Source organism: Grammomys surdaster, unplaced genomic scaffold (genome assembly GCF_004785775.1).
Source record: "Grammomys surdaster isolate TR1022 unplaced genomic scaffold, NIH_TR_1.0 126612, whole genome shotgun sequence".
Classification (NCBI taxonomy): domain Eukaryota; kingdom Metazoa; phylum Chordata; class Mammalia; order Rodentia; family Muridae; genus Grammomys; species Grammomys surdaster.
This window is the reverse complement of record NW_021621401.1, coordinates 2,599,052-2,654,286: the sequence shown is the minus strand read 5'-3', so window position 1 is coordinate 2,654,286 and position 55,235 is coordinate 2,599,052. Positions and strand designations below refer to the sequence as shown.

The window sequence follows — 55,235 nt, the reverse complement described above, 5'->3', positions numbered from 1 at the left end:
ACTATACTATACTACTATACTACATTGTACTGTACTATACTATACTACTATACTACATTGTACTGTACTATACTATACTATACTATACTATACTATACTATACTATACTAATTTTATCACCTTAAAGTCTTCCCAAGAAACTGACTTCTACCACCTAAGCTTAAATGAGCACAATCTTAGCTCCAGAAAATCACTCGCAGTCACTTTTCACCAGTAGCACAGCCTATGCTCATACTGTAAGAAAAAAAAAGTCAACTATAGTTCTCTCAGAAAATATCCCCTGAAATGAGAGTCTTAAGAAGCAACAAGGCAGAAAGGACTAAGGAAGCAGTCCAGGAGGTACATGGTTCCCAGGGTCTAATATACTTCTGAGCCCATCCCGAGCGATCTGAATCATGGGCAGCAGAGGAAGGCGGCCAACACATGGAGACAGCACAGCTCACCTGGGACTCGGGCAACATGAGCTCAGGTGCCACAGTCCGGGCTTTGCTGCTTGTCTGCTCAGAAAAGTCTAGACTCTGTTGGTCAGGCATGGCTGTGGGTAGGGAAGACCCACAGGATAGTTCTCATTTCTATCAACATCCTTAGTTCATTTATAAAACACAAGTAGGTCGTCAGTTCTCTTGAGTAGAGATTTGACAGTCTTCTGAGTATCAGGTTAGTACTAGCCTGCTTCTAATCTACCAGCTCCTGGAACCAGTCCCCTGTGTGCTTTCTTCGTAGCTGGTGTTGTAGTGCCAGGGGAATGTTAGTGATCCCCCAACACACATAGGCACCAATCTGACGCAACTCACAGCAGGGTCTTTATTCTATTCAAGCTAGCTCTGCCCTCTCCCCAGTGCACCACTGCCACGAAGGACGGTTTTGGTGGTGGAGCCCCGAATGTGTACTGGGGCGAGGCTTTATAGTCAGCAGCAAGCAGAGAGTATGTGTGCACAAATCTAACTGGAAAGCTACTGTGGCCTTTAGCATAATTGGCTGGTGCTGGGAGTCATATCGTAAACCTAACTTCTGCTCTACCCTGCATTGGTGGTCCTTAGGCAAGGGGTGGGCTTGTAACCTGGGGTGCAGGTTTGTTGGGGGAATAACCTGGAGACATTGGTCTTGTTGAGGGTGTAACCTGGAAATGCTGGTCTTATTGGGGATTAGTCTAGAGACTGGAACTAGGCTCAGGTTTTGTTGGGGGGCAACTTGGAAACTAATGCCTGTTAGTTTACCTGAATTCAAACTTAGGTCAGGTTCTCTAAAATGGACTCTGAACTTAAAAGACTTGGCATCTCAGTGTGTGTTGGGGGACTATTTATTTTTAATTTTAAAAAATAAAAGAGATATCAAATTCAAGTACTTGAGGGCTCTAGTATACAATAGAAAATGAACACTTTTTTTTCTGGTAGGAAAATTTCCACCCACCCCCTGCCCCTACTAAATAATGGTCCTCACTAATACCCTATAGTTTCCTGCATTAAACCCCTAGAGTATTTCACGCCTCTAGTGGCCAATTCAGATCCCAATTCCTTGGGTATTTTGTGAGAAGGTGGTGGCCACAAATCTTGCTTCATTTCTTCTCTTCCTCTCAACTGTTCTAAGAAAGAGAACTCACGATGTTATTTCCAGGGTTTTATGATGCAGATGTATCTCTACCCTAGGCCAAATCACCCACAGCTGGTACAGTATCTGAGAAAACATAGCTGTTACCAAAGCTGCTTTTACAGCTCCAAAGAACTGGATATCAAAACAAGCCAATGATATTCTGGTTCAACAAATTACCTGCGAAGGATCCAGATTCAATTCCCACCGCCTACATGGAGGCTTATCACCTCTTCAAGCACCAGCATTCGTGTGGTGCACAGACACACGTGGAGGCAAAACACTAGTACACATAAGATAATAAATAAGATATCTAAAGAAGAAATCTGTTCCTTAGCACAGCTTCGTCTCTCTGTATACTGCCTACTTCAGGCCACTGGCAAGGTCGGAAGTCACATCTTACTCTGCTTTGTCTCTCAGACTCTCTTTACATTCCTTTGTCAGTGGCTTCATTGTGACACTTTAAGAGATGTACACAATGTGCTCTGATCACACTCAATGCCTTCCTCTCATTACTCTCTGGTCCCTCTTCTAGTTTTGTGTCTTTTTTAAATGGCCAGTGAGTTTCCTCGGGGTTTCTGGTGCATGGGCATCTTACCAGTGGCTATACTACTGAAGAAAAACCATTAACTGTAGAAGTCTAGTGTGGTGACACACACCTTTAACCCCAGCACTCTGGAGATGGGGTCAGGTAGATCTTTGGGTCAGGTGCCATCTTCATCTACTTATTACAGACTAAGTTCTAGGCCAGCCACAGATACATAATGAGAATGTGACCCCAAAAAGAAAGTTAACTGTGATGAATCCCAAGGGAAGGCTACTACGAGGCCCCTCTCCCCAAAAACTAAGGAACTGAATACAATTTCTCCTGTTGGCCAGTTTTCTCTAATGTAAGGGGAGGTATTCAGAGAACAATGATAAAATAGAGTAAAAGTGTTGTTAATCCACCTGCCAGTTACTTTGACATGCCCTTTATTCTTTACAGTAGTCTTGAGGCTAGCAAGTGTCTGTTGCCTGCCTATAAATATACCTTAGCTCTGTACTGGTCAGCAAAGTAGGGACTAGACACTAGGAAGAAGAACGGTGCTTGTCCGAACTACAAAGGAACCACGATTGGTACTTCTCCTCACAGCTACTACAGGGACCTCTCTTCCTTCCGTATGCATTAGCCTCTTCCCTCTGACTTTCGCTATGCAGTGTTCACCTCGCTGTACGGTTTCTGCTTTTCTTTCCTGTTCGTGCCCTGCTTTCATCTTTAAGTCTCTGTGCTGGGTAGTTCTACATCAACTTGACACACACTAACATCAGTTTGGATAAGAGAATCTCATTTGGCAAAATGTGCTCACCAGACTGTGGGCAAGCCTGTGGTACATTTGCTTGATTGACAACTGACGTAGGAGGGCCCATCTTGTTGTGGGTGGTATCATCCTTGGGCTTGTAGTCGTGGGTGCTATAAGAAGGCAGACTGAGCAAACCATGGAGAGCAAGCCAGTACGTAGCACCCCTCCATGACCTCCAGGTCCTGCCCAGACTTCCCTTAGTGATGGACTATGATGTGGGAGTGTAAGCAAAATAAACCCTTCCCTCTCCAATTTTCATACAGACATGATGTTTCTTCACAGCAATAGAAACCCTAACAAAGACAGTCTTCTAGGGGCTGGAGAGATGGCTCAGTGGTTAAGAGCACTGACTGCACTTCCAGAGGTCCTGAGTTCAAATCCCAGCAACCACATGGTGGCTCACAACCATCTGTAATGAGATCTGATGCCCTCTTCTGGTGTATCTGAAGACAGCTACAGTGTATTCAAATATAGTAAATAAATAAATCTTTAAAAAAAAAAAAGACAGTCTTCTAATTTGCACACCCCTCCCTCCCTTCACTGCCCTGCATTTCTTAGAACTTAGGTTCTGCTAGGTATGGTGGCTCAGTCCTATAATTCCAGCTACTTGAAGGGCTCAGAAGGAGGGTTATGCATTCAAGGAATGTGTAGGCTTATATTAAGATTCTGTATCAAAACTGAAGGTTCCAAGCTGGGTGTGGTGGCACATGCCTTTAGCACTTGGGAGGGAGAGGCAGGTGGTCTCTGAGAGTTTGAGGCCAGCTTGGTCTACAGAGTGAGTCCCTGGACAACCAAGTCTACACAGAGAAACTTTGTCTTGGGGAAAAAACCAAACAAATCCTGAAGGCTCTAATATATAGTTCCAATTGCATGTTCATACACAGGCCTGATTAAACCCAGTGGGTTTTAAAACAAAAAGACAGGAATGAGGGAAAGGGAGTTTTAGGGAGAGAGGGAAAGCTGACAAAAGTAAGAGACTGGGGGGATGGGAATAATCAGAATGTATTATTTCATATATGAAATTGTCCAAGAAACAATTTAATTGATAAAAATAAATACAAACTTAAAAAATAGGGTGGGTGGTTCATCTGATAAAGTGGGTTCTTTGGAAAGTCGGTTGGATGATGTTTTGCTGGGGCAAACATGTGAAGGAACGTTTCATTAAAGTGAACACAGGTGTGAAAGGCTCAGGCAGACTTGTGAAGGAATGTTTGGCTGAAGCAGACACAGATAAGGATGTTCGGCTTAAGCAAGCACAGGAAAGGACAGGTGATGAAGGATTCTTCACTAACAGCACACGTGTTGGCCTGCCTTACATTGCACAGTTGAGCTGCATTTGTCAGGACTCTATAGAGAGAAATGCACCAAGAAACTTCTGGTGGTGTGCTACAGTTTGCCACTTCTGTAGACTCTGGCTGATTGGCAGAATGAAGTCAGCTGAGACAGAACTACGTGCTAAGGCAAGACCCATGGAAGATACGTGATGTTCGAAGGGTTTAAATAGGACTGTATGGACAGTGACAGAGGCTGAGCTAGGAGCTAGGCTTGCTTATAGAGCTAGCTGTGCAATGGTTGTGGGTCTTGCTTCTTCACTGATCTTTTCTTCCCTGAGAGAGGCACAGCAGAGAACTTCTCCTGGCCTTCCTCTTGGTCCTCCTGCTGATTTGAGCTGAGGCTGAAGCCTGGCTGTCTCTGCTAGGTAGTACTACAGCTGCTGATTCCTGTTTGCTATCCTGACTTTACTGAACTAGACTGCTGCTATCCATCATGTATTTGCGAGTGGCTTGAGCTGCTGCTACTAACCTGTGAACTGAAATGCCTATTTCCAGACAGCACAGACGGGAGTTATTCCAAAGAACTTTTCTAAACAGGTCTACTTCCCCTGTATCCTTTCTTTTCCATTACCTCTGGTAGGTGATGGGCTACAAGGGAGGTTAAGGATAAAATAAGGTTTGAAAAATAAGGTTTGAAAAAGGTAAAGTGACAATAGATGATTGTGAGCCACTTTGTGGATGGTGGGACTCAAACCCAGGCTAGCCAGAGCCTCAAAGTGAGTCCTTGTCGGATGGGGAAGTGGAGTGGGAAACTGGAGACAAAGCAAGAGAGTAAACAGAAAGCAGAACTTGTGATTAACGTGTCATTTTACATTTCTTTGAGAGCTACTGAGACCTGTAAGTGAGGCTTCATGGGCCTCCTTTCCTTGTGGCAAACGGAATTCCTTTCCCACCATGCTATGAGCATTCAAATAAATGGTCAATTTGTTGTTGTCTACCAGGGCTCAAGAGGCATGAGGCTCTTCCTGCCTTTGTATCCACATAAGATACATCCACTTCCGAGATGATACTGGCCAGTCTTCTCAAGCAAGCAATGGCCAGGTATAAAAGCGTCAGAGAAGGTAGGGAAGTTTCTCTAGGGCGCATGGTGGCTACTGCGCTGCTCTTTCCACAGCAGGCACGGTGCGGTTGAGGGTACCGGTATGGGTGCGCATGCAGGTCCAAGAGCGTGGCCCTGAGTTGCGCCTGTGTGATGCCAGAAACCGGGCTTCCAGGCACTGCGGCTCTGCTTCGGCCAAGAACCGCTCAGAAACTCTGCAGTCTAGGGACCGCTGCCTCTTCACACCGGCCAACATGCTTAGCAGGGGCGGTCAAAAAGACTGTCTCGCAGCTGCGCAGCACTCCCTGAACGCCAGCCAGAGGCTGCGGGAGAGCCGAGCCTAGAGGGCAGCCACGTTGCACAGCCTCGCCCCGCCTCCTAGGCTTCCGGGAGACAGGCATCACCCTTTCCTTCGAGAAGGTTTGAGTGCACGCTCCACAGGAAGGGGAAATGTTTCCGAGACTTCACGTTGCCTCTTCTTACCCTTTCACAGAGGAGCCAGCGAAGCTTGCGTTTACAGATCTGTGCTGGTGCGAGCCCCCGGGGAGCTAACGTCATGGAGTTTTCAAATCTGCTGCAGTTTAGGGTGGCCCTGTGTAGTGACGGACAGGAGGGCGTCGCTGCTTTGCTTCCAGACCATCCCCATGGAGCTTTGGGGCCGCTGGCCAGCTAGTATCTGGGGTCATTGCTTGGTATGGCGGCCTTTCTGCCAGCTGTGCTCATTGTCTGTGCCCTGCCCTCATGCTCCAGCTGTGTTCACTGCCTGGACCCCGCCCTCCTCATGTGTGGCCAGGGAGCCCTTCACAGTTTCCTTTGGGGACCATGAAGGCTCTGAATGCCTACTAAGCCATGTGATGCTTTCCTCACAACTGTTAGTTTCTGTTTTGTATTTTTCTTGTAAGATAGGTTTTAACCTGTGAAATAGGAGTTTTCCTTGACAATGAAGTTGAGATTTAATAAGTCCCACACCTTCATTAGTGGCAGGTGCTAATCCACAATGTGGGCTTCCTGTTGTCATGAAGTCTGCTTTTTCCCGTCATTGTACTTCCCCAAAGGTGAGAACATTGTTTTCATGTTCTCTAGCAGTGCCTAAGCATAGCCACCTGCGGAAGATAGGTTAGCCATAAATGTGTACATGAATTTTGGATTTGGGGTGATCTCTACATTTTTGCAATTATACCAGTAAAGGGATTATTTCTTAAGTGTATTCTACATAGCCAGCATTAGTTTCCAATAAGCTTATATATCAACAGTCTATACAGATTTGACCAGTTGCATGCCTGTGGAGAACACAAGGCAATAACAAGGCTAAACAACCTTGTGAGAGTCGGAAGGAAAAGGATGATCTGAGTGCCGACATTATCTAAGGCCTCACGGGGTTTTACTACAGCACATTCAGGACATATGCCAAACAAAAGGAAAAGCTAAGAGGTTGAACACTGGAGAGAATGGGTTGTAAGACTGGAAATATGCTTTTCTTTGTCCCTTTTAAGCATTATAGATTAATCGGACACTAATGAGCATTGCCTGTCACATTGCCTGTCAACACTCCTTAGCAATCTGACAGGCCTTGCTTTTTTTTTTTTTTAATTTTTTGTGCCTGTTTTGTTCCTATATGCTTTGTGTCTGTTGCCTGTTGAGAAGAGGCAGCAGATCCCCTGGAACTGGACTGGAGATAGTTGTGAGCCCCTGCACATGGATGCTGGGACTTGAACTTGAGTCCTCTGGAGAGCAGCCAGTGCTCTCTTAACTGCTAAGCCATTTCTCTACCCCTAGACATGCTTTCCTAAATCCCAGTTATTGCTCCAGTCTCGGAACCAAAGTACATCAAAGCCCTTACTTTGTGCAGAGGTGCTGGTTACTTTGCCCAGTGCTGAGCACACAATTAAAGCTATCAACTGAATGAAATGCTCCATGTAGTGTCCTAGATCTCATTAGTAAGCCTTAGTCATAAGGAGAAACTTGGTTAAAGGCAGAAGGTTAAAGAGACCCTGTGGGGAAGAAGCAAAGCAGGGCACAAGTGGCCAATAGGACCAATGATAGTTGCCTATCCTCCCTGTGGGGCTACCAAAGCTGCACCTTTTGATTTCCTCTTCCTCTGGGCTGTGCTTTAGAAGTAACTTATGTGCAGCCAGGGAAGAGTAAAAGCAAGTGCATTGAGTTCATACTGAAAGACCCACAGAACTCATATTGGATTGAATGTCAACTATCTGGTTACTGGCTAACAAGTGCTTTTTCTTTTGCTCCTCATAATAGATGCTACTTGTTTTAACAATAACTACTTTTCCAAGACCTGGAGTCTGTATGTAGAACTACGACTCTGCCCCCAAGTTCCTGATTGCTAAATAAAGATGCTGATGGCCAGTAGCTGGGTAGAAGACACATAGGTGGGGTTAGGTTTCCCAGGCTTGGGGTACGAGGAGAACCACGAGGGGAAGAAAGTGGAGGAGGAAGCTGCCACCAATGAAAGTAAGGAGTCAAGAGAACATGGCCCTGTAGGCTGGCCATGTGGAGTTAAGAGCAGCCCAGATGAGACATGCTACACAGTAAGTAATAACTCAGGGTTATCAATAGGCAAATGGATTCTAGTCCCATGGAGGGTATTTGCCCAGATATTGTGCTGTTTAAGGCTTATTGTAAATATAAAGGTTGTGCATGTCTTTCATCTAAGACTTAAATGGCAAAGGTAAGGTAGAAAACTCAGGCCAGGGTTTAAATACTTTCTACAATTCAGAGGATTTTATGCAGTTGGGACATAAAGGGACAGTCAGGCTCTGACCTTTAAAAGAGAAGTAGCTGAGGTACTAGTCATTTTTCTCCTTTTTCTGACATTTGTTTTAATAGCACCTGGAGTGAATTACAGTGGTAGCTAGTTCTTCCCATGTAGTTGTGTGACCGGAATGGAAACCCCGATATCTAGGGCAGGGCATTTCAGAAGACTTGGGATGGCTCTTAGCATCATCAGGAGAACCTGAAAGGGAATACTAAGGGGATAGAGCTACAGAATGTCCCATATGGGGAGCTTTCGGGAAACAGTTGATCAGACACCAGCATCTGAATTCTTCAGGCAGCTGAATATTGGTTCAAAGTAAGTTTTAAAAAAATTTACATTGAGGAAAAATTCAACTCTGAAATACAAAACATATATCATTTAATACCCTGATGTAAGTTTAGGAAAACAAATGAAAGGAAAGATTTTTTTGTTATTTATTTTTATTTATTTATTTTGGTGGAGCTTCAGGCTGCTGAGGAGATTTGCACACTGCTCGGGATGAAGAGACTAGAACTAGGAACCAAGAAGCATACGGAGAACATGTTGAGAACACATTGAGCCATTTTGACAAAAACTGTGATAATTAAAGAGGAAAAATTACATTTAGCCCAGCTATACAGTGAGGAGAAAACTGAGCTCTTTTGGAAGTCAATGCAGAGAACACTCAGGTAAGTAGAAACGATATCCACCTACCAGGGAGGAAAATAAAGAATGGTTGTCTGTTCTTATGCGTACAAATACAGGTGGAACTGATAGGCGAACATCATTAGCCACTGGGAAAGCAAAGGTGCCCAAAAGTGTGAAAGAGGACACATCATCTGTGGTACACAAACCTGGGGAAGACATTTTGTTCACAAGAGAACTGTTTTCAGAATGGTTCTTTCAAACTTCTGATCAGCATTTTCAGCTTAATGATCTAGGGTTGGGTGAGGAAGACATCAGGGCATTGGTATTTCTGGACAACTCTCCAGTTCATCCTTCTGCGGAACCATTAGCCAGTGAGGATGGTAGAATAAAATACATGTTCTCTCCCACTAATGCTTCTATTTTGATTCAACCAATGAATCAAGGTGGGACCTTCAGCTGCAAAGGGCTTTATAGATGGGAATAACTTGAAGAGTCTTAGAATCTTTGGGGAAAGGGAGAGTGAACAGGATAAAAGAGAAAAGGGGATTTCCAAGATTAAGATGTATAATGTGAAAAGTGCCATTTTTAACAGTAGCAGACACACGGGAAATCTCCTTTACAGAAAGGAAACTGTGCGACCTTCAAGGACTGAAGTTACAGAGGGATTCCTGAGAAAGGTGCAGATGTAAAAACCAAGCGGGGCACACAGGATAAGGTAAAATGGAGGTGGTGAAGAGAAAGGTTCCCCCACAGTCCCCCCTCACCCCCCAAAAAACCAAACCCAAAAAGTGAGGCAGTAAAGGAAGCTGTGAAAAGGACGGAGCCGAGAGTAGACTGTGGAGCCGAGAGCGGACTGCAGACCCTAAGTTCCTTACTGTTTGGACTCCTTCTTAACTTTGCTGATGCCATACCTGAATTTCAAATAGTTTCTTTCACACTAAGAGATGCAACAAAAATATAGCCAAAAAAGAATTTGGGAGTAAAATCCATTTAAAAATTGTTGGATTTTTGAAAACTAGATTTCCTAATATTAAGGATACTGCCAATATGCCTTCAATTTCTGGCTCTAGTAATCAGACTATGTAAAGATATTTGGAATATGTGGTACAAATGTGCTGTTGACACTTTTTAATCAAACATGTCATTTTCCTATCAGTGTCTACTTATATATTGGCTAGAATATAATTTGAAAATAAATGTGCATTTCTTTAAAGGTATATTGTTTTCTTTCTGTTTACAAAAACAAGGATCTGAGTAATGAATTATCATCCCAAATTATATAAATTGTAATGGCTATGCTAAAAACATAGGTTCAAATTCTACCATGTAATTGACTAGTAGAGCACATATGTAGTATACACCAAGATCTTGGTTTCATTCCCCAGAATTAAAAAATAATAATGTATGCCACATAGAGGAGGAAGGGGCTCCTCCCAAGCCCCTAAGAGGAACTAACAAGGAGTCTAAACTGGCCATGAGCAGATTAATTTATGGCTGCCTACATGGTCTTATTACCCACAGGGAAGTTTAACCAACGATAATTACAATATTACAAAACAGGAGCTGGGCAGTTGGCTCAGTAGTTAAGAACACTGACTGTTCTTCAGCTGATCCAGGTTCAATTCCTAGTCCCCACATGGCAGTCCACTCTAGCTCAGGGGATCGAAGCTCCTCCTGCACCACACCTGCCTGGATGCTGCCATGTTCCTGCCTTGATGGACTGAACCTCTGAACCTATAAGCCAGCCCCAATAAAATGTTGTCCTTGTAAGAGTTGCCTTGGTCATGGTGTCTGTTCACAGCAATAAAACCCCAACTAAGACAGAAGTTGGTACTGGGAGAGGGGTATTGCTGTGATAGGCCTGACCATGCTTTTGTTTGGAAAAATGTGGATTTTGGGACTTTGGATTTAGAAAGCCATGGAATGTTTTAAGTGGGGCTTAATGAGTCATACTAGTAGGAATATGGAAGACTTAGTTGCTGTGAGTGATTTGAACTATGCAGAACGGCCCAAGAAGTTTCAGTGGAGAACTTCAGTATGTGGTCTAGCGACTGTTTTTGTAGTATTTTGGTGACAAACACGGCTACTTTTTGCCCTTGTCTGAAGAGCTTGCCTGAGGCCAAGATGAAGAGACCCAGATTAACTGCACTGGCAAAGGAAGTCTCAGAAACGCCCGTCAGAGACCTTGTTCTCTGGTTAAGTCTCATGAAAAGAGTTTTGAATAAGCATAGAAAGGAAAAATATAAAATAGATAGTTTGAGTATTAAAGGGGCACTAGGAAGTGAAATGGAGCTGAATCCTGTGTTCAAAGATATTAAATTGAATTAACAGAGTTGTAACCTTGGGACAAGACCCTACCCAGCTAAATTTAGATCTAGGCATGGTGGTACACACTTTTAATCCCAGGAGATAAAGCCAAACAGATCTCTGAGTTCAAGGCCCATCTGAGACAGAGTGAGTTCTTGGTAAAGAAAAGCTTAAATCCAGGCATTGGTGGCACACCCTTTAATCCCAGCACTTGGGAGGCAGAGGCAGGTGGATTTCTGAGTTTGAGGCCAGCCTGGTCTACAGAGTGAGTTCCAGGACAGCCAGGGCTACACAGAGAAACCCTGTCTCCAAAAACCATTAAAAAAAAAAAAAAAAACACTGAAGGTAACACTGAAGTTGCCTTGGAGAGCCCAAGATGCTAAAGATGCTGGAGTTGTAGGATACCTGCTGAAGAAAGCTGCTAACCAGGAGTCAAACCAGCCCAGGAGAAAGAAGTTTGTTACAGATAACAAAGATAAAAAAGGAGTGGAGATCTGAAGACCACTTTGACATCAGACATGGAGATGCAGTGTTTGGAGTGTGCCCACCTGGTTTCCTGTCTTGCCTTGAGGATTATAGTTAAGTGATTGGCTGAGTCTCAGAAGGGACTTTGAATTTTGGAGTTTTAACATTGTTGAGACCATGGGAGTTTGGAAGCTGGACTAAATGTACTTTTTAATTACGCTATGGCTAGGTAAGGCCCCCACAGACGCATGTGTTTGAACAAGCCTCCATAGAGGCCAGGGAGTCGAATGCTTTGTATATGTTTGGCCCAGGGAGTGGGAATATTTGGAGGTGTGGCCTTGTTGGAGTAGGTGTGTCACTGTGGAAGTGGGCTTTAATACCCTTGTCCTAGCTGCCTGGAAGTCGGTATTCTGCTAGCAGCCTTCAGATAAAGATACAAACCTCTTAGCTCCTCCTGCACCACACCTTCCTGGATGCTGCCATGTTTCTGCCTTGATGATACTGGACTGAACTTCTGAACCTGTAAGCCAGCCCCTGTTAAATGTTGACCTTATAAGAATTGCCTTGGTCATGGTGTCTGTTCACAGCAATAAAACCTGAAGACAATGGATCCTGAGGAATGACACTACAGGTCCTCTGTCATCTACATATCCACACATTTAAGAAAAATCCAGGCTCAGGAAACTGTTCCTATCTGGCCCGCCTGAATGTAGCACCAACAAACTCACTACCTTACTAATCTTAACATGGGTGGAATCCTTTATTTAGTCTGCCACTGGTACCTTATCTGGGGTGACAGACACTTATTTACATCTGCCCAGGAAAAGGTACACAACACATAGTAACACCAGTTAGACCATGTAATATCTGCATGGGTGATTTTATACTGTGTGTGTATACCATCCAAGTAATAAGCTGCTTGGTGGCATAGCAAGTGTAGACTATGCCACCCACTTTGTGGCACCAGGATCTTACCAGTCCTGTCCTAGTCCATGGGACCAGACCCTGCTCCTACACTGCAGATACTATATAAATCTCTGGTTAATCTACATTAATCTTCTCACCTTCCTTCCCTGCCCTCAGTCCTCAGACCACCACTGCTCACCTGTGAAAAAACTCCCTTAAGATAAAGGGAAATAAGAAAATGTTTTATGAGTTGGCCCAGAAAAACCAAGCTTTTGGACACACTAACCTGAACAAGAGCTGGGGTAAGAATGAGGACTGCTTTGACAGACTGCTGCTAATCCACTGCTCTACTATCTTTCCCCACAGAATAGCTAGATTAGTTAGATTTCTCTGGAGATAGTAAGATGGCTTCCTGGCATCTGATTTCCTACTCCTAGAGTGCTGGGTCCTAACTCTCTCAAAATAAAAACACTCTGTAGGAGGTGGTGGTACACTCCTTTAATCCCAGCACCTGGGAGGCAGAGGCAAGCATCTCTCCAAGTTCCAGACTAGCAAGGTCTACAAATGAGTTCCAGAACAGCCAGGGATACACAGAGAAACCGATAAACACTCCTCTTATTCCTACCCTAAGCCCACTTTCTATGACATAATGCTTTCCTCCTCCTAATTTTGCCCTGCTTTTTCTTTCCACACCATTAATAATCAATGGCTTTGTGAAGACCATTATTAGATTCCTTCCTGGGAACAAATTTTGCAAGACAAAAATATCTTGTCCTTAAAAAGTCTGATCTGGCCAGGCGGTAGTGGTGCATGCCTGTAATCACTAAACTTAGGCAGAGGCAGGTGCATCTCTGTGACTTAGAGCCAGCCCAGTCTACAGAGTGAGTTTCAGGACAACCAGGGATACATAGAGAAACCCCATCTCCAAAAGAACCCCCACAAGATAAGAGAATTTCAACCATATCAACACAAAGTCCCTCAATAAAGATTCATACATATTCTTGTTTCCTTGGAGATATTTATTATAAACCCTCCAAACATTCTCAACAGGGAAAGACATAATTCCTATTTTCTCTAGGATCTGTTTTTTTGTATCTGATGAAATCATGGAACCTTCCACTCATAATCATGTCTATAGAGCTCTAGGTACCTTTTGACAGGTGGAAGAAAGTCTCAAATTTTTAGAAAGGTAGACTGTAATCACATACCCTTAATATGTAAAATTCTGGGTTCATCTGTGGATTCCACATTATGACTTATCTCTCCAGTTCCCTTTTTTTCTGAGGTCACCTTTTATGTCAACAAGCACTCCTGACAAACTACTCAAAGGGGTGTTGTAGTGGCAGAACTGGACCACCCAGGACTTCCCAACCAGGACCTTAAAACAAAACAAAACAAAACAAAACAAAACAAAACAAAACAAAACAAAACCAAGAAACAAGAACCCCCCCAAAACTTAAAATCGGTCTTGTTGACCTTAAATTGGTCTCCCAGGACCTAGCCCTTCTTTGGTCTCAAGGGCCTCAGGAGACCAAACTCTTCTGCTTAATGTCACAAATAAGTGGTTGAAGCCATAGGTATCCCCAGCATTGATGGGATAAATACTAGACTCAGTACAGAACCCAAACTTGGTCATACCTGGGTCAAACAATAAAGGCTGATGCATCTGAAAATAGGATGGACTTCATAGAAAACCGTCCCCAAGCAGGCTACCTCAAAGTCCTTAAATTCTTACTTCTGAAGACTGAACTTTTTTTAGTTTTAAGCTAGTTCTTCACCTCTGTACCTCCATTAAAATAAGTCTCATTTTTTCTTTATATTAATTACCGGCAAAATACATCAAAGTGGACAAAGAATACCAGCTCTGGATAAGACAGCTTTCTGACAAAACTGAGGCAAAAAGAAATTCCACCAAATCTAACCAGTGTGAGTTCTTTGATGACTTGTAAGGCGTGAGCTCCGAGAGAAGCTTTCTCCACATTCAGAACATTTATATGGTCTTTCTCCTGTATGGGTTCTCAGGTGACGAATCCGGTTGGAACTGTGAGAGAAACTGTCTCCACACTCATGACAGGTATAGGGTTTTTCTCCTGTGTGAATTCTCTGGTGCCTGATTAAGTTAGATCTATGAGAGAAGTTTTCCCCACAAAGGATACACTTATACGGTTTTTCTCCTGTGTGTGTTCTCTGATGTCTGGTAAGGTGCATGCCCTGCCGGAACCTTTTCCCACAAGTGGAACATTCAAAGAGTTTCTTCTCCACTCTGTGGTTTGTAAGAAAGGGTGCACTGTCATTCATGCCTTGTCCACACTCAGGGAAAGGGTCGAGTCTCTCTTTGTCATGGGTTCTTTCATGAATAACAAGATGTGAACTCCGAGAGAAACTTTTGCCACATTCACTACAGCGATAGGGCCTCTCTCCAGTGTGGATCCTCTGGTGCCGAAGCAGGTTGGAGCTGTGAGCAAAGATCTCCCCACACTCGGGGCATTTGTAGGGCTTCTCCCCAGTGTGTGTTCTCTGGTGTCTATTGAGGTTGGAGTTGCAAGAGAAGCTTTTGCCACAGACAGTGCACTGGAAGGGCTTCTCCCCGGTGTGGGTGCGCTGATGGCGGGTGAGGTGGGTATTCTGACTGAAGCACTTTCCACACTCAAGGCACTTATGAGCTTCCTCTCCTACGTGTGCTCTGTGCAGTGAAAGAAAATGTGGGTGTCCACCAAAGACCTCACCACACTCTACATCCATACACAGCTTTTCTGCTGCGTGTATTCTCTGGTGCCTAATTAGGTTTGAGTTATTAGAAAAGTTCTTGCCACACAAGGCACACAAATGGAGTTTCTTGGGCTGTTCTTTTGCTTGTACCAGTCCTCTACAACTTGGGGTTCCCACTAAGGACTCCTCTATTTTGTCCTCTGGGGGATATTCCCAATGTCCTTCTCTGTCATCAAGTCTTCCCTGCTCAGGACTCCAGGGCACCTCCCTTCTAGCCTGGCCAGGCAACAGTACTGGAGGATGGACACTTTCAGGAGAAATAGACTCAACATTTCTTTCTTGGTTCTCAAACTTTTCCACTCCTAGAAAGAGAAAAAAAGTAAACCTAGATTATTTTACAGTAGAAAAAAAAAATCTCTACATACCTTTCAGGCAAAAGGCCCAGAGAACAGAGTTCTCTCTCAATTTCCCAGTCTGTCTTTGTAAGTGAATCGTGCCAGAGAAGCATGTGGAGAAGATTCAAAGACTCAGAGCTCACACCAGTCTTAGAATTCCATTTCTGGTGGCCCCATCCCCACCTCATTTTCCAATTAGCTCTCCCCTTCCTAGCATGGATCAAGGCTGAGACTAGAATGTAGCAAGTCAGTCCACGACTAAGCATCTCCTCAAATTCACAGCCCACATTCCTCACTCACCTCGCTGGTGGAAGAGGGTGCAGGAGACAAAGAGACAGTCATCTCCCCATGTGCAATACTGGCCATGCATTCAAATCCCCAGATGTCACACGCGGCCCTGGGAGCCTTCCTGCACAACTGTTTATCTTCACTTCTTACCTAGAACTAGGTTTCTGGGGCTCACGCCTTCCTTGCACGTCTGGACACTTGGATCCCACAGCTTCCCCCCTTGCTCCACCTGGGAGACCTCCTGACTGGGAATGCAGGGCTCTGTTCACAAAGAAAGAAACACATCACCACATTCTTCTGCTAAGTAGAGAAAAAAAAACAGAGCCTTGTTTCCTGCCAGGAGCAGAGAAACAAACTCTTCCTTGAGTCTGATATATATCACTTGGGAGTCACACTAAAGCATTTCTAGTAGTTACTGTCTAGGAAAAAGGAACAGGGTTTTTAAATATTTTCAAAGAACTTGAATTTTTAAAACTAGAATATACAATACACACACATACACACACACACATATATATACATATATGTAATTCAAATAAGTATAAAATAAATAAAATAGGATGATAACTTCTTTGAGAATCAACTTACTATTATAAGAGTGTTGGCTACTTATAGATCGAACTAAATTTAACTGTAAAACTGGAAAACCATGAAATTAACTGGGAAAGAACCTGGGCTCTTAGAAGACAATGAGATTAAAATTTTGTAAATCCTCCTGTGCTGTTCTAAATAGAGACGCCAACACCTCACTCAAGCTCTAACAAAACAGACTCAAACAGAAGCTCAGTCCCATCAATCTAACCTCTCGTCATCGCTGGCACAGCAACGGAAAGTGATACAACCCAGGAGGTCACAATGGGGAGAAAAAGCCAGTAATAGCTCTGCACAATCAGTGCAAGTGAATTCACAGCTCTAAGTAGCCTCCTACAAACATGGAGGAAAATGTCAGCAGTGTGATTTCTTTCTGCTGTATGCTTCAACATAACCAATCGTACTGTCCACACCGCCTTACATTACCTCCAATTCTTTATTATGGAGAAGCTGAGGAACTACGTAAGTTATATATACTCCACCTACATTCAGCTTTCAGTTTGTCTTACTTTATTAGCATCATTTAAAACCTTTGCATAGCTGTTCAACACACAGATGTACTTTAATGAATGCACTGTTTAGCCTACTCTGTGTATATATACTGTTCCAAATTTTCACAAGTTCCCCTTCCCTTCCTGGATTTTTACAGTCTGGGAGAGCTAAAAAACTGGTATTCTGGTGCCAGTAGCCCTGGATTTTCTGTCTCTGGTAAAAAACAAAAACAAAAACTCTAGAAATACCAATGAAGCCCAGAAGGCATGAACACTAAGTGAACTCAGGAGTACTTGTACTGCAAGGAAGTAAGAACTTAGGGCACTGAACCTGTGTGATGTTGGCTCGTGGTCACTGGATATGATTTGTGCTGCCTTTGGAAGTTCTCTCCAGTTCAGACTCTTTGCCTTAAACTCTAACAATGGAAATACAGTCTAAGGATGCCATTCAGTCTATCAACTGTGCCATTTGGCAGATGTTTAACTGTGTATTAGGATAAGAAACGTTAGAGCAAGGGGTGGGGTTATTGACAAAACTCAGAGCTCATGTCCAGAAGGTGTGTGTCCAAGAAGCAGGACAGTCTGGTCATAAATGGCATCATCCCAGAGAGAGAAGTTCTTACCTAGTGTCCCCATGTTCTCATAACTATCTTGCACCATGTCCCTTGAGGAAGCTCTCTTACTAGGATCCTGATGGTCCCACTCCTGAGAGATATACATTGCCATGTCCTCGAGGCTCTCGGGCAACTGGAATAACACAGGATCTCCTTTAGCATCACACGCAATAATGCACTAACAACAATTAAAGCAGAATCATAGTTAACGGGGTAAATCCCAGGAGTGCCAAGCACACTCATGTCATGGGGGAAGCCTATAAGCGATGGGTTAAAAAGACAAAGGAAATAAGGGAGATATCTGATCAGAAAAATATCTTCCTAGTAGCAGAAGGGAACCTCCCACCCCAAAAGCAGAGGAGAAAAGGAGAATTCTGGGGAGAGGCAATGAGAACTTCCACATCACCTGGGTCCCAGTCATATCTTTATCTTCCACATTCCCTTCAGGAGGAAAGAGAGAAAGCCAGGGAGCAGATAATGCTGAAGATAACAGAAATCATAATGAGAACAGTAACACCAATCTCGGCAGTCCACAGATTATTACAAGACATTATGCATCCCTCAACTGCAGGCCTCAGCTGTTAGGACTGACAGTAAACAAAAGGTAGAAGAAGGTGTACTGAAGTGAGCTCCAGTAAGAGGGTGACAGCAATGGCTGACAGTACTGTAGCCACACATCCCCACATTGGCCATCTAACTGTAATCGCCAGTTCTGAACACAGAGGGCTTTACTAACAGAGTCCCCCTTTCCTCCCATCCAACTTTCACAGAATTCACACCACTGCTTTTAGGTTTTTCAGAGCACAACTAAGAACCTTAACTTCAGAAATTCTTTCTCCTTGGCATCTATACTACATTCTGCTAGGGTGAGGGGCAACCCCAAAGCCCCTCCTCCCTCCCACCTGCCCAGATAACTGTCCCTCACCCCTCTCCTTTACAGCCTGGGAGTCCCTTTTGGGGCTGGGGTCTAGCAGCTCCTGCAGCCTGGGGCCAGGGCTTCGCTCAGTCTCCATTGGCTCCAGCTTGAAGCTCGGTGACTCTCCTGCTGTTTCCAGTGGCAAAGGCTCCTCCAAAAGCACTTCTGCTCCCCGCCCTTGGTTTGTGACCTGGGAACCAACCCACATCACTCATCATCACAACGGGGCTGACAGAAATGGAAATTAGTACAGGATTCTTAGGACGCACCCTCAACAGAGGACCAGAGGCTATCCTTTTGGTCTCGGCCAAGAGGATGGTTTACGCTAAGGGCTTTTTAGATTGTAACAGAAAAAGGGGGAAGAATACGAGTAAGAAAACTGAAGGTCCACTGCCAGTGCACCCCTTCTCAACATACTTTGATACACCCCACTCTGCTGGCTCGCTCTCACCTTTTCTAGACGCTTCCATGTTTCACTACTAGATAAGGTGAACTTACCAGGCAGTGATCATAGACCCTCAGTGCTTAGCTGTTTTTCAAAGTTCAATTAGCAGAGATCCAGTTGTGTACTGGAAACTATGGACTAATATACACTGGGTGTTAACCACTAAGTATAGGCCTGGGGTGGTGGCACATGCCTATGGGAATCACAGTAGTGGAGAGGCTGAAGCAGGAGGATTGTCTGGAGTTTAAGCCTGGGCTATATAACTAGACTCTGTTTGTAATCCTAGAACTCAGTCTTTGGGGAAACTGAAGGTGGAGGATCTCCAAGCTGAACTACAGTGAGTCAGTCAGCTTGGGCTACATAAGACTGTCACAAAACACACAAACCCCTCAAAGCAGTGGCAGTAGGTGTCATCCAAACGACATACTTTTTTCTCCAAATCCTCAAAATTATCCCAGACAGTACTTTAGCCAACAGAGAAACAGGACCAAACAGATTAAGTACTCTGCTCTAAGTCACAAAGCTAGTAACCAGTGAGAAGCTTTCTGACTACAGAACTAAATACTTGTAGAGCAACGCCTTCACGTTGAAACAAAATCCTTCTCACTTTCTACTACCGGCATATGGGGAAAATCTGGAAGGAAAGGATAAGCTACAAAAAAAAAAATCCCTCTTCCTCATGTAAAGCCTACTCAGGACAATCAAGTATATTCGACTACAAAAAAGGCTAGCACAATAACCTAGTCTTCCGGGCCAAATCACGGGTAAAACAGCTGTCACCTGTTGCCTCAGTTTCCCAAGTTCTTTCTGCATACGCTCCACAAGGGTTACTGCTTCTTCGCCGCTCTCTGGGCGCAGCTCCTGCACCTTGCTCTGAATCTCTTGAGGAAGGATAGTCAAGAACTGCTCCAGCACCAATAGCTCCAGTATCTGCTCCTTGGTGCGTATCTCCGGAAGTAGCCACCCATGGCAAAGCTCCTGTAGCTGGCTAAGGGCCTCTCGGGGACAAGAGGCGTCTTGAAAGCGGAACCGTCGAAAACGCAGATGGGAAGCCTCTGGGCTGGGCTCTGGCTCAGGCGGGGGTACCTCCTGGCTCCAGGTACAGTCTTCCTCCAGTTTCACTATCAGGAGCCCTTCTGGCTCCTGGGAGTTCGGACCCGCAGCCATAGTCATGCCCCCAGAGTGCCTAGGTCCCGAAACCAGCTATGTCCGCCTTGAAAGACGCCCTAGGTTCTGTACAGCAGTAGGCCACGGCTGCTACAGCCAAGAGACCCGGGGCTCCAAAGGCCGCTGGAAGAACCCAGGTCGAAATCTTGGCAATAATAGGCCTGAGCGTCGCCACCTGACCGGCTTCTCAGGCCCGCACAGAACTTAGGTCTCAGGGCCCGTGGCGCAAGCCTCAGCGCGCGAGTTAGGCGTCATAAGCCAACGGCTGCTAGTCAGGACGGACTTCCCGTTTACGTTTCGCTTGCGCCGTCTCCCATTGGGTCGGGTCTAGCCACGTACTCACGGTCTACCTGAGACAAGGAAAATTTGCATAAAAGAGCAGGAGGGGAACAAGTCCGCGGGTGATAAAAGGCGGGGCTAAGCAGTGGGCGGTGCCTCTAGGTGGGAAGCGGTAGGGGTGGGAATCCCCGGGCGGATGTGGTCCGGGTACGACCTGGGTCAGATTTCCGCAGGAAAGTTTGCCAAAAGGTAAATTCCTCAGCTACTCTTGAACCAGAATCCAGGGCCGTTAGAGTGTCATGTCGGGGCACAGACGCTTAACAAAGAAAACCTCTGAAGGCCGGTCCCAACATCCCGGAGACCTATGGCCGGAAGCAGACCAGCGCACTCTGCTTCCAGGGCTCGAGTTGCGTGGGGGCTGCTGGGAAATGTAGTTTATGCGTGCCCTTGTTATTGCGCTTGCGCTAGGGATGGAGGCCGGCTAAGCGGTTGCCGGAGCTACAATAAAACCACAGCGATACCCGTGTTTTTGCCTCCCGGTGAGCGGTGGTCCCTAGTCCTTCAACTTTAGGCTGCTGGTCGACCCAGAAGAACGCTCTTGGTATGAGTTGCGCTCGCCATTCTACCAGTGTAGGTCTAAGGCCTTACTCTGCGAAAGCATAATCATCGGCTATGACTGTCACCCTGAGGGAAGAAGGGAAGGAAACACCAAGGCGAACTTCCTTATTTTTTTGAAGAAAGAATTGCCAGGTCTTAGACTGGAGCTGTCAGACAGGTCGTGGAGTCTGCAGATTCTAGCAAGTGTGTCACGAAAACCACTAATCACTTATTGGACACATGCTTACATTGTTGGCTATTCATTGCAACTCAAGAGGCAGGGAAAGCCTTCCTTGCGCTGGTCTCCACATCGTGAGCTTTGTATACTTTGTAAGACCTCAAGGTAGGAAAATGACAACACCACACCACCAGGAGCTCCAGCAGCCAGGTCCTGCCCCCAGACTTCCTTAATGGTCCCTAATCCTAACAGTTGTTTTCTAACAGCTGTAATTGTCATTCCCAGGCCTGAGGAGGAAGAGTGGCCAGGACTCACCCTACAAGACAAAAACTCAACCCCAACCCCAACCCCTAAACCAAATCAACAAAAGACTCACCAATCCTCGAGCTTGGTGTAGAGACCTACCAAACCCCGAGCAAAATCCACCAATCTCTGAGCTCCCTCAAACAACCTGAAAAGCTGGGGGTGGGAAGGGGAACTAAGAAATCCTATATAAGCCCTGCCTGCCGCTCAGTTCACTGCTTTCTTCTTTCCTGAGCAGAAACAGAAAAAAAATCTTGGATTTTTCCTTCCCAATAAGACTCTTGTATGAGGTTTGTTGTGCGGTGTGACTTTTGGCTCCCTATTGCCAGGATGCCTTTCCATTCAGGGCTTCAGCATACATACATAAAATAGAACTTTCACGATATGGTATGAAGTAGATTGTAAGTCCTGTGATTATGATATCGAGTGTCATGGGGGTCCTCTTAAATCCAACATAACTCAAATGCCAGGTCAATGCAGATGACAAAAATTGATTGTAATCAAGCTGTTACTGGCTGGTCAGGGCTGTAGAACAGACTCAGGAGCTGAACTGTGACCTTGGGAGGAGGATGTACAGCATATTTAAAGGATGAAACCATAAAGCAAGGGGGAGTGGGGTGGGCTGTAGCGTCGTCCAGTCATTTTGACAAAAGGGGTTGAGAACGGGAGTTTCCATCAATCAGGATAGGAGTTGGTGCCTGGGCCTGGGAACATGAACTTAGTTTGACCCGGTCAGCACGATGGAGACGTTGTCTCTGAGATGTCTACACTTAGACACTGTTTCTTATAATGAAGCTAACTATTGGGAAGTCTCCAGTTCCACAAAGGCCTGGGCTCTTGAATTTAGGTCCTATGATTAAATGGAGTCTAAAAGGAAATGGTAGTATTTAGAGTAAGTTTCTTTTGCTTGTACCCAACAGTGTCAGTTTAATAAGTCAATTGCCTGAGGTCATACAGCTAACCTGTCGCAGAAGCTTAGGCTATGGAAATAAAAACGGTCTGTTTTGGATGACTGTGTAGTTTCATCACAATACAAAGGCCTGCAGGCTGCCATGGCAAATGCCTATCCAGGTACTAGATAGCACATGGGCTGTTATAGGTTCATTCAAAAAACCTTGTGAGGTTGGGCTGGAGAGATGACTCAGCAGTTAAGAGCAAGACCACTCAGAAACACAAAAATAAATCCTGTTTAAAAAAAAAAATTGTGAGGCCAAGCATCCTTATGTTCTTCATGTACTTTAGACATTCCTGTCTCAAGGGTCTGTAGACTGACCCCCGAAGGCACTTTTCCTACTAGCATGCATGATGTGATCTCAGACAGTTTATCTAATCTCTCTAAGATTTCCCTCCTGGTCTGGAGTAATGTTTTACCACTTCTTAGCATGGGTGGTGGGTAGTCAGGTACCCATCAAAGTACTGACAGATGCAAAATTCATAGAACAATGCTCTGCACACATGATGAGCTAGAGTCAGGACCAAAAGATGGGAGATTGAGGGGCCATAAGAAGGGAGAAGTTCTCGAACCAGGATCTGGCTGGAAGTCAGAAAGCTCAACACAGCTAATAAAAAAAAATTACAGAAGTTGGCCATGGTCACATGGCTGTAACTTATCGTGACAGTTAGAAAACCGGAACAGGAGGATCAGAAGCTCAGCCTGATTACATTCTCCTTCTTCTGTCCCCCTGTGTAACTCAGAACACTGACAAGAACTACACCAGGATGCAGTAGTACTGCTTGGGTTGTCAGCACAGCAGACCTCCCAGAGGTGGCGGTAGTCATCAGACAATGGTGGACATTGCAGATCCAGAGACAAACTGTCAAAGGCAGCATTCAGGACGCTTCCTGCCAATTCTACCGTCCCAGAATTCCTTGCTTTTTCCTCTTTCAGCACCGAGCACTCCGTATCTCTGCTGCTCTAGCTCCCCTGGATGACCTGCTGTCTTCTCTTTTGCTTCAGCCTGCACAATCACTTCTTTCTCCACTTTGTTCTCATGGCACAGGAGTTTCAAAAAGAATCATTGTGCTAAGGCCAAGAGAACCTACTGGCCTATTTGTAGGGAGTGAAGAAAGCCCTCAGTGAGTGTATATTGTTTGACTTGATCAAGGCCTTGTCAAGGATCCCTTGCCTTAGACTCATGGGAGTGGCAAAGCCTTCCTCAGGTCCAAGTGTGAATGTTGACAGTGTATGCAGAAAATGTCTACCATGACTCCCTTTACCTCGCCCCCCTGAAGTCAGCTCTCCTACAGAACCTGTTCCTACCAAGATTACCCAAATCTGCCTCCTCGTTCAGCTGTTATCTTTATCTCTCTGTAACAATCCAGCTTCCTTGTTTAGCCCTTTGCAATGACTCCACCACCGCACTCTTCAGATGTATTTAATGAGTATTCTGAGCTTCTCTGTCAGAGAGCTCAGTCCACCTAAGCCTGGCTTTTCTGTGTGTCTGTGCATTTGTCTTTTCTTCATTCTATCACAGACTCAGTCATCTCAATCCCTGGGGCAATGCAGGACTCAGCATAGAGACTTTTTGTTATCTTTATTTCCTTCTCTCCTACTCCCCCACTCCAGCCCCATGTAAATGTGCCCCCCCCCCCCGTGTATGCAACCTTACATGTATGTAAATATGAAGTGGGTAGTATCCCTTATCTCTTGATAACCTTGCTTTAGTCGGACTCTTCCTGAACTTATCTATTCATCTATCTGTGTACAGGGTGTGTGATGGTTTAAATGAAAATAGGCCCCATAGTGGCAATGTTAGGAGGTGTGACCTTGTTGAAGTACTTGTGGCTTTGAGAGGACTTGCGTCACTGGGGTGGGCATTCAGGTTTCAAACACTTAAGCCAGGCCCAGCGTTACTCTCTCTTTTTGGTGCCTACCAATCCAGATGCAGTATTCTCAGCTACCTCTCCACAGCATGTCTGTCTGTGTGTTGCCATTCTTCCCACCATGGTGATAGTGGCTCTACTGTAAACCAGCTCCAATAAAATGTTCTCCTTTATAAGAATTGCTGTGGTTGTTGTGACTTGTCACAGCAATAAAACCTTAAGACATGGTGTGAGACAGAAGTGCCTGTTTCTAAATAGATTGCTAATAGTCCCAACAACATTTACAAAATGACCTTCCTTTTCTCCTTGTCTCTTAAATGTCATATTTTGTATAAAGTAAATATATATATACTGTTAAGGTTTGATTAAAAAATGTCCCCCTCTTTGGTTTTTATTTTCATTTTGTGGGGTTTTGTATATGTGTTTCCTGGGGGTTTTGTTGGTGATATTTGCTTTTGTTTTTTAAAGAGAGGGAGAAAAAATCAGGTTGCTAGGGAAATGGAGAGAATCTGAGAGGAATTGGACCACTTCGAAGTGAACAGCCTCTGCTGAGCTCTCTGCCTAATCTCAGAACCACAGCAATTCATTAAAGAAATATTCTACAGTCCTGGATGGAAGAGTCAATCACTCCTAAGTGAACAAATTTTATTAAATTCCTCCTCTTCTGTCTCTTCTTCATACAGAAGCCGTGTGTGACCTTTTCTTTTTTATATATTGTGTGTGTGTGCACCACATTTGTGCCCGGTGCCCAAGGAGATCAGAAAAGGGTGCTTATCCCCTAGAACTGGAGTTACCAATACTGTAACCACCATTTAAGTACTCAGAGCTGAATCTGGGTCTTTTTCAAGAGCAACAAGTGCTTGTATGCATTGAGCCATCTTTCTAGCCCCAGAAACTTAAGAGTTTTGTGGGGCAGGGGGTCCTGTGTGTTTTTGCCCATAGTTCTGGGAAAGTCTCTAAATGTACTAACCTTGTCTTTTGTCTTCCGTAGTTCTGTTTCTGGCTAACTATTCTTGTTAAATAAAGTATGTCAACACCTGATATGGTTTTTGTGTTTAAAAGCTCATGCTGAGAAAGGCTTGGGGCTTCACTGGGATCTCAAACATGCTGTGAGGTCACCGGCTGGCCAATAAAGACTTTCTATTGCCTTAAATCCATGTCTAAGCAGTCTTCTCTTATGGATACCTCACCACACTGGCATATACCTGTTATTCTAGCACTTGAGAAATGGAGGCTAAAGTGCCACTAAACTTGGGAGGGGTCACAGTCTATGTCCCCAAGAAGCCGAGTTCAGCTACCTAGTCTTAAACCTACTAAAACAGCCAAATCAATAGTAAAAAGCAGAAAAAGATTTATTCAGTGTGGTGGCAATGAGAAGAACAGAAAAAAATCCAGTGACACCTTTCAGTCCATTTTCTGGTGCTGACAGAGGTGATAGTTTAAATAAAGGGCTCGAGATGTGCTCCTCTAAGCAGCTCCTGTCATGTGTGGTCCCACCCACCGCTGACCATTATCTGGGCTTCAGTCTTATCCTGTATGGGTGATCTGACCACATACATGTTAGAGCTGTAGGAAATCTCTTTCCAGTACTCTGGCTGACAACTTTCCCTCCTCCCTGCATGAGATTCCGAGGGAAATTCCCATCTCTTTGGGGTCTATTGTTTCAATAGTCTGGTTGAGAGACTCAAGCATTTCTTTAGAATATTTTCATTTCTACCAGGCTAGTTACAAAAGGAGCATGCATTCAAAGCCAACTTGAGCTACATGGAAAGTTAGAGACCACCTCGGGCTGTATGAGCTTCTATGTTGTGACAAGGTAAGACAGTGCAGAGATTCCTCCAGCTTGGATTCTTGCTGAGGCCACTTCAGGTTTGATCTCCCTGATGGAGAATCCCATGGAAAATCACCCAACTCTATTCAAGGAACCCAATGCCAGGATGTCTTAGCTAACTTACGTTAGCTTCTCTTAAATTGCCTGCTTGCTCAAACCTCTCTCTCCAGCTAACCATTTACCTTAGCTTCTGCCAAAGTACTTGCTTACTAGGACACCCACCACCCACAAAACTGTCAAGTGAGATGCTAGAACATGGTTTCTGCTTTCAAAAAATCTGGACATCTGGGAGCTACATGGGTATAGTTCCATCTGTAATAAAGACTTTCAATTGGCTATAAACTGTGTCTGAATGGTCATCTATGGTGGGTTCCCCATAACAATATCAAAGACAAAAGCAGCAAAACAAAGTCAGCTCATGTCACTGACCAAACTCTCCAATAGCACCTCATCTCAGGGGATAATGAAATTCTTACATTGATCTGGAAGCTGTATTTGATCTGGTGCCAGATTTCTGTTTTGGTTTTGGAAATACGGTATCACAATGCTTCTGAAGTTGCCCTGGAACTTACTACCTAACCCAGGCTGTCCCTCCCTCCCAAGCTCTTTGCACTCACTGAAAGTAGGTAAAACTGTCTCACCCTCCTCTTCACTTTAATTACTATGGATCTCTGTTGAAGAACAGAGGCTTTCTATCGTACCTTTAAAATACAGGGGCTGGGGATATAGCTCAGTGTTTGGAGAACACTTGTCCAGAATACCAAGACAGCCCTCTGTCCCACAGCCACCTTCTATTCTGTTGTGATGAATTTCCTTATCATGGCTATGCAAGTATTTCTGTTTATTGTCTGTCCACACTTTCCCATAACAATGCAAACTCTGTGAGGAGCTCTACTTGATTTATCTTGGTACCTATAGTACCTAGAACGGTACTCGGGTCCTCTGGGTGCTCAGAAACTATGACTTAAATGTACGGACTCAAGAGGTCCCTTCTTGCTAAGATTTCAACATGTCAAATAACTCTTCTAAAGAAGACGATCAGCTGTTCTCAGATTTCCCAGAATGGAAGCACTTCTAATAATACCTTATTTGGGGGGCTGGAGAGATGGCTCAGTGGTTAAGAGCATTGATTGCTCTTCCAGAGGTCCTGAGTTCAATTCCCAGCAACCACATGGTGGCTCACAACCATCCGTAATGGGATCTGACGCCCTCTTCTGGTATGTCTGATCACAGCAACTGTGTACTCACATAAAGTACTTTCATAAAGTAAAGTAAATAAATCTTTGCCGGGCAGTGGTGGTGCACGCCTTTAATCCCAGCACTTGGGAGGCAGAGGCAGGAGGATTTCTGAGTTCGAGGCCAGCCTGGTCTACAGAGTGAGTTCCAGGACAGCCAGGGCTATACAGAGAAACCCTGTCTCACCCGCCCCCCCCAAAAAAACAAAACAAAACAAAACAAAACAACAAAAAAAGAACACCTTATTTGGGAATTTCCAGTGCTAGAATTGAACAAACTGTGGTCCCACAAACAGATCTGTCATTTTCTAAGCAAAGATTTCCTCATCTATGAAAATCAAGGTAAACAAGGGCCTATAATCATACCTATAATTACAACATGTGGGAGCTGAAAGCAGTAGGATTAGAAAGTTCAGGTCATTCTTAGCTACTTAAGTTTGAGGCAGTCTGGGATACATGAGCCTTTATTTCGAAAGAGAAAGCAAAACATGCGCACGTGCGTGCACATGCGCATACACATAAATGTTCGAGTGTACACACACGCACACACAGCCAATACATAAGTCCCAAAACAAAAGCCACCAAAACCTAAGGATGTAGTTCAGTGGTAGAGTGTTTAGTAGTACTGTATGGCTTCTTGTTTGATCCTTGCAACAATAAATAAATAAATAAATAAATAAATAAATAAATAAAGTAAATAAAGAAGAAAGAAAAAGACAGAAAGAAAGGAATGGGAAGAAAAGAAAAAGAAAAAGTGTCTTCCTAACAGAGTCAGGTGGTGATTAAGGAAATGCATATGTATAAAATAACACATTCCATCACCCTGGCAATGGGCAAAGAGACTCCTTGTTGGTGGTGTTCTTACACCAGTCAGGGGCAGAGCAGATGGCAGTCCTTTGTTCATCCTAGCTTGATGCCTGGCTTGGTGGACAAAGCTGTCTTATGCCTACGATGCATAAAAATCAAATCAAATCCATGCAGGGCAGTGTTGGAAGAGGAAGATGAAGACAGAACCTGTGGATCATGCAACCCACAGACCTGTCCTTGAGTGCACAGCACAGGAGGGCCATAAATACCCACTGGTGGTGGCCAAGCCTCTGCTGGAAAGGAGCATGAGTGCAATTCTGACTTCTTTCCTTATGGCAAGGCCTAAGGAGTTGGGCACATGACAAGGACCTGTGGGGGATATTCCTGCAGCATCTCCTGTCCTTTACTGAGGGAATACTTGGTTCACTTTTGCCTTGCCTTTCCATTTTTGGCTTTGCTAAAAATTTTTTAAAAAAAAATTAGTAAAAATTTGCTAGAAAATTTTTACTTTCACTTTGTGACAGATATTTTCTCAGAATCAGGAAAGAAAGCTCAGGCATGATCCATTCTTTTTTGTCTCTGAGGGTTGTGGGAATGGAACAGATCATTAGCTCCTATGTTTGTGAGTAAAGGTGTTGTGGTTGAGTCAACAGGAGGGCCTTGTCTGGGTACACCTGTTGGGTTTCAGACCCAGAACTATCTGCTGAGGTGCATATTTAACATACCAAAGTGGATCTGGCCTCCAGGTTCTCCCAGCATTCCTTAGTACCTACCTGTTAACAGGTCATGGCTGGTATACCCTTCCCTCTGCCCTGAACTTTCTGGCCCAGGGCCTGGCTTCCCCTCCCCTAGAAGCTCTTCCTTATAGAATCCAGACTTCATTCTTCATTTTGTTCTCTCTCTCTCTCTCTCCCTCCATTTTCTCTCTTCCTGTAGGCTCACACTCTTTCTCTTGCCCTTCCCCTCTGTCTCCCTCCCCATGGTGACTTCTCTGACCCCCTCCTGTGTGGTCAGTAAACTGGTGCCCCCAGTAAACCTACTTTTATACTTTAATTTGGCTTGAGTTGACTCATTTCATTGGTACAGAATAACTTATCAACATCAGCTAACATCCAGATGTTCTCTCATGATGGGAACTTGGTTCTGACAACCACTTGCTTCCTCCCCTCCGAACAGCAGCTAGATGATTATCAAAGGGTTAGGGAGGTCTTACTGGATCATTGGTTCCAAGACTTAATAGGAACATTCCTAGGTGAGCCAACAAGGACGAGGAACTGACGCAGATGACTAATTGGCCAAGAGCACTGGGGATTAGAGGAATTAGGTCTCCTGATTAGGATGTGGGGAGGTGCTAGGTAGGTGTCGATAATTAAATGAGAATTTTCTGGGCATGTAGCCTATCACCTGTCTATACTATAAGTACAATTGCTGTGGACCAGGATCACTCGGTTGTGTACCGGTGGGCTGGGTTAGATGTTTACTGCTTACTGAAGCTATGCTTCCTCTTTCTTGGTACAGTTCGTGGGTTAGCAGGAAGCTGTGGAGATTGAAGAAGAAAGGCGGAAAGTACAGTGTGCACACTGTTGTTGAATGTAGGAAGTGTAGCTTTGTGTGTGTAGCCTTATGGTTTCTCTTTCTTCCTTTTGGCTACACCATGAGTTCTCCTTTTCTCTCTCTCTTAATATCTCCTCTGGCTCGGTTCAGCTTCTCCTGACTCAACTGGCACCAGCTGTCTTCTCAGTCGGCCAGCCCAGTTTGCTTTCAACTGTCTCTCATTTTCACAGTGCTCAGTGTCTTCTCTTCTCCAGCCACACCCAAATCTTTCTTCCTGCATCAACTGTTTTCTCGGATTCTATTATTCTGTTTCCTGGACCCTACTCCCCAGTCCTGCTACTCTCTCCTCTGCTGGCTTTTTATACCCTTTCCTGTTCCCAGAAGTCCAAGAGCCAACTGACACTGTAGAGCATAGGGTCGTTTAAAAGACCAGGCACGTAAAATACTTCACACCACAGGGAAGTTCTTAAACAAGACTGTATGTGAGAAAATGAATGTAAAGCCTCTTCAGTTGTGAACACAGATAAAGGTGGCCTGAGCTGTCTGGTGCCAGAGTGTGTGAACAGCACTTCTTAGTACAAATCTTCTTTCCCGGGTTTCACACATCCTTCCGGTCCTGAACCTGGCCGGGGCGGAACTCCAGGAACTCACTTGCTGCCTAGCCACGTAGTAGATGGAGGAAGTCACCCAGGGGCCCGCCAGCTCTATGGCCAGCCTGCAATGGGAGTCACCACAATGTGCAAGTATGCTGGTCAGATGGGAGAGAAAGGGAAGTGGAGCAGCTTGAGCATTATGAAGAGATGGAACTGGAGACTCAGGGTGGAGAGGGTAGCTTGTTGTAATTGTTCAGTCCCCGCAACCTGGGGCCATGGCGCGAGCTGCCTCTGAGAGCTACATGTGAGTGCATGGCTATACAGCAGCATGGGTCAGTGTCGATGTCCGTGGCTCATATCACCACTAGAGATCATGGGGATGCCCCTGGTCAGGGCAGCCACCGGTGGACTAGTGGATGTCTAGGAGTTGTGCATAACTGGTTCCGCCACTTACTGGTTGCAGTGCTCTGGAAAGTTCATCAGCAGCCCCATTCAAGAGGAGCAGGACCTGTGTATCACCCAGGTCCACAGTGGAGCTGGCCATGGTGGGAAGGGGAGGGTCTTGAGCAAGCCCTGAGGGCATGAATGTGAGAGAGCTGATCCTGCCACTCATCTGTTCTGAGGTGTGGGGCTGGGGGTGATGTGCCCCGCCTGCGCTCCTCACCGTCTACAGCAGATGGGAGAACTGGCCCTGTAGTCATGAGAGTGGGTGACCTGTCCATCGCTAGATTCAGCACTCTAGAATAGTGGAGCCTGCTTCTCACCTGGACAACACAGTGGAGCTGGCCCTGATGGAGAAGGCATGAGTGAGCCAGCCAGAGGGTGTGAGAGCAGGAGGACTGTTCCAGCTCCTCACAGTCTGCAGCACTTGGGAGAGTGGGTCCGGCATTGGGCAGCACGGTGGAGCTGGCTCTGGAGGTGCTGGTGAGCTGGCCTTGAGAGCAGGAGCACTGATCATGTCTCTTGCTGATGTCAGCACTGGGTGGCCTAACTGGAACAGTGCTGGTGAGCTAGTTCTGGTGGTGGGGATAAGGGAGAGCTGGGTGAGCTGACCAACTCAGCTACCACCCAGGCCCAGTTCCAGAGCTCTGAACTGGGCCATCCCAACATCTGTATCGTCTGCAAATGGTTGAGATGTGTGAAAGGACCAGTCTTGCTGATTCAAAGCTGCAGGATCTCCATACACAGGGCAACAACAGGATAACCAGGAGGAGTCCTGATGAGGGTCCAATGTTGATGATGTCACAAAAGCCAGAGACCTCAAACTAGACCAATGACTCATTGCAATGAACATTTGCAAGTGATGATGTGTGGACAGAGGGACACACTGTGGGACACGCTGTGACACACTACAGCTTCCGCAATGAGATGATTTTTTATGCCTTTTTTCTTTTGTATGTGTGTTTTATTTGGGATGAGGAGGCTGCAAGGGCAAATGGATACAAGGGAATGGGGAGATGAACGGGACTGGGATGCGTGATGTGAAACTCACAAAAAGTCAGTACAAAGTTAAAAACAACACCACATTTCAAGGTCTGCGCGAGTGAGCGGCGGGTCTGCTTTGATGCCTGTCACCCCTCCTGACTCGAGAGCCTCACTTTCCTGCTCATCTACTCTGGATAGTCAAGCCTCTTTTTAGTTCTGGTCATTTAAAAAGAAGATTTGTTTTAAAAAGTTTTATTTGTGTGCATATATGTGCCAGACAGGTATGTGTGCCCACGGAGGAGCGTGACCTCTCTTGGAGCTGGAGTTACAGGCATTTTAAAACTGCCCAACATTGATGCTGTAAACCAAATGTGGTCGTTTGAAAGAACTGCAGAGATACTGGAATACGTTTCAAGAGTGGAGTTGTGTGAGATTTCTGAGTGCTTGTGAGAAAACTCTAAGACACCATGACCTTGTGCTCTCAGTTCCTTCTAAAGCACAGTACTGTTCTGGGTTATGCTTCCCTGCCCCTCCAGTGTGTACTGGAGAGGAATGAGTTCCCTTTAGATTATTTATTACAATTGGCTATTGTTATTTGCCCTGTGGAAACCCATGTTTTAGACATGTGCAGCTTGCCCTTCACGTGCTGCTTGCCCTTCACGTGCTGCTTGCCCTTGTGGTTGCACACTTTACTCATGTGACTCCTCTTAACCCTCAGAGTATACACTGTCACCTCGTTTTTAGGCTCCACTCTCCCAAGTCCCACCGCCCATGGAGAGCTAAACATAGACATCCATCACTCCAGCTTCTGCTGTGGTCATTTTCACAAGACTGTTTTGTATATTGAAGTATGTTGTGACTTTTAACAAATCCCATTTGTCACAGGTACATTTACATTTTGGCTTCCTATAAAATCACTCACATTTCAGGTCTCAACATGTATAAATTTTTATGTATAAAGTCTTGTAGAAAGCACAATCTCAAAGCTAAAGTGGAGGACTGGATTCAGGGTTGGGATCCACTGGTGAACAAACTATGAATGACCATAGGACATTTACCATTTCCTTACCAGGAAAAGACCTGCTGAGCACCAAGAAAAGACCTGGGTCTCACGTCCCTTAAAATTAAGTATATCAAGGACAAGCAGACATGATAGCATACCCCTATAGTCTTCACACAAGGCAGGAGGTAGGAAGATCAGAGGTTTAAATTTATTTTGGCTACTTAGTGAGTTCAAGGCTGGCCTGGACAACAAAACTAAAGGATAAAAATATAGCGGAGGCAGGGAGAGGGGGCGTTTTGCTCACAAGGAGACTCGTTCTTTTCTTTTTTTCCTCATTAATTTACTTATTGATTCACCTTATATCCTGAATCCAGCCCCTATAACCCCCCCCATAACCCCTCTTCCTATCCCCTCTTCCCTTCTCTTCTGATCTAGGAACATCAAGTCACTGCAGGGCTGGGTACATCCTCTTCCACTGAGGCCAGATAAGGCAGCCCAGTTAGGGGAACAGGATCCACACGAAGACAATAGAGTCAGGGACAGCCACCGCTCCAGTTGTTGGGGAATCTGCATGAAGACCAAGCTGCACATCTGCTACATATGTGCTGGAGGCCTAGATCCAGCCCGTGCATGCTCTTTCATTGGTGGTTCAGTTTCTGGGAGCCCCCCCAAGAGTCCAGGTTAGTTGACTTTCGTTGGTCTTCTTGTGGAGTCCCTATCCCCTCTGGGTCGCTCAACCCTTTCTTCACTTGTCCACAAGACTCCCTGAGCTCTCTAATGTTTCCCTGTGGGTCTCTGTATCTGTTTCAGTCCGTTGTAGGGTGAAGCCTCAGAGGACAGTTATGGTAGGCTCCTGTCTGCAAGCATAACAGTATCATTTATAGTGTTAGGGATTGGTTCTTGCCCATGGGATGGTTCCCAAGTTGGTTGGCTCTTCCTTCAGTCTCTGCTCCATCTTTGTCCCTGTACTTCTTGTAGACAGGACAAATTTTGGGTTGAAGATTTTGTGGGTGGAGACGTTATTTTCAACTCCAGACCAACATAACAAATCTTCTATGACCATCCCAGCCTTTCCTTCTGTCGACTCAATAACAGAGATATTTAAATACCATCCTTTATCTTAATGTTTTGGAGGATAGATTAGATATTCATTTAGGGGATAAGCTCATTACAAATGACCTTAAGACTATCTTTTGGAGCTGGAGAGATGACCCAGTAGGTAAGAGCACTTGCTCCTCTTCCACAGAAACCAAGTTTGATTCCCAGTACCCCCACTGAACAATTCACAGCCACCTGTACCTCTAGCTCCAGGGGATCTGATAGCCTCTTCTGGCCTCTTTTTATACACTCTAACACACAGGACATGTACACACACAATATTTAAATAAAATATTTTAAAAGACTATCCTTTTCTTACTGTAAAAGTAGTACAAGATTGTATTTTTGTTTTTTAAAATCCAAAAATAGAGTTGGAGCTCTATCTCAGTGAGATAATTCTTCCTTCACATGCGTAAGTCCTTGAGTTTGACCCTTTGCATTACAAATTATGAAACATCTGGTAACTAGGAGTGGGGCAGGGGGCTGTGCATTACACGGAATGAGAGCCAAGGGTGCATCCTTTAAGCATCTAAGTTGGGTTTAGATTTATTATTGACATCAAATATGATCACATATCTGATTTCAGAAGATCAAAAGAGAAAAGCTCATTGTCCAACCCTAAACAGGACATCTGTATCAACTCCAACATAGCCTAGAGAACACCGTGGAGTAGAGGAGAAAAAGATGATGGATCTGGGGGTTGGGGAGGGGTGCTGTGAGATGCTGTCTTCTGGTCATGATATACTCATTCATTCATAAACTCACTGAAGCTATGGTCACCTGTACATGATCCAAGATAATCAAGCCAACAAGCCTAGTCAATGTTTCCCCCAGCAGTGCTAACCGGACTCAGTAAGTTAAAAAAAAGGCAGGAAGATGGGAGGGTGATGTATTGGGGGAGTATCTTCAGCAAATAGGAAGGGGTAGTTATGATCCAGATACATTGTATACATGTATGAAATTACCAAAGAGTAATACAAATATTATCAAAAAACAAAGCAAATCAAAAACTAAACCTAAGGAAAAACTCATTACCGTTTAATTTTCACTTTTAAACACTTAAAATATATCACTGAGGCCTTAATCCTATTTTTACATTTTATCAGAAGCCCCTAAAAATGAAACTTTTGCCAGTCTCTCTTGACCAAGGAAGACCCTAGTGACATCAAAACACGGCCTTACAGAAGTCTCTAAGTCAGAATTGCCAGTGTTACAAAAGAAGTAGTTACAATGGCAAACTATGCAGCTGGAAATCCCCCTTCACAACCCCATTCTGTGGTAGGTGCTCTAAGGAGTTTCCTGATGAATCAAGAAGGAGTCATAGATCAGAGGAACCTGCAACAGCCTGCGTGCCACAAACCTTCACCACTTCTCCCACCAGAAGCAGGCATCTGCCTGGCATCCAGGGGAGACCTCAGTCAATGTGGAAGGTCCAAGCTCATTGTGGGCCAGGGTCACCCCTAGGCAGGTGGTCCTGGGGTATATAACAAAGCAAGCTGAGTGAACAAGTTAGAAAGCCATTCCCTGTGGCTTCTTCAGTTCCTGCCTCAAGTTCCTTTGATGATAGGCTGTGATGTGGAAGTTTAACCAAATAAACTCTTACTTCCCCAACTTGGTTTAGATCATGGTGTTTATCACAGCAATAGGAACCCTGTGTAAAGAGGGCATGGACTTGTTTTTTTCCTATTTGGTGTTCTGACTAAACTCACTATTTTTCAACAAGGGCTTGGAAAAGTTCTGATTGGTTTGGCTTAATTTATTTTGCAAGGGAAACTATTTTATTTGAGTAATGTAAACCTACAGAAAAGTTTCTTACAAAGGGTAAATTTCCAGCATTCCAAGACTCTGGGTTATTCCACACATCCCCCCAGTTTTTGAGAACCAGTTTCAAAACAAAGAAACTATCCCTTCATGAAAAATCAAATAGCGTGAGGTGTCAGTGCTCCCCTGTAAGTCCCAGCATTTAGGAGGCCTGAAGAGATCAAGGGTATTCTCAGGTACTTAGAAAGTTCAGGGAGACTCTGGGCTACAGGAAAGCCCATTACAAACGAAAAACCTCAAAAAGCCTGGTGAGGCATCCAAGCACTAATGTGAACACTTGAAAGGTGGAGGCAGGGTCAGGAGTTCAAGGCCATCGTCCTACACAGGGGGCTCCCCATTGCCTTCTAAATGAAGATACATGACCTCAATCAAACAAGCCAGAAGCCACCTCGGACATCTCCCACCTAACATCTGTGACTATCTCTGTCGTTGTATGACTTTTCTCACAATAAATAATTCAAAGGTTATTGAATTCTTCCCTCTGGTACGACAGTCTTCCATGACTAGGATGTGAACTCCCCAAGAACAGAAAAAGCATCTATCTCTAGTCAAGGGCACCCTCCAGTTTTGTGACTTCAACCTCCATGCAAGGGTTGAATAGAGAACACTGCTCTCCACGTGCCTCCTCGTAAACATCTCCTCTACAAACTCACCCAACAAGATATTGTTTTACGTATAAAACATTTCCAAATCTCACTGTCATCTCACAGGCACAGATTTGTAAAAAACACACGTGTACCTTGGGAGATGAAAATCAAGTTGAACCATTTAGATTATAAAGCATTCAATATTTACCTGAATGTAAAAGATTAGATTGACATTGTATTTAGAAAATGATACTTTAAAAGATAGGGGATGGATGTAGATAATATAATATATACTTGAAAGTTTCTCAATAACAAAGAAGAATAAAATTATATACCATTGTTAGAAAATGGATACACGTGAGGGTGAGCATATTAAATGAATTAAGTCAAACTTAGAAAGGTAGTGTATTTTTTTTTCATTTATGGTTTCTAGGTTTTGGATAGATACTTAATATCATGTATGTATATGTGACATTAAAGTAGAAAAAACTTTGTCTGGGAGAACAAAAGGGACTGAGGCAGGGAGGGGGCAGGAGGTACGAGAGGAGTCTATTCTGTCTATTATGTAGTTGTATGAAATGACCCTATAATCCAGAACTATAGACAGTGTATATACATCAATGCAAATTAACTAATTAGTTTAAAAATGTTTATGTGAATAAAACACCAACATCAAATTAAAATGAAAAAAAATCAATATCTCAAAAGAAAGAAAAGCCAAGGAAGCCAAGACACTGCTGGGACAGACGGAGACGCTTCATAGCTAGCTGTTCTATTGTGGCATTGCTTTCTTGAGTATAAAGCTTGCATTGTGGTTACTTATTGTTGTACCCTTGGGGGACCAGCTCTGTGGATTTTGTGCTTATTATACAATCATAAAGACCGGAGTTCAGATCTCCAGCACTGATGTAAAGAGTGGAGTGTGCTGGGGCACGTGTATAATCCCAGTTCCAGAGAGATGGAGAGTCCCGGGGGCTCTAGACCGCTTGATCTAGTTGAATTGGTGAGATGCAGGTTCAGGTGAGAAACCCTGTCTCAAATATAAACCAACCAATCAATCAATCAATCATCAATCAATCATCAATCAGATGGAAATCAGTAAAGGAAGACACACAGTGTCAATCTCTGGCTTCTATAAAGCACACATTCACACACATCCATCCAAACATGTGTGCACACACACACCACCAACACATACACAATAAAGTAATATAAGTATTTAGGGTATTGCTCTAGTTTGGTTTCTGTTGGTGTGATACATACCAAAAGCAATTGGAGAAGGAAAGGGTTCGTTTCATCTTCCAGGTTACAACGCATGGTCAAAGGAAGCCAAAGTGGGAAATAAAGCAAGAGCTTGAGGTAGAAATGGTGGAGGAACACTTATTGGCTTGCTCCTAGGCTCACATTTTGCCTACCCCCCTCTGTCTTTTTCTCTTTCTGTGCCTCTCTCTGTCTCTTTCTGTCTGTGTGTCTCTCTGTGTTTCTGTGTCTCTGCTGTCTCTGTCTCTGACTCTCTCTCTCTCTCTCTCTCTCTCTCTCTCTCTCTGTGTGTGTGTGTGTGTATGTGTGTGCCTTTCTCTTTTTCCCCCTCAAGACAGGATTTCACTATGTAACAGCCCTGGTTGTTCTGGAACTCAATTTTTGTGAACCAGGTTGGCCTCGAGGCCAGGATGAAAAATTTCAAGGTAAAATATTGAGTTTAAAAACCAGGCATCGCATAAAGGCAGAGACAGGAAAGTGAGCAGAGTTCCTCCTATGGATCCTCCATTGGTTTAGAGCCACTCTGAAACTTACCCTGGCTCACACGAGAGTGCCAAAGGATGCTTGCACCTCTCCAACCTTGTGTCTCAAGCATCCTAGGGAGTGCCTAGAGAATATGTCAAAGGGTACAGGGAAGAGCACCCTGATGCCCAGGGAGCAGGGCCAAGTTAGCTGTGAGAATAGATGCATGAGAATGCTGGTGACAATGGTGGTCCTCAGGTCTCCGTTTGAAGAGTTTATGCTGCTGGATAGACTAGACATGGACCAGACAGACTGGACATGCACTGCAGTGCCTTTCTGGCTTCTGCTTTCTTAAGAAGGCCCAGGCAAAGCCTATAGGGATTATTTGCTGTCTGTTCTTTCACTTGTCATTGGCCCTGGAGGTCTATAAACCCGAAGAGTCCAAAGAGCAGTTGGCCAGAGGGGGCCAACTCCACGCAAGATCCTCTCTCTGCTTCTCTTCCACAGCCCAGGGTCCTGAGAGCAAGCAAGAGCACAAGAACAGCTAGAAGATCTGGCTCACAATCCCAGAACCTCTCTTAGAGTCTAGCCTGCCTTTTGTTTAATCAGGACATAGGCTGGCAAGGTGGAGACCTCCTCATTGGAAAAGACTCTGAATCCTCAAATGCAGCAGGCCAGACCCTGGACACGCCCTCATCATTACTCTCAGTTCCCACCAAAGCCTATGTGTTTCCTGTGCCTTGTCCGTTATTTCACAAGTTGTTTCTTGCTTGTTCTCAAGTTGCAGGAGAGAGGTCTTTATCATCTGCCAGAGGCCATATAGCTGGCTGCAGTCCCTCCTGGCCCGCACTATGGCCAAGACCCTTGGGGATCATCTACTAAACACCCTGGAGGAGCTGCTACCCTATGACTTTGAGAAGTTCAAGTTCAAGCTGCAGAACACCAGCCTGGAGAAGGGCCACTCTAGGATCCCCCGGGGCCATATGCAGATGGCCAGGCCAGTAAAGCTGGCTGACCTCCTGCTGAAACACTATGGGGAGGAGTATGCTGTAAGGCTGACCCTGCAGATCCTGCGGGCCACCAACCAGCGCCAACTAGCAGAGGAACTTCTCAAGGCCACAGGCCCAGGTAAGTAGCCAAGCCTCTTCCCAGTGGGAGTGGATGGTGGCTACTGGTGGAGGGGGGGAGGAATGTTCAGACACAAGCTCACTAGCTTAAGGGTTAGGAAGCCCCTGTCCACTGCAGCGCGAGCAGTGTGAATCCAGCATGCCTCGTCCTTCTCTCTAGCCCTTGTAGTCTGCTTAGTGAGGCTCCCAGACTCCCAAAGCCACTAACAACAAAACGGATATTCCAACTGTGGATGAGAATCAGGACAGGTAGAGCATGAATGGGTTGAAACTTAGAGAATTCTTTACTCTATTTTTCAACTAATATGCATGCCCAGACTAACATCAGGTTAGCAGAAAGGGCTGGAAATTCAACCACAGTAACATGGCTGAAAATCTCACTGACCACCTAATTTCAGTTTAGAGTTCTTGTTTAGCATACTTGATAAGGATATTTAAACATTCTTTACTTTTAATGAAAGGTTTCTTCAAATCAAAACATAGGTTGTTAATCATAGGTTATCTTCATTATGTAGACTTTGAAATTAAGCCTTATCTGTCATTTTAAGCTTCAATATCCTGAAATTGCAGGCAAGTTTCCCTGCTGTTTTTATTTTTGTTTTTTGTTTTTTTTGTTTTTGATTTTTAGAAAGGACCTCACTATATAGACTAGACTAGCTTCAAACTCAGAGATCCCCCTGCCTCTGTGTCCAGAGTCCTGAGGTTATAAAGTGTACACCAGGGCTGGAGAGATGGCTCAGTGGTTAAGAGCACTCACTGCCCTTCCAGAGGTCCTGGGTTCAATTCTCAGCAACCACATGGTGGCTCACAACCATCTGTAATGGGATCTGATGCACTTTTCTCGTGTGTCTGAAGACAGCTGCAGTGTACCCATATAAAAAAAGAAAGAAAGAAAGTGTACACCACCACATCTGTTCTAACTGGTTTTCAAGTACCTTTGGGACCTGAAATTTTCTTCAGTTTGTGCAATGATAAAAAAGATTCACTTCTATAAGTTCCTTTTTTAAATTAATTAATTTTATGTATGTGGGTGTTTTTTTCTGCATGTATGTGTGTGCACCACCTGCAATCTTTATGTCCACAAAAGCCAGAAGAGGGAATCAGATTCTCTGGATTTGGAGTTACAGATGGTTGTGAGCTACTGTGTGGATGTTAGGAACACAATCTGGGAGCTCGAGAAGAGCCTCCAATGCTCTGAACGGCCAAGCCATCTCTCTGTCTCTCCAGGCCCCTATTTTAATTTGATTTTGATTATGTATTTGTGTCTGTCTGTATATGTAAGTGAGCATTTGTGTGCCCTGGCATAAAGGTCAGAGGACAACTTGAAGGAATTGATTCTCTCTTTCCTTTGTGGGTTCTGGAGGTCAAACTCGAATTCGTTGAGCTTGTTGGCCAGTGCCTTTGCTTACTGAGCAGGTCTACTTTCACCCTTTTCGACTGTTTTATAAGTCAAATTTCACAGCTATAGTCGTGCATAACAGTAATCCAACTGTTACTTATGTTGTGTTTTTTTGGTTCTGTGTAATGGACTGCTGGTGTCTAGAATGCTCAGTCTTTGCTTTTAGTAACTTCTAAGGAGTTTCTCTCTCCTTCCTCCCCCCACAGTCTTGAATATAGCACAGCTTCATGACCGTATCTGATTGTCTTTCTAGAACATTTAAATGAAGAAAATAGAATTGGTGGTTCTGTCCAGTCTTCTGCAGAGAATAAGGCCAAGAGTGTGAAGGTACCAGATGTCCTTGAAGGTGACGGGGCACAGCAGAATGATGAATCAGACATCCTGCCACTCAGCCAGGCTGAAGTGGGGAAGGGACCCCAGAAGAAACCACTGGCCAAAAGGAAGGATCAGAGGGGCTCTGAGATCCTGGACTCACAGAAGGTCAGGAGCGCAGTACCTCTCTATAGGAGAACCTTGGTTACCCAGTCTCCAGGGGACAAGGAGAACATGACAAGTGCCCGGCTCCGCAGGAATGTCAGCTCCGCAGGGAGGCTGCAAGGACTCTACAACAATGTCCCAGGGAGGAGAGAAAGCAAGAAAGCTGAAGTGTATTTGCCTTCAGGAAAGAAGCGACCCAGGAGTCTTGAAATTACCACTTATTCAAGAGAAGGAGAACCCCCAAATTCAGAAGCTCTTCTGACTCAAGAGGAAACAAGAAGTGGGAGTGTCACTCGCATGAGAGCAGCTACCCTGAATGGAAGGACTACGGGGGCTCTAGAAAAGAGCACAGAGATTCCAGAGCATTCCATGATGCTGGATGAAGAAACATTCAGAAACATGTCTTCCAAAACATCATTGATTGGGGAGGAGAGATGCACTACATCATGGACGGAAAATGGAAATGGGAGTCCAGAAACCATAGAGTCCTTGAGAGAGACGGCTGGCAGCATACTCTGTGACTCCTGTGATCCAGATATGCCTTTGTCACTATGTGAAAAACCAGCCCAAACTCCAGAAGACCCAGCATACTTAGGACAGGCCGCTTGTAAAGGTACCCTCCCCCAAAGCTCCAGAAAATGTAATACAGGCCCAGAAAAATACACGTTTACACATCTTGCACAACAGGTTGCATCAAATTTTGGTTAGTGCTTGAGCCCTCAGTTCTTGTACAGAGAGGCACAGGCTAGGTTAAGATTCTAGAAAGGAGTGGGTTACAATGTTGCTTTCCCACAGTGACCCCACAGGGTAAGTCTTGGGCCAGAGATTCCACTAATCACCTTTCTCTGGGCAGGGAAAAGATGTTGACCAAAGCTCTCTTACTGGGAAATTAGTCATCAGGATTTATGCTTGTCTGTGAGAGTCAGAAACCACCAGCTTAGGTGAACACAGAAACTTGTTCCTCTTTCACACACATGACTTACATTTGTGTGACCGCAACTAAAATTTATGCTGAGCTGTTTTTCTGCTTTGAGTTTTTTTTCTTCTTAAAATTTTAATGTTCACTGGTTCTACTCACGAGTATGAAGGGCCAAAGGGGACATCATGATGTAGAGAAGGCTTTTAAAAGTTTCTAGAAGCCATCTGTCCTTGCTCACTTCCCTTTGACTAGAATTTGATCAAATGACTTCTGGTAACAGAACAGGAGGTTGAGAGTTTCGGTTTGGAGTGAGCTGGAAGGAGCAGCCATCTAGGCAAACTATTGGTTCTGTCACAAGAATGGTTCCTTATGGGATACCATGACTTTTGCTTGAGGCAAATTCCTGGGGCAGGGTGGGAGAAGGAAGGAAGAGCTAATGGAGTGTGTGTTTCTATTTCTTCTGTGTCTCCTGTCATTTCTGATGAATAGACACACTGCCTGTAGCCTTGGAGCAGAACTTGCAGAACTGTTCTGTCCTCAGTATGAGATTCACTCATTAGCTTTATAAAGTCCCTTTCTTTGCTTTTATTTATGATTCTTGAGTGGGAGCAGAGGATTCACCTAGCACACAGGTTCCAAATGCTTGCCATACTCTCTGGCCAGATTTTTTTCTTTTTTCTTTTTTCTTTTTTTTTTTTTGCTGGGATTAAGGATCTGTCAATGAATGTGGCATACAGTGACCAGGAGCTCTGACTTGAGTTGTGGGCAATCTGTGATAGTTTGATATAAGAAAGCAAATGCTGTCAGCATGTTTTGCTTTCTTTCATATGACCCAAACGATTTGTGTCTGTGCAAGGGGAAAACATAGGATTTGTACCAAAGGGCCATGAGTATCTCACAGAATAAATGCCCAAGAATTTCTGTCCCAGAAAAGCAGAAAGCTTTGCCCTCAGCCTCAGTAACCTGGTGACAACCTCATTTGTATGGAAGTCAGAGGAGAAGAGCATGCTGGGAAGTAGCCAGATCTGAGAATATGTGTACCCTATGAACGATTGCTCTCCTGTAAAAATCTTGGGTTTGCCACTGAGGAGATTGTTCCACTGCTGTGTCTCCAGGAAGGTCACAGGACAAGGCTGCATGCCCTCTTTGCCACGGCCAGGAAGGAGACCTGCATGGTAATACCTGTGTGCAAAGTTCCTGTAGCTTCTCCATTGCTCCTGGGGATCCCAAGGCTTCAGGCAGATGCTCCGTATGCTTCCAGTGCCAAAGTTTACTCGCCAGAAAGAGCCGTGAAGCCCAGAGCCCCCAGTCCCTACCACAGTGCCCTCGTCACATGAAGCAGGTACAGCTGCTTTTCTGTGAGGACCACAGGGAGCCCATCTGCCTCATCTGCAGGCTGAGCCAGGAGCATCAAGGACATCGAGTGCGCCCCATAGAGGAGGCTGCACTAGAGTACAAGGTAAGGTGTTCGTTGCCTGGCCTGTCTCTCCCGCGAATTGGACACTTGGGCCTTGTGTTCTTTATCCAACCCCTCTGGGATGGTGATGCATTAGTCAGGATTCCTGGGCCCTAAATGGTAAAAACATAAGACAAACCAGGACGGCAAAGAAGGAACTGATAATTTATATTGTTCAGCAGTCCAAAGGCATTGGTTGTCAGTATGAAGTCTGGGTCTTCCCTCGGGGATCGTTGGTGCTCTGCATGGCTCTGCTTCCCTTGGTGATGAATTCACGTTGCTTCTTTCCTAGAACCTGCCCACTATCCCTTGCTTTCAATGGCAGCCACCTCTGCTGGCTGTGCTCCCAGTAGCTGAGTCTTTTTCCTCTAGGGTTAGTACAGTCTAAAAAACGGCAAGAGTCAAGTGGGAGCATCTTAACTTGTACTCTTTTCCAGGAGCAGATCCGGAAGCAGCTGGAGCGCCTGCGGGAGATGAGAGGATATGTGGAGGAGCACAGGCTACAGGGAGACAGGAAAACAGATGACTTCCTGGTGAGGCCCTGGGCCAGCCCTTGCCCATTTAAACCCGCAGAAAACAGGAGGGGACTGAGAGTGAAGCCATGTTCCTGAGGGTCTGTTCCCATTCACAGGGCAGCAGGTATGGTCACCTGTTGTTGCGTCTCGGTGGCAAGGGTAGGAAGACCTAAGGTGAGCTCATCCTTGTAGCAAGCTGTCAGGGAGGAGGGGATCTCTAAGGACTTGCTTACTTTCTCCTTCTCACAATGAGACAGGTTAGAGACACTAGAGATAGCAGTTGTCACTTGAAAAATTCTCTGGATTGTTTTTATAATTATAACTGGAGCCGGAGATGCAGCTCAGTTGGTAGAGTAGCTCCCTAGAATCGATCGGCCCTGAGTTCCACCCCAGTACAGCGAAAACTAGATATGGCGGCATACACCTTGGCATTTGGAAGATAGAGGCAGGAGGATAAATTCAAGTTCAGTATTAGCTACGTAGTAAGTCCAAAACCAGCCTGGGCTACATTAGACCTCCACACACCAAAGTATCTGGGAATATTAGCATACACTTGTAATCCTAGCACTCGAGAGACAAAGGCAGGAAGAAGGCCACAAGATTGAGGTGACCTGGTCTGTGAAGCCAGGGCTACATAGTAAGATCCTGTCTTAGAATGATAATATATTCTTTTATTTTTTAAAAAAATTATGTATTATTTAATTAATTATTGAATAATTATTTATTTTTTATTTACAAATTTTATAAAAACTATCCTGACTCTTGGAGGCCTTTCCCTCAGCTCTAGGGACAGAACTCAGGGCTTTGTACTTGTTAGGAAAGGGTTTTATCCTTGAGTTAAATCTCAAGCCCCTTCTTTGGCTTTTTGAGAGTAGATCTTGTTATATACTCCTGGATGGCCTGGATGTCAGCCGACTCTAGAATGACCTCACGTTATCCAAGTACATCCACAAGTACCCTATCTCCAGATAGGGTCATACTCTGAGGTACTGGGACTTCAAAATGGAAATTTTGGAGGGAAAACTGTTGAACCTAGTACCATGCGCAATAGGTTTTCCCAAGAGCTAGCTCCTCTTATGCTGCCTGTTCTGGAAAGTTCCACAGATTTCTCCCCATTCTGTAGCCCATGTCTATAAGAGGCTAAGAGTCTTAGTTACAGTTAAGTTGCTGATAGCTCAGCAGGTGAGAGCACTTGTTGCTCTTGCAGAGGACCTGAGTTCAATTCACAGCACTTACTTGGTGTCTCACAGCCACCCATATTCCAGTTCCAGGGGATCTGAAGCCCTCTTCTGACTTCTGAGGGCACCATGTAAATACACACATGCATTCAGGAAAAATATTGTTCACATAAAAATAGTTAAATCTTAAGACAGTTAAATTGCTGCGAAGAGACACCACGACCAAGGCAACGTATGACAGAAAGCATTTAACTGGGGGCTCATGGTTCTAGAGGGTTACAGTCCATGAGTTTCATGGCTGGGAGCATAGCATCAGGCAGGCAGGCATGGTGCTGAAGCAGTAGCTGAGAGCTTACATCTAGTCTATGTGCATTAGGACAAGAGAGAGGGGGTCAGGGAGAGAAGAGACAGAGACAGAAACAGAGAGAGACAGAGGCAGATGGAGAGACAGAGGAGACAGAGACAGGAAGAGACAGAGAAAGAAAACTGGAAATGGCACGGGCTTCTGAAACCTCAAAGTTCAACCTCAATGGCACACCTTTTCCCAAGACCACACCTCCTAATCCTTCCCAAACAGTTCCACCAACTATGGACCAAATATTCAAATATATGAGCCTTATAGCAGCCATTCTCATTCAAACTTCACACTGAGGAAGCCCGCCTCTCATCCATCTCTATCAGATGAGCTTGGAGGGCATCCCCAGAGATATAATACTTCCAGCCTACAGCACACACCCATACATCTCCCAATTCTATGTTCCCCAGAAACAAACAGAAACTCAGGAGCAGAGGGTTTCATGTCAGCTCGAGAAGCTATACCAGTTCCTGGAGCAGCAAGAGCAACTCTTTGTGACCTGGCTACAGGAGCTAAGCCAGACCATCAGCAAGGTCAGAGAGACATACTACACCCGGGTTTCCCTACTGGATGAGCTGATTGGAGAACTAGAGGCCAAGCAAGACCAGCCAGAGTGGGAGCTCATGCAGGTCAGTGTGAGTGTGCCTGGCCTTTGCTCGCCTGCTGTGAGCAATGGCATGACTCGGGCTCTTGGCACCCCTGACCCAACCCCCAAGCCAGGAAGCAAGGCCATTAAGGCCTGGAATGGGACTTGGTCTCAATGATCCACAGTGTCTCTTGGGCTCATGCCTCTTTGATGTCTCTCAGGATTCCAGGACATCTTAGCATGTAAGATGCCCCTGGAATCACCCAAGAAAAGACCAGAAGAACTTGAGGGTGGTTTCACTGTGGGCTCAGACAAGCCTTCCATCCTGTGACTAGAACTACCGTGAAGGAGAAACGACCCTACTGGCACCCTAGGACTGGGAGTCAGAGAGCAGCTTGTTGCTGGGTCTTAACAAGTCTTGGAGACTGTTAATAGATAGCTTCCCTCTTTTCTTTCCTAGGACATTGGAGTCACCTTGCACAGGTACGGAGAGATCCCATGGTATTCCCTTGGGTGCCTTGCAGAAAGCATTTGGATGAGGCAGTCTAGGAAGGAGCTGGGTCTGTAACCCAGGACTCCTGTTTCCTGAAGCTTCTGGAGACCATCATTCCTGGACTTGAGTGGGAAGAATAACACGGGAGTGTGATCAGGTTGGGGTGGGGAGGAAAGGAATGGACTACTGAGAAGGAATTTATCCCAGGCCTGCCAAATCCAAATCCAAGTGGTACTTTCCCAAGAAACCTCTTGGATGGATGTCATTTGTTTTATGACGGGGTTCCCAGAACTTCCTCTGATCTCAAGCACGTTGGGACAGGGTGGGTGGGGGTGTGGAGGTGGGTGTGCTTAGGGATCGGTTTGAAGGTGGGGAAAGAGAGAGGTGAGCTAGGAAAGTTACTTGGGAACTTTACAAAATCCTGGTTTCCAAGCCACAGCCACACCAACTAAATCTCAGTCTTGAGGTTGGGAGCTGGGGGTTAGTGGGTCTTTAGTAGTTATTTTTCCATTAGGATATGGATATCATAAAATCTCAGTTATCTCATGCCTGCAGTGCACTAATGTTAATACATCTACATTGTGTGAACCTGTTCGCACCATCTAACTCCAGAACCTTTTTATCTTCCCACATAGGAACTCTGTACATTAAACACTGCTTCCTCATCCTCCCTCTCCTGTTGCCTGGCAACCACCAGTCTGTTTTTCCTGTTTATTAGTTTGACTGTTCTAAATGCCCCGTATTATCAGAATCACGCAATGCTTGTCCTCTAGCCTCCGGCTTAGTTTCTCTCCGCACATTTTCACAGCTCGCTTATGCTGTAGCTGTATCAGAATCCCACTCTGTTTAATTGCCAAGTGACACCCTTTGTATGCGGGCATCACATATTTGTTCATTTGTTGATGGACACTTGGACTGCTTCTACCTTTGGGCTATTGAGAATGTGTTGTTTTGAGCACAGTACAAGGGCTGCGTGAGACTCTGCTTTCTATTTCTCAGATTTTACATCTACTGTATTTCCACCCTATTTAGAGATTTTGAGGAACCTGCATACTATTTCCTATGGTATATGCATCATTTTACAACCCCTCCCACAGTGATAATTTCGCTACCTCTTTGTCACCAACTTATAATTTCCTCTTATCATTTTTTTATTGCTGTTAGAATGGTCATTCTAATAGGAGTGAAGTAGCATTTCGTTGTTCTTTTTTTCTTTCAATAGACATAGTATAATTAATTTGACAGAGAACTCTGATAGCAAGACTAATTCAGTTTTAAGGCTGCCACTTAAGCGCACTGTGATTTTATGCAGCAAAGTTCAGGACCAGTGTTAGAGCTTTGAGTCTGGGAAAGACTCACCTGAACTGGGATGGTCTGTCACCTTCACGGGCCTCAGACGATATCTTGCTCTTGTCTCCTCTGGCTGACAATCTCTTGTCTCTAGGGCTAAGATGATGACTACCTCTGAGCTGCTGGGCACTCCTCCGGGTGTTAAAGAAAAGCTCCACTTGCTCTACCAGAAGTCAAAGTCTGTGGAGAAGAACATGCAGCATCTCTCAGGTCAGTGAACTTGGACGGAGATGGAATACACGTGCTCATTTCTTCCCTGGGGTTCAGGCAGCTCAGAGCCTGTCCATTCCCTTCCCCACCTAGAAAAGCCTTTATGACCCTGCCTCCAGCTTCCTTCTGATCTGACTCATCCAGCTAACTCGGTTTCTTCTCTGCTCCTTCCCCCATTTTAGAAACGCTGAGCTCTGAAATGGCATTCAGTGCTTCAGATGTAGCAAACTGGGAAGGACGCCAGCCTAGCACAACACAGGCCCAGGGCTTGATCCCCACCGTTCACCTAAAGTGTGATGGTGCACACGCACAGGACTGCGATATAGTACTTTACCCAGAACTGGAAGCTGGAGGGTCAGAACCTCAAGATTACCTTCATCCTCAGCCATCTCAAGACACACCTGAGCTACATGAGATCCATTCTCAGAACAACAAAAGAAAATTTAAATCTATCCTGAAATGGAAACCTTCATTCGTAAGTACGGTGGTAACAAGCTAATCAAGGGTTTTTGTAATTAACCTTTATCTGTTGCTCTGGGAGAACTATTCAGAAGAGGAGGGAATACACCTAGAATGGAAGCACAAAAACAGGTCATAAAAGGCCCCAGAGCTCTGCTTGGTCCTTCTGTGTCTGCCTTGTTGATTGAACTAATGGCTTCAGTATTTAGGGTGCCTGGGAGGCCTTGGATGATAACTACCATTAAAGACAGAGCTCTAAGCAAGAGAATTCTTATCTTTCCTTGTGGGGAGAGTGTAATTCAGACCCCCTCAATGGGCATACTTAAAACTTTATTCCATCTTTCTTTTCCCCCCTCTGTAGTCCAGAACTGACTGGCGCTTAAGAACATGCTGGTAAATGCCTAAATTGAGGCAAGTAGTGGCCTTGGCATATCGGGTCCCTGTTTGTTCCTATCCCCTACCACAATCTCAATAAATCCCTCTTCCTTAGATTGGGAGCACCTTGGGAGAAGCCCACAGAGCCCCGCTCCCAGCTAGGTCTTCCTCTTCCTGCAGTTACGATGATTCGCACTTAGCAGCTGCTCGCCCCAGCCTCATCTTCTCTGATGATATGAAGAGTGTGAGATCTGGAAACAAGGTGTACCTGCTGCCTGACAGTCGCCAGAGGTTCTATCACCACCCTGGGAACTCCTGGCTTTGACTCCAGCTGCCATCCCTGGGAGATGGAGTTTGGAGACAAGACAGTTCAGGTCCCGGGAACATGCAAAGCACTGGTGAGCAGGAAGGAGACTGTAACTGCGGAGAATGACTCTTGGGTAGTGATAAGAGCAACACAACAGGAAAGCACTTTCCTCCAGCCTGTGAGTGAGGATGCCTCCAAGCAAGCGGGCAGCTTCCTAGACTGTGCAGCTAGGAGCAACATGACATATACATGTTCACTGGCTTCTTCCCTCCAGTTCCCGTCGACCAGCCTTTAACCCCGGGTCACGTGATGAAGAACATAGCTCTTCTGACCATCAGTTCCATCAGTGACCAGATATTTCACCGAGTGCCCAACACTGTGCCAACATTCTGGCTGCTGGTCTTACGTCTCACATTCGTGAACTCGGAAGTCATCAATGAGGTGTCAGCTGGCACAAATGATGTAACGAATAAGAAAATAATATTAGGCTGGGCGTAGTGGTGCACACCTAAGAACCTGGGAGGCTGAGGCAGGATGGTACCTATGGGTCTAGCCTGATGGATTTCGGGTTACTCTGACTGTAGTCTAGCCTCCATACAAAAAGAAAGTAAGTAATACTGGTACTTGTATTATTTAGTACTATTATTGCTGTAATAAAATATCCTGTGATAAAATAAAAGCAACTGGGGGAGAAAGCATTTATTCTGATTCATAGTTCAAGGGTTTAGAGCATCCTGGCAGAGCAGCCACGTGGCAGGCACTTGAGGCAGGTGGCCACACTGCATCCGCCATCAAGAGGCAGAGAGTGACGAACTTCCAAAGCCTGTCTTCTTCCTTCATTATGCTGCCCAGGACTCACACCGAGGGAATGTTGCCACCCACAGTCACAGGGTGGATTTCTCACCTCAATTAACCTACTCAAGATACACTCTCACACACATGCCCAGAGGCTTGTCCCATGTGCAATTCCAAATCCTGACGAGTTGGCAGTATTAGCCAATATAGTACGCAAGAAGCACACCCTAGCAGAGGTACTCGAATACTGCCAATCGAAGGTGAAGGGGCCGTCCACAACAATGACACACAGTGGTGGAAGAAGAGAAAGTGCGTAGCTATTGCAAAATACAGCAAGAATTGGTACTCAGATGTTCTTGAGACAGGATACCATTTCCCTCCCCAGGGAAGAATATGTCCATCATTCTGTCTGCCCTGGTCTTGAGGTCACATAAAACCTATAGAAAAGAAGTATAAGCAGACCCCAAGAGGGGCACTCTCTCCTTGCTGCTTTTGTTCTCACTCTTAAGGAAGCACCTTTCTGGTTTTAAAGGTGATGCCTTTAAAGGAACCACTGCATTTAGCTCTCCATATCATGTATTGTATGTCCAATGCTCTTCCTCCCATCTCCAGGCCCAGTCATGGCCTAGAGACCCTCACATTCTAATAAATCTCATACCTGAAGGGAATTAAGTATCAGCTTCCTTCAGGCAGTCTGCTGCTATTCTTATCATTATAAAATACCGTTTTGCAACTTGCCTTTTAGTTTCTTCTATTTATTTGTTGTATTGTACTACATTAACATATAATGATTTAAGCATAGCTGTGAAGGCAGGCTGTACATATTTCACTGGATAACAGTATTACTTGTGTGTGTGCCTGTATGCATGTATGGTTGTTCACGTGTGTGAAGGTGGGTATATATAGAGAATAGAGACCAGCCTCAGGCCATTCCTCAGATGATATCTATCAGCAACTAGGCATCGCCACCACCAGTCCCCAGGGACCCAGCAACAGCAGGATACGTCATTACTGGATGACAAGCTGGGACACATTCCCACTGTCACTACCAGCCCCATATCCTCCCCTGTGCATGTGCCTTATCCCCTTATAAAAGGCCAGTCCCTCCTCTCCCTGCTCTCTTTCTCTCCACCCTCACCCAGAGGAAGCCTCTGTGTACCCTCTGCCTAGTAAACCTCCCATGTGAGATCTGTCACATGCTGTGACTTTATGGCATCCATTGCTTACTTAGATGATAACACCGGTGCTGAGGGACTCAGTTGGATCTCCTGGTACTTGTGCTCCCCTTTGTGGGTCAAAGCCTCACACCAGGACCCTATTTCCAGTTCACCTGCAACAGGCTCACTACCTGGCTAACCGATTAGACACTCCATTCAACACAGTTGTTAAGTCACCCCCCCCCCCGCCCTCCGGTTGGTATCAATACTTCCCTAGATTAGAGGGAGTGACTGTCGAGTGTCCAGAGTTCCTCTGGTATTCTTGGAAACAGAAGTAACATCAGCCATGGTCTTTAAGGCTATGGTCACCATCTTTGCTGACAGCCATCGCTGACCTTTTCCCTTGGGTAAGGCTTCATTTTTCCACCAGAGTCTCTCTCTCTCTCTCTCTCTCTCTCTCTCTCTCTCTCTCTCTCTCTCCCTCTCCCTCTCCCTGTCCTTCCCTGTCCTTCCCTCATAAATACTAGCACTTGGTGGGCTGTGTCTGGTCTTTTAGCCCTGGTCCCTGTTCAGCACCATGACAACATTGCTGAATGGTTTTTGCCTTCTCATTTCTGTCCTCCCTGTGTCCTTGGGATGCCTTTGAGCTCAGGCCTGTGACTCTTCTCCTCACCCATGGGTACTGTGTCTTCTACCGTACATCCAATCTCTCCATTGGGATAACTTTTGGAGAACCTCAGGCCTCTACACCTAGTGCCCGTCTTGAAGGTTTCTAAACTTTGCAGCCGTACTTGGTCCTTAGATAACCAATCCGAACGGTACCTTAGATCCCTAAGTTATATGAGACCTTTATAACTACTGCCAGCAATTGGGTAAATGGAAGGAGGTTCCCTATGGCCAAGCTTTCTTTTCTCTTTGATCTGGGTAAATGGAAGGAGGTCCCCTATGGCCAAGCTTTCTTTTCTCTTTGATCCAAGCCTTTCCTCTATTCTTCCTGTTCCCTGACTCAGCTCCTTCTAGCTATGAAATCTCAACCAGAAGACACTTCCACAACTCTTGACCCTGTTAATGAGACCATTCCCAACTCATGGCTCCCTCTCCTCCTCTGGCTTCTTCAGCCTCCTCTTCTTCCTCTCCAGCGAGCGGCCGGTCTAACGTCCCACTCTGGTGCCTACTATCACCCCAACAGCAGCCTTCAGTCCCTGACACTACTTGCTCCTGCTCCATCTCTCCCCACCCGGCCTAACTCAGCCCACGTTCTCCCTTTGCAGGAGGTTGCCAGGGTGAACGGCCTTATCAAAGGCATGTCTCCTTTTCATTAGGTAAACTTTCTCAACTAGAAAACAAAAAACAAAAAAACAAGAACAAAAACTAACAAAAACCCCGGGGTTCTATAACCTAGTTCCTCTATTTTCATTACAGAATTTCAGCATATTTCCCAGTCCTATAGTCTTACCTTCCGTGACATATGTGTGATTCTAACTAACAATCTATTCCACAATGAGTACAGGCAAGTTTGAGAACAGACTGGAGCACGTACAGAAGGAGTCCACCAAATTAGTGCGGTAGGGCTGAGGGATCCCCTACCAGGATCCCGAGGGGAACTACAGTACCCCAGGGGGACATTGTAGCCAGAGGTCAGTTTACAACTTATCTCCTAGCTGGTCTCTCCATAAGACTGCCCTTAAGCCAGTAACCTATGAGAAACTCCAAGAGCTCATCCAGGACTAACATGAAAACCTGTCTCATTCTTAGAATGTCTCACAAGGGTCCTCTTACAGTATACCAATCTAGACCTGAAAAGCCCAGAGGGCAAGCAACTCCTCATGGTCTATTTCTTTTCCTAGAGTTTCCCCAACATTAGGTCTTCCTTGCCTCCTAAGGCTTGAGGACCTGGTCCCTGAGTCAAATGTGGTTGGGAGGGTCATTGGGTCCGGGCCTGCCTAACCCCCTGTGGGCCACCCTGGCCATTTCCAAAGTGCCATCAAGAGGGACACTTGGCTGTTGATTGCCCTTGTGTCCCTCTTGGCGCAGGAACATCACTCCCTGATTGCCCTTCCGCTGACTTCCTTGGCCTGACCACTGTCATCTCTAAGAGGGAGCTTCATCACAGTGTCAGTGATCCACATCTTCCCTTCTGGACACTGGGGCCACCTACTTGGTCCTGATGGAGTTTTGGGGACCCACTTCTCCTCATTTCCCCATTGTCAGGGTAGGGGGACCAACCTCGCCAGACCCCAGCACTCGATGCATCTTCAGGGGCATTCCTCTCATCCCTTCTTTTCTGGTGGTGCCAACCTATCCTGTCTCCTTATTGAGAAGTGATCTTCTAGCCAAAGTGGGAGCCTCTATTTCCTCCTCCCCCATTCACCTGACCCCAAGCTCATCACCAGCCCATCTCCTCCTCCTCCTAGCCACCCGACATACAGGTTCCAACATGTCATTTCCTTCACCAGCCTCCCAGGTGGACTTCCAAGTCTGTTGCAAACAGTATTCCCCTATTGTCATCCAGTTACAGGACCCTACCGGGTTATTACCACAAGTCAGTACTCCCTCTCTCTCTAGAGTCCAGGGGACTCAAGAGACCTCCTAAGATCTCTGACCTCCTAAGAAAAAAGTCACTTCAACCACATCTTCTCCCTTTAACACCCCTGTACTTGCAGTTAAGAAGCTCAATAAAACCTCTGCCCGGTTGAAGATCTTCACCTCGTCAATTCTGCAGTGGTTCCCTCTACCCTGTCATAGCTAACCCTTACACACTCCTTCCAATTACCCCCTCAGAGACCCCCCCATTTCTCAGTCCTGGACCTCAAGGACACTGACATCAACCAACTTGTCTCTGGTTCCAGAAGAGAGGCTGCACTTCCTCAGCTGTGCTGGACACTACTGGATTGGACATAGATGTTTCCTCCTTTCCCTCCTGTTTGTCCAGGGATATGGAGATTTGAGGTTCAAGAAACCCTCACTTACAATCTCATCCTGATTCTTTCTTTTCTCTATGAGATAAAATCCTCTACCTCTCTATCTGAATCAAGGAACTGCAGGTAAGAAATGGGTATCATTCGTAAACTCTATGGTCATTCCAACCCCAGACTTCTAGCAAGCACAATGAATATCCAAAGAAAATATGTCCTGGGTACCCAACTCTTAGAGATGAGGAACTACAAGGGGTAACTAAACACTCCTCTAAGGTCATTGCCTCTTTGACATCCCCTCTCCTAAATAATACACACCTGTCATTTCAAATCACACAGGGAATAAAGACTCGAAAATTATGGGTAAGCGTTAAATGAAAATTCTGAGTAAGAAAGTAAACAATGGATATAAACTGTCCACTAGATGGTATCTACAAATTAGAACTAGATAATTAAATAATTGGCTAATTAATAAATAGTCAAATACAGATTGTGGATGTTGAAGAAAAAGAATTAGAAAAAATGAATACAGTGTCAAGTGTAGAGAATGTTCTTACAGCAAATATGTACAGTAAGCACTCTTAGGGGAGAGTAAGGGAAAGGGAAGCTATGAAGAACAATGGCTGAAAACTCATTAAAAAATGACCTGTGACTACAGGAAGCTCAACTGATTACAGCTGCAGTTACAACTCCATTCCAGAGTCAGGAGTCATATTAAATGCACTGAAAGTAAAAGATGAGAAAATACTTCATGTGTCTCAAATTAGTTTTCTTTTGTTTACTGAGACAGAATTTCACAGTGTAGCCCATGACCCGGAACCATAATCTAGCCCAGGCTGGCCACACACTTGTGATCACCCTCCCTCAGCCCCTGGTGCTGGCATTGTAGGCCTGTGATACCACAACAGCTTCATCAGTCATTCTCAAAATAAAGTCAAAACATACTGTACATTTTTATGTTTTCTTTCATTTTTATGTTTTAATGAGAAATAGAATTACTAAGGAGTGGACACACATAAAATCAATAAAAATAAAAAATATAAAGACTTGCAGGAAGTTTGAAAGCCTTTTTTATAAATAACTGTTGAGAGCTTAGATGTAGACTACTATTTGAGTAAAGTTACCTGAGCCCATTTACATAAACATGACAGAAAGGGATAAAGAGTGTAGCTGACTGACAAGCTGGATACTGGGATTGTAGAAGGCATTTTCTTTTTATTTTTTATTTTTTTTATTTATTTTTTTTAGTATATATTTTTTTTTATCTTTTTTTTATTGGATGATTTATTTACATTTCCTATGTTGTCCCCTT

At 45.1% G+C, this 55,235-nt stretch overlaps 2 protein-coding genes and 1 non-coding gene across 6 annotated transcripts; 2 read left to right on the top strand and 1 right to left on the bottom strand.

The window, feature by feature from the left end:
* Nucleotides 1-13,376: 13,376 nt before the first annotated feature.
* On the bottom strand, nucleotides 13,377-20,315 carry Znf263 (zinc finger protein 263). 2 transcript variants are annotated; one of them, XM_028760965.1, is made up of 6 exons: nucleotides 19,608-20,315; nucleotides 18,392-18,572; nucleotides 17,873-17,946; nucleotides 17,476-17,599; nucleotides 15,921-16,031; nucleotides 13,377-15,449 (listed from the first exon to the last, which is right to left on the bottom strand). In XM_028760965.1, the coding sequence occupies exons 1-6, from the start codon at nucleotides 19,998-20,000 to the stop codon at nucleotides 14,296-14,298; spliced, it is 2,037 nt and encodes a 678-aa protein (XP_028616798.1). In that variant the 5' UTR covers nucleotides 20,001-20,315; the 3' UTR covers nucleotides 13,377-14,295. The 2 variants fall into 2 exon arrangements, with proteins under 2 accessions (XP_028616798.1, XP_028616799.1); XM_028760966.1 differs by lacking the exons at nucleotides 17,873-17,946; nucleotides 18,392-18,572 and having other exon boundaries at nucleotides 19,608-20,295.
* A 7,743-nt stretch (nucleotides 20,316-28,058) lies between these two features.
* Nucleotides 28,059-28,199, top strand: LOC114615295. The gene has a single exon (XR_003710449.1). It is a non-coding gene; the product is annotated as a small nucleolar RNA SNORA48 (small nucleolar RNA).
* Nucleotides 28,200-30,480: 2,281 nt separating this feature from the next.
* On the top strand, nucleotides 30,481-49,754 carry Mefv (MEFV innate immuity regulator, pyrin). Of its 3 annotated transcripts, none has more exons than XM_028760963.1 (10): nucleotides 30,481-30,498; nucleotides 38,632-38,978; nucleotides 40,630-41,466; nucleotides 42,888-43,231; nucleotides 43,666-43,761; nucleotides 45,687-45,905; nucleotides 46,323-46,345; nucleotides 47,800-47,915; nucleotides 48,098-48,390; nucleotides 48,865-49,754. In XM_028760963.1, the coding sequence occupies exons 2-10, from the start codon at nucleotides 38,702-38,704 to the stop codon at nucleotides 49,072-49,074; spliced, it is 2,415 nt and encodes an 804-aa protein (XP_028616796.1). In that variant the 5' UTR covers nucleotides 30,481-30,498; nucleotides 38,632-38,701; the 3' UTR covers nucleotides 49,075-49,754. The 3 variants fall into 3 exon arrangements, with proteins under 3 accessions (XP_028616796.1, XP_028616795.1, XP_028616794.1); XM_028760962.1 differs by having other exon boundaries at nucleotides 30,482-30,498; nucleotides 48,930-49,754; XM_028760961.1 differs by having other exon boundaries at nucleotides 30,482-30,498; nucleotides 48,736-48,971.
* Nucleotides 49,755-55,235: the final 5,481 nt, after the last annotated feature.

What these genes read in the sequence shown, in the direction of transcription:
- Znf263 (XM_028760965.1), bottom strand. Translation starts at nt 20,000, where the DNA reads ATGACTATGGCTGCGGGTCCGAACTCCCAGGAGCCAGAAGGGCTCCTG. An exon ending in TTGGGAAACTGAGGCAACAG is followed by an intron (nt 18,573 to 19,607) that starts GTGACAGCTGTT and finishes GTTGGTTCCCAG; the next exon opens with GTCACAAACCAAGGGCGGGG. An exon ending in TGAGAACATGGGGACACTAG is followed by an intron (nt 16,032 to 17,475) that starts GTAAGAACTTCT and finishes CTTTGTGAACAG; the next exon opens with AGCCCTGCATTCCCAGTCAG.
- Mefv (XM_028760963.1), top strand. Translation starts at nt 38,702, where the DNA reads ATGGCCAAGACCCTTGGGGATCATCTACTAAACACCCTGGAGGAGCTG. An exon ending in TCTCAAGGCCACAGGCCCAG is followed by an intron (nt 38,979 to 40,629) that starts GTAAGTAGCCAA and finishes TTGTCTTTCTAG; the next exon opens with AACATTTAAATGAAGAAAAT. An exon ending in AGGACAGGCCGCTTGTAAAG is followed by an intron (nt 41,467 to 42,887) that starts GTACCCTCCCCC and finishes CTGTGTCTCCAG; the next exon opens with GAAGGTCACAGGACAAGGCT.